The 62398-nt window shown below is 42.4% G+C and overlaps 2 protein-coding genes and 1 non-coding gene across 12 annotated transcripts in view; all 3 read left to right on the forward strand.

Moving 5' to 3' along the window:
* Nucleotides 1-9247, forward strand: part of PITPNC1 (phosphatidylinositol transfer protein cytoplasmic 1) — a 316307-nt gene extending 307060 nt beyond the window's left edge. The window contains exon 9 of the mRNA XM_005584753.5: nucleotides 7165-9247. Within this exon, the coding sequence (XP_005584810.2) occupies nucleotides 7165-7481 (317 nt within the window). The 3' untranslated portion in view covers nucleotides 7482-9247. The remainder of the gene's footprint in view (nucleotides 1-7164) is intronic.
* Nucleotides 9248-33102: 23855 nt separating this feature from the next.
* NOL11 (nucleolar protein 11) lies at nucleotides 33103-60619 on the forward strand. 10 transcript variants are annotated; one of them, XM_005584760.5, is made up of 18 exons: nucleotides 33103-33540; nucleotides 34833-34946; nucleotides 35065-35121; nucleotides 36800-36948; nucleotides 38005-38062; nucleotides 39495-39639; nucleotides 42053-42241; nucleotides 49492-49568; nucleotides 51329-51452; nucleotides 52080-52168; nucleotides 52478-52552; nucleotides 52912-53096; nucleotides 53251-53376; nucleotides 53526-53756; nucleotides 54332-54410; nucleotides 54927-55019; nucleotides 59897-60004; nucleotides 60163-60619. In XM_005584760.5, exons 1-18 carry the CDS (start codon nucleotides 33538-33540, stop codon nucleotides 60277-60279), a joined length of 2019 nt encoding a protein of 672 aa, XP_005584817.3. In that variant the 5' UTR covers nucleotides 33103-33537; the 3' UTR covers nucleotides 60280-60619. The 10 variants fall into 10 exon arrangements, with proteins under 10 accessions (XP_005584817.3, XP_005584815.3, XP_073876316.1 ...); XM_005584758.4 differs by having other exon boundaries at nucleotides 33103-33256; XM_074020215.1 differs by lacking the exon at nucleotides 52478-52552.
* Nucleotides 56787-56917, forward strand: LOC123569627 (small nucleolar RNA SNORA38). Its single transcript, XR_006693442.2, has one exon. It is a non-coding gene; the product is annotated as a small nucleolar RNA SNORA38 (small nucleolar RNA).
* Nucleotides 60620-62398: the final 1779 nt, after the last annotated feature.

Below are 62398 nucleotides of genomic sequence, written 5' to 3' on the forward strand. Positions count from 1 at the left end.
AAGGAGTGGGGTAGGGGTGAGGAATAAAATGACAGAAGTCTTTGAAGTGAGACTACTTGTCATTGTTATGCATTTCATATACTGAAGATGGATGGGTTCCTGATTCAAGTTTTTTTTGTTTGTTTGGTAGGCTTTTTTTTTTTTTTTTTTTTTTTTAAACAGGGTCTCGCTCTGTCGCCCAGGCTGGAGTGCAGTGGTACCATCTTGGCTCACTGCAACCTCTGCCTACCGGGTTCAAGTGCTTCTCCTGCCTCAGCCTCCCATGTAGCTGGGATTACAGGCGCCCGCCACCACGCCCAGCTAATTTTTGTATTTTTAGTAGAGACGGGGTTTCACCATGTTGTCCAGGCTGGTCTCAAACTCCTGACCTCAACTGATCCACCCGCCTTGGCCTCCCAAAGTGCTGGGATTACAGGCATGAGCCACCATGCCTGGCCTTAACATTTTTATCAGCTGGATTAAGACAAGGTTTCTCAACTTTGGTACTATTGACATTTTGGACCAGATAATTTTTTGTTGGGGGCTGGGGGTCCTGTGCATTGTAGGATGCTCCATAGTATCCCTGGCCTCTGCACACCAGATGCCAGTAGCATCCCTTCCCTAGTTCTAACAACCAAAAATGTCACAAAATTGTCCCCCATTGAGAACCACTAGATTAAGAGATCATTATCCTGAAATACTGAAAAACTGCAGACTTGGGCCAAAAATCATGTCATGTGCCATTTTATTTTTAGATCAGTGTGGGAGGAAGTAGTGCCAGCCATTTTCAAGCTGTTAGGCAAGACTTGAAGTTCAGTATAGACCTGCACTCTCTGACGCCATGCATTCTGTGCAAATTTACATCTGTGTGCAAATTGCACCAAACCTCAATTGTACCAGTGAATATCATTGCTCTGCCTTCTACATCCTGCCTCCTATAACAGCAATGAAAGTGTCCTGTCTGTTGCTGAATGCATTGATTTAAACAACCTCTAAATCTATTTTGAAAGCTATATGGAAGGTAAGTATTAAACCAAGCAAAACTGACCCTCTGTCCCCAATGGGATCTTCTAATGATGCTTTAGGAGATCTCAGGCTATGGCACTGCCCACATGCTAATACTTTCTACCCACCTAGCTCACTTTACAAGAATCACCCCTAAACAATTTCCACTCTTCTCTGTTCTAAGATTATTTTGACTTAACTTCCTTGCCCTCACTCCCCATTTGGTTGGTTTAGCTAACTTTATGACTTACTCATCATAAAGTTAGACAAGTCTCTGCTTTTTTAAACCTCTTTGGCTACTGCTCAGCTACCATCTTTCCCTAAAGTGTCCCCATTGAAAGTTTGCATCTAATAACGGAAGTTGCCAACGTCTTGACCTCTTTCAGATATGACAATGGATGATGTTCGGGAATACGAGAAAAACATGCATGAACAAACCAACATAAAAGTTTGCAATCAGCATTCCTCCCCTGTGGATGACATAGAGAGTCATGCCCAAACAAGTGTACGTAGAATTTTTAAAACGTGTTGCCCACCCTTTCACAAATGCACTCGTAAATTGATCTTGGAAATACTGCAGGTGCCCGGTTCCCAACCTTCCATAGAAACATGTCGTCACCTAGAGCCTGTTGCTGCAGAACCTGAGCTGGATCTAAATTGGGCAGTGTCACCTCTCTTTTCCAGACATTTCGATCCCTTAAAGTTGCTTGACGTGGAGGTTATTTCGGTCATAAAACCAAGAACATGGAGAGTGGAAACATTTTTGTGGGACTGGTAAAACGGCCTGCACCGTAAAAGAGCAGAGGAGTGAAAATGGATGTCATATGTAAACTAGAATAACATGTCAGTAACTTTTAAAAACATAGCTAACACTCACTTATTCATTCAAGGGAGGGCTTCTGGCTCATCAGCTATTTTAGGTTTCTTTACATTTGCTTTGAAAAGCTTTCTGTGGCTCTTTATAGCTGTTTTACCCAATCAGTTCCTTTTTACTTAGGATAATCTCAAGATGGGCTACAGTCTGTGCAGACACACAGGCTGAGCAGTGAAGGGGTGTGAGCTGGGGATGTGCTGAGCTGCCTAGCAGATCCCTGGGACTTAGGATAAGCCTTAGAGAGCCTCAGTTATTTCGTTGCACACTGGAAATTGAGAGCTGACTGTATACTGTATGCCAGCATTTTAAGTATCATAATCTCTCAATCATTCATGCTAGTGGAGGGGAACTAAAGATATCAAAGAAAAGTATAATCACCAAATCATTTCTTTGCATCTTCAGCCAGAGCTGTGATCTCTTTAGGTTCCAGCTAGAGTCCTCATGTCCATTAGCCCAGTCTCCAGAATAATACATAGTAGGTGTTTAAAAAAAAAAAATCAGCCGGGCATGGTGCCTCATGCCTGTTATCCCAGCACTTTGGGAGGCTGAGGCAGGTGGATCACCTGAGGTCGGGGGTTCAAGACCAGCCTGACCAACATGGAAAAACCTCATCTCTACTAAAAATACAAAATTAGCTGGGCGTGGTGGTTCATGCCTGTAATCCTAGCTACTCAGGAGGCTGAGGCAGGAGAATTGCTTGAAGCTGGGAGGCGGAGGTTGCAGTGAGCCAAGATGGCGCCATTGCACTTCAGCCTGGGCAACAAGAGCAAAACTCTGTCTCAAAAAAAAAAAAAAAAAAAAATCAGTGCTGTAGTTCTAGGAAATTTAGATGTGGCTGTTGTCATAAATGGATCCTTTAGAACTGTGAAGACCTTCTGATTGCACTTTGGAAATTTTTAGTTACATTTTTGGAGCATGTCTTTGAAATGTGCCCTGCAAGGCTCATGTGCTGCAACTGGTTGCATGTGATTGCCTTGTGGTTGCAAGGGCCCTAACTCTTCTACCATTTTGCATGCAGTGATTGGATTTGCAGGAAACTGTTGGAGCAAGAGGCGTTTCCTCTCCATGCACAGACCAATTCCAGTAGGACTTCCCCCTAGAGGTGTTCTTTAAGGAAACTCTCCTTGAATTTCTATCACTTTCAATTACCTTTTCTTTTAGAAATGTTGGGCCCCAGTTCCCCCTCGACCACTCTGAAAGTCATTCACTATAAATATGACAGGCAAACAAGGGAAACCACAGGAAAAGAGGAGATACCAGATGGCTGAAGGATGCTAAGCCCAGTGATTTTCTCATTCTAAGTCCAGAAGGCTCAGAGCTTATAAGGCCCTTGGCTTGGCTTTCTTTCAGTTTTACTGTGATTATTACTTTATAATTAAAGTCCACAGCTGGGGGGGGGCGGTGGCTCACGCCTGTAAACCCAGCACTTTGGGAGGCCAAGGCGGGTGGATCACCTGAGGTCGGGAGTTCGAGACTAGCCTGACCAACATGGTGAAACCACGTCTCTACTAAAAATACAAAATTAGCTGGGCATGGTGATACATGCCTGTAATCCCAGCTACTCAGGAGGCTGAGGCAGGAGAATCGTTTGAACCCAGGAGGCAGAGGTGGCAGTGAGCAGAGATCACACCATTGCACTCTAGTCTGGGCAACAAGAGTGAAACTCCATCTCAAAAAAATAAAGTAAAATAAAAATAAAGTTCGCTTACTATGTAGAAGATGATAACATGGAGTGGTTCTTCCCACGGGACAGCCCACATAATCTCTGACTGCCCCTCAGCGCTGTTACTGTGACTTCAGGGTGAAAGATGCCTGCTGCTGGAGAAGTTATACAAAGTGGTTCTTTTGAATGCTTATGACATTTCCATTATCCTCTAGAATTCCATGAAATTGGAGCTCATTTATTTTTCCTTAGTCTTTCTCCTGTATCATAATGAAAAACAGTGAAAATCAGGAGGTGGCTCTTTGTCACAAATAAAAACTGCATGGGTGCTAAATGAATTTTAGATATCAACCCGAGCAGGGACAAATTAAATTGAAATTAGGCAAAATTAACATCCATGCACACAGCAGTCAGGAAATAAGTCTTCTTTTCAATTGAGCAGGTTTAAAGCCTTCAAGGAAGAGAACTTCTAAGAGCCTCTGGGAGTGGAAAATCAAAATTCTGTGCTTTAGATTATTTCTGCCCCCTGCTGGCTGTGTGGAGTAGAGCAATGTATTCAGCCACTTGATTAAGAAAGTCTGCTTTTTCAAAGATAATATCCATTTATCATAGCAAAAACATACCATACCCTGATTCACTAAAATGTTTCTCAGTCTCAACTTTATTGTGAAATAAATGCCTCTTTTTATATAACCTTAATCTCACTTCTGAGCTCATTTAATAGTCTTCATGTTTTTAAAAATTGTTGTTTATAGGTACAATTTTTCTCGATATATTCTGAATTTTATATCTTACCCACACAGTCGTAATGATTTATTTCCTTTGTAAAAACTTTCCCTTTCAGGAAATTTTAATAATTGTTCCCAGGAACTCCTCTTAGGGATTTCATTTTGTGAAAAATACTTCTGGTTTGCTCTGATGTTATAAAACCTAAGGATTAGGCTGGGCACGGTGGCTCATGTCTGTAATCCCAGCACTTTGGGAGGCCGAGGCGGGCGGAATACCTAATGTCAGGAGTTTGAGACCAGCCTGGCCATGGTGAAACCCCGTCTCTACTAATAACACAAAAATTAGCCGGGCGTGGTGGCAGACGCCGGTAATCCCAGCTACTCGGGAGGCCGAGGCAGGAGAATCACTTGAACCCAGGAGGTGGAAGTTGCAGTGAGCCAAGATCACGCCATTGCATTCCAGCCTGGGCAACAAGAGTGAAACTCTGTCTGGTTAAAAAAAAAAAAAAAAAAAGCCCTAAGGATTAATACTGTGTTATGAATATTCATTACATACTCAGTATTTCCAAAGTGGCTATATTGCTTCATGCTGGTTATTCCCTCCAATATTATCTAATAAAGTTTCAACTCCTAAGTACATGGCAGTGAACAAGAAAGAATGAAAAATGGGTCTCTGGGGGACCAAAACAGATACAGAAAATTTGTGGGCACTAGATTTCGCATTTTGCTCCAGGATAAGCCTTGGGCCTTGATTCAGTCTTTAATAAGCCCAGTTACCTCTTTTCCTGTTCCCAGCAAGTAAAAATGTTAAAGGATACCAGGGATAGCCAGTGTAACAATAATTAATAATAACAGTAATAAGGCCAGGCATGGTGGCTCACGCCTGTAATCCCAACACTTTGGGAGGCCAAGGCAGGTGGATCACGAGGTCAGGAGTTCGAGACCAGCCTGGCCAACATGGTGAAACCCTGTCTCTACTAAAAGTACAAAACTTAGCCGGGCATGGTGGCACGTGCCTGTAGTCCCAGCTACTCGGGAGGCTGAGGCAGGAGAATTGCTTGAACCTGGGAGGTGGAGGTTGCAGTGAGCCAAGATCACACCATTACACTCCAGCCTGTGCAACAGAGCAAGACTCCATCTCAAAATAATAATAATAACAGTAATAATAGAGTTTCTGAGCATGAGGGAAGAGATATTAAGCCATAAAGAGCAAATAGACCCTGAGAAGGAACTAAGGAACTGTATTTTTGCACAGTGATATATTTTCAACATATTATGTCTCAAATGTAGTAAGTATATATAATACGTTAAACACATTAGGGAAAGATTTACATTTTTTTAAATACTGTTTTTACTTTCTCACTTAATAAGAACATTTCGGGTATTTGGAAAACCTACATTATCCAACAATGATTATTAACGGTGGTATCACTGTTTTATTTGTTGAATTCCAAGTCATGCTTTTTTTTCTTTTAAATAGAATCCTCACTATTAAATGATCCTCTCCTTTCATTCTCTATTCTTTTTAAGTTTCCTCAAGAAATGGTTTTATTTTCTTGGCTTTGGAATGCTTAACAGGGTGTGGTGATGTTATTGATTTATGTGTTTTTGAAGCTGAATTTATTAAAACACAATCTCGGCCGGGCGCGGTGGCTCAAGCCTGTAATCCCAGCACTTTGGGAGGCCGAGATGGGTGGATCACGACGTCAGGAGTTCGAGACCATCCTGGCTAACACGGTGAAACCCCGTCTCTACTAAAAAATACAAAAAACTAGCCGGGCGAGGTGGCGGGCGCCTGTAGTCCCGGCTACTCGGGAGGCTGAGGCAGGAGAATGGCATAAAAACCCGGGAGGCAGAGCTTGCAGTGAGCTGAGATCCGGCCACTGCACTCCAGCCTGGGCGACACAGCGAGACTCCGTCTCAAAAAAAAAAAAAAAACCACAATCTCTGAACCTTCTTAGGATCAATACACAGTCAGGAAACCAGAAACAACAGCATCTTTGTGGCCCCTCAGAATAAAAAAGTGTATGTATTGATTAAGAAGATAGCATGTTGGCCTGAGTACAGTGGCTTACACCTGTAATCCCAGCATTTTGGGAGGCTTAGGCAGGCGGATCACTTGAGCTGAGGAATTCTAGACCAGCCTAGGCAACATAGCGAGTCCCTGTCTCTATAGAAAATACAAAAAAAATTAACCAAGTCATTATGGCCTGCACCTGTGGTTTCAGCCTCATGGGGCCCTAAGGCAGGAGGATCACTTGAGCCCAGGAGGTCAAGGCTGCCGTGAGTCGTGACTGCACCACTGCACTCCAGCCTGGGTGATGCAGTGAGATCCTGTCTCAGATTAAAAAAAAAAAAGAAGAAGAAGATAGTATGTTGAAAAATCCTGATAATTTACCTGTGTACCCTATAAAGGTATACTTTCATGATCTAAAGTTGACAATAATGACAATAATATGTATCATTTCAGGGCTATTGATTGTTTTAATTACCTTCTCTTTATGGAAAAGATGACCAGTTAATTATAGCTCCAAATACCCCACACCAGACCCCCAACAACACAGATGCACACAGGTGCGCACACGCACACACACACACAGGCACACATTTCCCCCGTCTAGTTCTGTACTCTACTGTTAAGTCCTTATTGAGAATACTTAAAATACTCACTGAAGAGTGCTTTGGAAAATCTTAAATGGATATTCCTAAAGGAATATTGTTTTCAGGGTGTAGCTTCCAATAAAAAAAAAAAAACTGGAGGTTCGGTATTTCAATGATACTTTGGGTATTATAATCGGGAGAGGCCCCTTTATGATAGGGTTCCCATAGATCCTGTAAAAACAAGGGAAGTGATGAATCTATTTGCCTCTCTTATAAATAACTGCTTGTTTTTCTTTCTGTTTTTCTCCCTAAAGACATGACAATGGATGAAGTCCGAGAATTCGAACGAGCCACTCAGGAAGCCACCAACAAGAAAATCGGCATTTTCCCACCTGCAATTTCTATCTCCAGCATCCCCCTGCTGCCTTCTTCTGTCCGCAGTGCGCCTTCTAGTGCTCCGTCCACCCCTCTCTCCACAGATGCACCCGAATTTCTGTCTGTTCCCAAAGATCGGCCCCGGAAAAAGTCTGCCCCAGAAACTCTCACACTTCCAGACCCTGAGAAAAAAGCCACCCTGAATTTACCTGGCATGCACCCTTCAGATAAGCCATGTCGGCCCAAATCTGAGTAACTTTATATAAATATCTTATGGGGTTTTATATTTTCATTTGATTTTTTTGTTTTTGTTTTTGTTTTTTTTTAAGAATCTTCTGATAGAGAAAAAGACTGCTTTATCACTCAAACATGTTCCTTTGACCTTTCAGTGTGCATGTGACTCAGTAACTTCACATAGAATATGATTCCCTAAGTATGCCACACAGCATCATATTAGATGTAAGATGTAAGACCTGCAAAAGACAGAAGGAATCTTCTGTAACCACATAGCTGTAAGCCCGAGAGGAAGCCTTGTTATTGGGCATTTGATGAGGTTTGGCACGGACTTCAAGGATAAATGAATCAAAACTTTGCACCACTTTTGTTACAAGGTATGGTAGAAAATAGTAAAGTCAGTTTCCTCTCATCAAATCTAAAATTCTCCAAAATACTCTCAGGCATAACATACTTAGTTGTTAAATTTTGAACTGCTGATTACTAATACTTGAATACCAATAGTTACTGAGATTCCTATTTTGGTTAGTCTGACTCAGGATTTGGAGCCTAATTAACTCTTTAAACTTTTGAAAATTTTAATCATCAAGCTATAGTGGCTCCAAGTGCAATTAATAATAACTCATTTATACCTTCCACAGAATTTAATAAAGATTCTACTTGTTTCTGTCTTTTAATAACTTTCCCCTTTGTGCCCTTGTGGCCTCAGAAATCCTTAAGAATTGCATGGATGAATGTGACCATAACTGATTTTGGAATGGTTCAGTTTAGGAACCAAGAGGCCCAGGTGAGGCAACATCTTTTTTCTCTACAGGTACCAACAAACTTTGACTTGTCAGCTTCCATCATCAGTTAAGACTCTCAGAATTTGCAATTAATTGAATAGAATTCATTTACTATCTACCCACTCAAAGAAGTACAAGGGTAGAGTAAGCTAACTGGGCTTTAACACGGTCAGAATGTCTGGTGCATGAACCATAAAAAAGAGAACTGTCTCCCATCCCCTTTCTTGTTTTACTCTTAGTAACATCCAGAATTCCCTGGAACAGATTGTCTACCACCAGACCTTAGAAAAGATTGTCATTCTCTTGCTCCTTACTTGAAATACAAATATTGGGACTGTCATGTACATCAAGTAACTACTGTCAAGTGGGAGGAGAGAATGAGCGGAATTGCTGACTCCTATTTGTAGAGTGAAAAGGAGGAGTGATAATAGATGCCCTTCTGTCTAGCTTTCCTTTCTTCAACTAGTGGTAATGCAAGATTAGAATCAAGGTTGACAGGAGGCAAGATCACTCATCAAAGTGACAGAAAGACAATTCTCCTTTGCTCTAAAGAGAGAAATCTGTCACCTTTGCACCTCACTGCCTTTAAACACAGATGGGAGGGCAGGCAGAATCTCAGCATTGACTTTTGTCCTCCAAGAGAGGAAGAGAAGAAGTAATTGGGCAACTTCGAGGCCCACACCCCAGCTAGCCTTCCTGATCGTAACCTCCAACCTCAGGAAAGGGACCTTCCCAAAACACAGATCCCAAAGGAAACAAAATAGACCAAGGAGCATAATCTGCTTCTCTCACACAGCCTCTCTGCCAGTGGACCCTGCCTGCTTCCCTCTCAGTGCTCAGCACTCTGTGTAGTGTCTTTCAGGTTGATAACACTCTCCCAAGGTGCAGGCGCTGGCCCCATGAGCCCAGCACCAAAGTTTTCTAGTCATAGGTCAGACTGTCAAGATCATTTCTTTATCTATAGGTTGATATTTAGCTTAAAAAAAATAAAAATAAAAATAAACCTAGAACTCAAAGGAAACCCATTGCAAATAGCTTAGATCAACAGTGTATCTCTTCCCTAAGAATGATAGTATCTTAGTAAGACACCTTCTATGCATGGTATGGAAGCATGATTTTTGCTTGTGGGAAAACTTAATCTTTTATCAGACCCCTCGGACTTCTCAATCCCTCCCTCTCCACACAGTAGTATTTAATGAAAATGTTTTGCTTTAGAAAGCAAAACGCTACTTTCAGAAGACACTGAAATAGTATACGTATTTGCTTACCATTTGCAAGCTGAAATCAAGGCGGGGTGGGGTCATTGTTTTCACATAGAATGTATTTATTTTGTGCAGGTTGTTAACACATCTGGCACCTAGTTTTTCCATTAATAGCATTGCTATTTTCCCTTTTTATAAAGTAGCTTCTGCTGTCAAGGTTAACAATTCTGGCCGGGCGCGGTGGCTCAAGCCTGTAATCCCAGCACTTTGGGAGGCCGAGACGGGTGGATCACGAGGTCAGGAGATCGAGACCATCCTGGCTAACACGGTGAAACCCCGTCTCTACTAAAAATACAAAAAAAAACTAGCCGGGCGAGGTGGCGGGCGCCTGTAGTCCCAGCTACTCGGGAGGCTGAGCCAGGAGAATGGCGTGAACCCGGGAGGCGGAGCTTGCAGTGAGCTGAGATCCGGCCACTGCACTCCAGCCTGGGCGACAGAGCGAGACTCCGTCTCAAAAAAAAAAAAAAAAAGGTTAACAATTCTATATGCTTTAGGAAGCTAAGTTCTAATTTCCTTTTGTGAGTTTCATTTCTTTTATAACCAGTATGTTACCACAGACATCAGTTGCAAAGCTACCATGGTAGTGTGATTCTTAGCCAAAAAAAAAATGTGTGTGCTCTTAAAGTATGTTCAGTTTTTCTGTCTACATGTGCTTTGTGTGCGTTAAAAAGGGGGTGGGGGGCCTAGCTATTCCTTTAGCTGCTTTGCATATTTAACCCAGTCATCAAAAGGCATAAATGGCTTCAATATTTTATATCTCTTGGTTTTCAAGTATCATTTCACATTCTGTATACATGACTTTGTTATTGTGGAATACAAGCCTGCAATGGATGTATATATACAGAACATTAATAATTCTTATAAGGATGGAAGTCAAATGGCTGCATGATGGAAATTAGAAGAAAAAAAAAAAGCAGAAACTTGAATTTGCTAAGCATGTTTGGGGGGAAATAGAATCCTTAACTCAGTGCCTCTGTCTGCGATATGGAAACCTTCAACTTTGTTCACCAAAACTGTATTATACCTGTGTATATATATATATATAAATATAAATATAGTATAGTGAATCAGACACCATCGGTTTTAAGTCTCTGGTAGCCAAATTTAAATAATCCATAGACTATCACATATGTTCACTCCATCTTCATCTCTGAAGTTAGTGGAGACCATCAAAATGACTGTACATTTCATGACTCTGGGAAAATTTCAAATGTGAAGTGCCCCTGTGCATTTTGTTGGCCGTAGCACAGCATTCTTGCTTTAGCTGTGCTTTCCTGGGATGAGAAGATCTTGGTGTTTTTAACACATAAGCTTTGTTAGAAATCACCTCTGAAGATCATTTCATTTTCTCACTTTGGGTTGCTGCAAGACAAAGCAAAGGAAAAGGATAACAACGAAGGAGGCCGTGACACTTTTAGTTGCCACCGTTGTAATTCAAACAATATGGGTTTGTTGGTGAACTGATTTATCAAGCCTTCTGTTACGGTTTTGCATCTGTGTGTGGGGAAAATTTTAATTTATTTGGAAGTATTTATTAGCCATGTTGTTGGTCCTGAAAATAAATCTCTAAGTAGCACAGTTGTGGGTATATTATGCAGGCACTTACCACCGTATCTGCAAAAGTAACTGTGGTTTTCTTTCAAGACACTGTGATAAACAGTGAACTAAGAGAATAGATTCTGACACGTCTCGATAAATCATTCTCTGCAAAAGTTTCAGGGCTAATGTATTTATGTGTATTTTTAAATTCTACTTTCTTTGGCATCTCTTCATGGCTCAGAGACAACAAGGTAATAGGTCATTGGCTGGCTTAGGTCAACAGGAATTTTACTCTTAAGAAGGGTCAGTGTATAGCTGACTCTGCATACAATGTGTAATCAGATAATCCATTAGAGAGGAATTGTCCAAATAGTTTTAGTACCTTTCTGATCATCTGACGCAGTAGGCTAGGAGACAATCTGTCATCTGAGCCATAGTTCTTGAGATTCAAAAAGTCTGTCCAGTGACTGCAATCTGATTATAAATAAACTATTTTAAACTGTTCATTCTTGCTGAAACTGAAGTGTACACAATAGCACAGCGTTGGCATGCTGAGGCAAAACATTGGGTTCTTTTGCGTTCTACCTTCAAAACGATCTGTTTGCATTTGAAATATGAGTGTTTAAGCTTTTTAGGAGTTAGTGTAATAAGAGAATGTGAATCTGTTGGGAAATTTTCAGATGCCATTAATAATTGTCATTTTGTTGTTAAATTAACAAGTACTTTAGGATAAGCCTCTCGATGTTTTTGCTTTAAATTGAAAGCATGTCTGTCAAATTGCAAGTTTCCCTTCAGTTTCTGTATATCACCCAGAAGAGGGTCTTTGAGTTGGTGTTGTACCTGTACCACTCACATGTAGCGTCAAGTGTAATTTTTAGTGTTTACATTCAAGCTGGGATCTTGACTGGTTAAATGAATCCACATACCACTGCCACTGCTGGAGGACCAGGTGTTGGAATACACAGCGTTACAGGCTATAAGCAAAGCAAACAAAAGTTGATCCTGACATATGCCATCCTTCTGTGTCATTTTGTGGCCGCTCTGTGTTTTTCTCCCTAGTTATTATTGTTAATAACTCACTTTTTCTTACATTCTGTTGTAAATAAAATACAAAGCAATCTTCTTTCCAAGTGTAGCTTCCTCTCTCTCTCTCGCTCGCTCTCTCTCTCTCTCTCTCTCTCTCCTCTTCAGCTATTCTCAAGGGAATATTAGTCATTGTTCACTTGTGGGTGGATGGGCTTGTTTCTCTTCCTCTATGGATATTTTTCCCATCCACATGCCACTGCCACTGCTGAAGGACCAGGATCAACAAAAGTTGATCCTCACAGATGCCATCCTCCTGTGTCATTTTGTGGTCTTGCCTGCTAGTAGGCATATGGCACCTTCAGGACCCTTGGTAGGAAAAGTCTGAGTGTCTGCACTAATTATCCAGCCAAAAAATACACAAGGTGGCCAGCCAGGCCAACATGGTGAAACACCATCTCTACTAAAAATACAAAAATTAGCCAACCGTGGTGGCACATGCCTATAATCCCAGCTACTCAGGAGGCTGAGGAATGAGAATCGCTTGAACCCTGGAGGCTGCAGTGAGCTAAGATCGCGCCACTGCTGTCCAGTCTGGGTGTGAAAGAGCAAGATCCTGTCTCAAAAAAACAAAACAAAACAAAAAAACCTGGCCGGACACGGTGGCCTGTAATCCCAACACTTTGGGAGGCCGAGGTGGGCGGATCACCTGAGGTCAGGAGTTTGAGACCAGCCTGAACAACATGGTGAAACCCAGTCTATACTAAAAATACAAAAATTAGCCAGGCCCATGGTGGTGCGCGCCTGTAATCCCAATGACTCGGGAGGCTGAGGCAGGAGAATCGCTTGAAATCGGGAAGCGAGAGTTGCAGTGAGCCGAGATTGCGCCACTGCACTCCAGCCTGGGCAACAGGAGCAAAACTCCGTCTCAAAAAAACAAAACAAAACAAAACAAAACCCGAGGTGAATCTGTAACCCAGTGGGATACTCATGCACCCATCCACCAGGTGTTTGCTTCCCCCTTGTCAAACATGAAGCTATCCACCCTGGGGGAATCTGCAGGAACACCATCCCAGTGGGACACTAGATTCTCTCCATTGGGCCAGTTTTTAAGGAGAGCTGAAATCACTCTGATGTGGTTTCTCCATCTCAAGTAGCTCCTGTGCACAAAAGGGTTCTCTGCAGATGGGTAGTGGGAGGACAGAAACTAACTTTCTTTCTTTCTTTCTCTCTCTCTCTCTCTCTCCTCTCTTTCTTTCTCTCTCTTTCTTTCTTTTTTTTTTTTTTTTTTTTTTTTTGAGACGGAGTCTCGCTCTGTCACCCAGGCTGCAGTGCAGTGGCCGGATCTCAGCTCACTGCAAGCTCCGCCTCCCGGGTTCACGCCATTCTCCTGCCTCAGCCTCCCGAGTAGCTGGGACTACAGGCGCCCGCCACCTCGCCCGGCTAGTTTTTTGTATTTTTTAGTAGAGACGGGGTTTCACCGTGTTAGCCAGGATGGTCTCGATCTCCTGACGTCGTGATCCACCCGTCTTGGCCTCCCAAAGTGCTGGGATTACAGGCTTGAGCCACCGCGCCCGGCCTTTTTTTTTTTTTTTTCTGAGTCTCACTCTGTTACCCAGGCTGGAGTGCAGTGGTGTGATCACAGCTCACTGAAGCCTTGACCTCCTGGACTCAAGTGATCCTCCTGCCTCGGCCTCCAGAGTAGCTGGGACTACAGGTACACACCACCACACCAAACTAAGTTTTTATTTTTTCTAGAGACTGGTTAAACTACGTTACCCAGGCTGGTCTTGAACTCCTGAACTCAAGTGATCATCTCGCCTCAGCCTCCCAAAGTGTTGGATAATGATAGGTGTGAGCCACCGCACCCAGCCAGAAATACTTTCTAGACCCTGCTTGTTAGTCTCCTGCTAAAACAGCACATACCTCTCACTCTGTTCTCTCCTGTTGAATCATCTGCATCCTATGTTCTAATCTCTGACTGGATCAGGCACACAGCTTCATAGAAGCACACCATCAGTCGGCTTTCTACACTGAAAATTTCCCAAAATCATATTGTATTGTTCCAGTGAACAAAAACATGCTTGCTTTTGTAACTCCAACTTCACCATTACCACCCCCACCCTGCCTTTTACTTCTTTTTTCAAAACACACAAACTTTCCACACATTGTTGCTGGCTAACTTTCAGCCAGTGAACTTGGGTACAGCTAGGCTGGGTGTTTATTCCTGGGGCCAAACTATATGGGTGGTTAAATAATTGGATGCCTAATGTTTTATACACACACACACACACACACACATATATGTATATGTATCACCCCCAATTTCCTACTACAGCTTTTCATCAAGGCATTATCTCATTTGAGCATTACTCTTTAGATTTCCAAACATCCACATTCTTTTCTAAAATGTCCTTGTTTCGGCCAGGCACGGTGGCTCACACCTGTAATCCCAGCACTTTGGAAGGCCCAATAGGTGGGCAGATCACGAGGTCAGGAGATCAAGATCATCCTGGCCAACATAGTGAAACCCTGTCTCTACTAAAATACAAAAAATTAGCCAGGCATGGTGACAGGCACCTGTAGTCCCAGCTACTCCGGGGGGCTGAGGCAGGAGAATCGCTTGAACCTGGGAGGCAGAGGTTGCGGTGAACAGAGATCGCACCACTGTATTCCAGCCTGGGTGACAAAGCAAGACTCTGCCTCACACACACACAAAAAAAGTCCTTGTTTCCTTCATTACATTCTACTTGGGGTTTCTTGCCTCTGACCTCCAGCTGCATCTTAGCCTCTCAAGTTCATCATAATCATGCGACCATTCTTCAACCCTGTCGTGAAATATCCCTCTATGAAAATGTCACCCTCAGCCGCGTTCAGTGGCTCACACCTGTAACACCAACACTTTGGGAAGCTGAGACAGGTTCTCTTGAGTCTAGAAGTTTGAGACCACCTGGGCAACATGGTGAAATCCTACGTCTCAAAAAAAAAAAAAAAAAAAAAAAGGCCGGGCACCGTGGCTCACGCCTGTAATCCCAGCATTATGGGAAGCCGAGGTGGGCGAATCATGAGGTCAGGAGATCGAGAGGCTCACGCCTGTAATCCCAGCATTATGGGAAGCCGAGGTGGGCGAATCATGAGGTCAGGAGATCGAGAGGCTCACGCCTGTAATCCCAGCATTATGGGAAGCCGAGGTGGGCGAATCATGAGGTCAGGAGATCGAGACCATCCTGGCTAACACGGTGAAATCCCGTCTCTACTAAAAATGCAAAAAAAATTAGCCGGGCATGGTGGCGGGCACCTGTAGTCCCAGCTACTCGAGAGGCTGAGGCAGGAGAATGGCGTGAACCTGGGAGGCGGAGCTTGCAGTGAGCCGAGATCACGCCACTGGACTCCAGCCTGGGTGACAGAGCAAGACTCCGTCTCAAAAAAAAAAAAAAAAAGAAGAACAAAAATGTCACCCTTAGTCCTGAAGCTTTGACGCCTTTGGAACAACAATCTTTGTGCATGTTCACATACAGTTGTGTGTGTGTTTAACTCAGTGAGGTTGATCCAGGCAAACCCTGTTTTCCAGCTGGCAGACTGACTTTCTCTGCCTAATGTACCTGCCCTCTGACATTTCATCCTCCCATAAATCCTCCTTTTTCCATAGTATGCAACCTAGTAGGATATCCCATTCAAATCCAAATCGGCAAGTGCTTCCCTGCTCCTGGGAAAGTTGGAGGCAGGCTGGGACTTTGCCTTAATGCCTTTGCTCTGTTCCCAGCATTGAGGAACGGAGCTAGCCTGTGACCAAAAAAAAACATAGCCTCAGAACCTACTGAATCAGCCATTCAGTGCAGCAACGTTAACGGGCTGAATTAAGCACCTGGGATTTAAGGGATAATTATGTTTAACTGTAAGTACAAACTTTCTGCACTGAAAGCAGACACAAAAGACGGGGTCATCACTTCCCCTCCTTTAGCTTTTGTAGAAGGGAGTTTTGACCGCTCTGTCCCTGGAGGGTATTTGAGGGTGGCCAAATCTGGACTTCTGTGATTTTTTTAAAAAATTGTGTTCCAAAATAACTTTCTTGCTCCCAAGAGATTCCACATGCAAGATGCTGGCAGTTTACAGCTCATTAGTAACCCTTGAGAATCATTTTGTGCTCTTAAGCATACCAGTGATTATATTCGGAGTGTTCAAAGACAGCTTGCTGCTTTCTCTGTGCAGTCAGTCAACAGTACTGAATGCATATTTTGTCTTTTTTCAGAATACAACTTGAAAATTTACAAAGATTCTACGAGTTTAAATTTTCCCACTGTTATCTTAGAGTTAACTGTTTCCTTGCATCTTGCTAAAACTCTTACTATATAAATCCAAGAATGTGACTTTTCACCTTAAGTACTTTAGAATTTGTCTTCTGTAACGCATAATCCATACATGCCTGTCTTTCTACAAAATGCTTTAAGGATATTGAATTGTTTTATAAACACCTTTACATTTGGTACATAGCATGTTTATCATTTTTCATAGCTATATAATATTCCATTGGGTTGAAAATCGATAACTTATTTAAACATTCCTTTATTATTTAGTATTTAGGTTATGTTCCAGATTTTGTTATTATATACAGTGCCTTTAGGAACATCTTTGCAATATAGCTTATGTCTTCATTTTAATTATTTGTTCTGGATAAATTCCCAGAAATTGAATTACTGGGTCAAAGGACGTAAATATTTTCCTGACTTTGGGGTCCTTACTGCCAACATCCCCTCCAAAGAAAATTATACCAATTTACAATTCCACCGACAATATATGAATGAGAACATATGTCTCTTTAAACAAGTATTTGCCATTGTAAAACTTCACCAGTCTTAACTTATTAAGCAATTGCCAGCATCTGATTCCCATACAAGTCTTTTGTTAAAGTATTAATAGGTCAAATATCCTTATTTTGGGTAGTCATGTGATGAAGGGAGAGCCCAGACACAAAGAAGCTCTCCGAATTATTTAAATATTCAGTGCCTTCTCCAGCCTAGCTAGCAAACTGTAGAAATATTTGACTGGCTACTACAGACACAAAAGCCTAACTTGAGCATAAGGAACTGCATTTAATTGAATAAACAAACATCAGTTCTAAGTCATTTTGTTTTCACACTTTCAGGGATAACAAACATTGAATGCATCTTTTTACTTGAGGTTTTCCTGAAAACCACCATATAAGCGCCAACAAGTTTTTTGTTGGTTTCTTTCTTTCTTTCTTTCTTTCTTTTGAACCAAGAAGGAATCAGTTTTTAAAAAGAAAAGAAAAGAAAAAAAAACTCCAGCTCTCTTACTGTTATTTTAGAATTGGTCATTCCCAGATTCTAGCAGAACCTTGGTAAGGACAAAGCAGAGTCCTTCCTAAGTCTTTGATTTAACTTCTTGGGAAGCAACGCAATGATAGATCGCACATGTGCTCCAAAAAAAGGGAAGAAACAGTTGGTACATAGCACTCTTTTCAGCCACGCGCAAGCCATTCCGGAGAAATAGAGAATTTTCCACCACGAGCATACTATGCTCATTTCTCATACATAGCAAGGAAGGCCAAGGTATAAAATTTATGCTCAGGTTAGTTTGGAATCTGACTGCAGTGTTTACTTTTTTTTTTTTTTTTTTTTTTTTGAGACGGAGTCTCGTTCTGTATCCCTGGCTAGAGTGCAGTGACATGATCTCAGCACATTGCAACCTCCACCTCCCGAGTTCAAGTGATTCTCCTGCCTCAGCCTCTACGTAGCTGGGATTATAGGCACGCGCCACCATGCCCAGCTAATTTTTGTATTTTTCACTTTTATTAGAGACAGGGTTTCACCATGTTGGCCAGGCTGGTCTCGAACTCCTGACCTCAAGTGATCCACCTACCTCAGCCCCCCAAAATGCTAGGATTACAGGCATGAGCCACCTCACCCGGCCCAGTGTTTACTGTTTTATTGTCAGTGTTGGGTGTTTATTTTAATTATTTTGAAATAACTATAGATTCACACCCTTCACCCAGCCTCTCTACAAAAAGTACAAAAATATTGGCTAGCTGTGGTAGTGCATGCCTGTAGTCACAGCTACCTGGGAGGCTGAGGTGGGAGGATCACTTGAGCCTGGGAGGCAGAGGTTGCAGTGAGCTGAGATCACACCACTGCACTCTAACCTGGGCAATAGAGCAAGACCCTATCTCAAAAAAAATTTTTTTTCACCATATTTACATGCACTCATTTGTGTGTGTGTGTGTGGGGGGGGTGTGTGTATGCATGTGTAGGCATAGAGTTCTATGCAATTTCCTCATCAACATAGCCTCATGCAGCTATCACTATAATTAAGATACAGAACTGTTCCATCACTACAGGACTCTCTTCTGCTGCCATCCCCTTACCCCAATCTCCCAAAATCTTTACTTTCAAAAATGAAAAAATGTTCACAGAGGCAGACAGCCACCTCAACTTTTTTCTGCTACTGTCTAACATATTCATCACAACTCTCAAACATTTTTGGGGGCATTTTAATTTAATTTTAAAATTAAATTTCAATTAAATATTTTTATTGTCATAAAATATACATAAAATGTATGTATATTTAAGTATATACAATTTGTGTATATATGTATATTATAAGTCTCTCATGAGACTTATTCACTATCACATTAGCTTTTTTTTTTTTTTTGAGACAGATTCTCCCTCTGTCGCCCAGGCTGGAGTGTAATGGCACGATCTTGACTCACTGCAATATCTGCCTCCAGGGTTCAAGCAATTCTCCCACCTCAGTCTCCCAGGTAGCTGGGATTACAGGCACGCACCACCACACTCAGTTAATTTTTGTATTTTGGTAGAAACACCTCACCCAGCCCAGTGTTTACTGTTTTATTGTCAGTGTTGGGTATTTATTTTAATTATTTTGAAATAATTATAGATTCACAGGAAGTTACAAAGAAGTATACAGGATGGCCTGTACACCCTTCACCCAGCCTCCCCTGATGATAACATCTTGTATAACTAGTAGTACACCAGCCGGGCCCGGTGGCTCATGCCCGTAATCCCAGCACTTTGGGAGGCCAAGGCGGACGGATCACTTGAGGTCAGGAGTTCAAGACCAGTCTGGCCAACATGGTGAAACCCTGCCTTTACCAAAAACACAAAAAAATTAGCCAGGCATGGTGGCAGGTGCCTGTGATCCCAGTTATTCGGGAGGCTGAGGCAGGAGAATCGCTTGAATCTGGGAGGTGGAGGTTGCAGTGAGCTGAGATTCTGCCATTATACTCCAGCCTGGGCAACAGAGCAAGACTCCATCTCAAAAAAAAAAAAAAATTCAACATGAGATTTGGAAGGAACAAACCAACCAAACTATAGGAGTGCTGCACTAGTAAACAGAAAGTTCTCTAATTATTAGAAAACAGATATTTCCTTGTTTTTATTTTTTTTCTTTTGAGACAGGGTCTGGCTCTGTCACCCAGGCTGGAGTGCAGTGGCACAAACATGGCTCACTGCAACCTCAACCTCCCGGGCTCAAGCTATTCTCCCACCTCAGCCTCCTGAATAGCTGGGACCACAAGCATGGGCCACCACACCTGGCTAATTTTTTAAATTTTTGCAGACACCATATTGCCTAGGCTGGTCTCAAATTCCTAGGCTCAAGTGATCCTCCCACCTTGACCTCCCAAAGTGCTGATATTATAGGCATGAGCCACCACACCCAACGATACCTTTTCTAGTTATTAGACAACAGACATTTTTCTAATGCTGTGTGATGCTGGACTAGTGACTTCATCCCTCTGAGCCTTTGTTTCTTCAAATGTAGCAACACTACCATTAATAACAAGTGGCACATATTAAATTTGAATGGCAAATATGTAAAAATGAGATTGTCAGTAGGTGATGGAAGCTGTGGCTGAAAAATCATGAGAAAAACAGAATGCACAGGCAAGTTTCAACAGTAGCTCTAGGCCGAGGGTAGTGGTTCATGCCTGTAATTCCAGCACTTTGGGAAGCCAAGGCAGGAGGATTACTTGAGCTCAGGAGTTTGAGAGCAGCCTGGGCAACATAGTGAGACCTCATCTCTACAAAAAGTTTAAAAATTAGCCGAACATGGTGGCATAGGCCTGTAGTCGCAGCTACTCAGGAGGCTGAGTGAGAAGATCACTTGAGCCCAGGAGTTCAAAGCTGCAGTGAGCTATGATCGCACCACTGCACTCTAGCCTGGGAGACACAGCAAGACCTTGTCTCTAAAAAATAAATAAACAGAAGCTCTATGAGAAAGAGCAGGTGACCTTTCCTAGTGCTCTCAGTACATGAAGCTCCTTTTGAAAATAAGAATAGGCCAGGCGCCGTGGTTCACGCCTATAATCCCAGCACTTTGGGAGGCCAAGATGGGCATATCACGAGGTGGAGTTCGAGACCAGCCTGGCCATCATGGTGAAACCCCATCTCTACTAAAAATATAAAAATTAGCCAGGCGTGGTGGCAGGCACCTGTAATCCCAGCTACTTGGGAGGCTGAGTCAGAAGAATTGCTTGAACCTGGGAGGTAGAGGTTGCAGTGAGCCGAGATCATGCCACTGCACTCCAGTATAGGCAACAGAGCAAGACTCTGTCTCAAAAAATAAATAAATAAAAAATAGAAAAACAAAAATAGTCCAGGTGCGATGGCTCACGTCTGTAGTTCTAGCACTTTGGGATGCTGAGGCAGGTGGATCACCCAGGCGGATCACCCGAGTCCAGGAGTTCGAGACCAGCCTGGCCAAAATGGCGAAACCCATCTCTACTAAAAAATGCAAAAATTAGTTGGGCGTGGTGGCGCACGCCTAATCTCAGCTACTTGAGAGTCTGAGGCACAAGAATCACTTAACCCGGAAGGCAGAGGTTGCAGTGAGCTGAGATCGCGCCACTGCACTCCAGCTCGGGAAACAGAGCAAGACCCTGTCTCAAAAATAAAAACAAAAAATAAAAAATTAAGAATAAGGTAAAATATGGCTCTGTTTGAAAAGAACTGCACAAATGAAGTCAGACCTGCAAAACCTGCTTTGTTTTCATGCATGCAAGTTGTAAAAATAATTATGTTTTACTCCTCTAAAGACAACTAAATGAGGATGCTTAGATCATGAAACACACACACAAAATTGGCTAATTTCAGATCATCTGGTGGGTCAATAGTGTTTTATACTCAGATTCTTTTAAGTAACATGACCTGTTATTGTCAGAATATAAAAATGTCAAAAGCTTCTCTTTTTTCTGATATACTAGTTCTAATTTGCATCTAAATGAAAAAGCTTTTTAGCATGACAAAACACCCTTGCCAAGCTGATGGACGACTTTTGAGACAGATTTGGTGAATACACAGAAGTTTAACTAAAAAGGCCAACATTTTGTTAATTGGATTTGCTAAACAATACCTACCACAGCCTCATTGAAACTCTTCGGTAATTCCTTTTACATGAAACTAAACCAAACATACCCTGAGTAGCATACTTATGTTTGAAAACAAGCATCTTCAATTCTGGATCCAAATACGAATCATTTATTTTCAGTGTTTTGGGTAGGCTCTTTTTCCCCTCCCCAAGCACCTTTCTTGATGCTTTAAATGAAAAGCAAGGAAAAAATGGTTTAAAAAGTAAAATACCAGGCCTGGCGCAGTAGTTCACACCTGTAATCCCAGCACTTGGAGTCTGAGGCAGGAGGATTACTTGAGCTCAGGACTTCTGAGATCAGCCTGGGCGATATAGGGAGACATAGTCTCTATCAAAATAAATAAATAAATAAATAAATAAATAAATAAATATTTAAAAAATTAGCTGGGCATAGTGGAGCACACCAGTAGTCCCAGCTACTCAGGAGGCTGAGGTGTGAGGATTGTTTGAGCCAGGGAGGTTGAGGCTGCAGTGAGCCGTGACTAGGTCACTGCACTCCAGCCTGGGTGACAGAGTGACACCCTGTGTCAAAAAAAAAAAAAAAAAAAAAAAGGTAGAATACCTCCAAGTTTCCTTAAGGGACAATCTGAGAGCCTTTCTTCCCAGAGGGAGCCCTGAGAGCCATCAAAGGGACCTCTAAGATTTCACATTGTATTCTTCTCTTCCCTCCCAATTTTAGGCCTTTGTTTTTTTTACCTTCCTCTAAATAATAGGCAGTCTCCAACTCACTCATCTGAGTTATTAATGACCCATCCACACAATGGCTCCTTAACCATGATCTCAGCCGCCATAATGCCAGACACTGGGTCTCCAACAATTACCCTCAAACTCACCTCTCCACTCCTGGTTTTTCTGTGGTTTCCTCGCCCCCGCCCCCAACGGGACAGGCGGAGCCACCTCTCCTTATCTAGTTTCCAGCAGATAACGATGTTTTCCTGATAACCCAAGTGGAAACTCTAAAAAGATCTTCCTGTTGAACCATGGTCATTGGGGTTTCCGATGCAAATGTGAAGGTGGTATTGATCAGCCTTTAGCTGCACTAGGCAGGTTTACTGGCCGAGCTGAGAGCCTAGTTTCCCTGCTCAGCACTACCACCAAGAAAATACCATCTGAGTTCAAAACAATTAGCCTTCAAACCGCCCTCAGAAACACAGCTCTTTTATGAGTGTATCATTTTGTTTTGTTTTGACAGATTCTTGCTCTGTCGCCAATGACGCTAGAGTGCAGTAGTACCTTCATAGCTCACTGTAACCTTGGACTCCTGGGCTCCAGCGATCCTCCTGCCTCAGCCTCCTGAATATAGGACTATAGGCACACAGCATCTCACCCAGCTAATTTAAATAAAAAATTTTTTTTGTAGAGGTGGGGTCTGGATAACAAAGCCCAGGCTGCTTTTGAACTCCTGGCTTCAAGCAATCCTCCCACTTTGGCATCTCAAAGTGCTGGGATTATAAGCCTGAGCCACCAGTTTTTGTTGTTGTTTTGTTTTGTTTCGAGACAGAGTCTCGCTCTGTCACCCAGGCTGGAGTGCAGTGGCACAATCTTGGCTCACTGCAACCTCCGCCTCCAGGGTTCAAGCAATTGTCCTGCGTCAGCCTCCCAAGTAGCTGGGACTACAGTCGCGTGCCACCACGCCCGGCTAATTTTTTGTATTTTTAGTAGAGACGGGGTTTCACCATGCTAGCCAGGATGGTCTCAATCTCCTGACCTCATGTTCCGCCCGCCTCGGCCTCCCAAAGTACTGCGATTACAAGCATGAGTCACAGCGCCCAGCCGAGCCACCAGTTTTTAATAGCAGGTTTTTAATAGCATTGATAGCTACTAATTGGGTATACCTCAGGAAAGAAGTCACCTTTTTTTTGGAGACAATAAATTTAATTTTACTGGAATTGAATTAAATTTAATTCCAGAAAAAAAAATTCTTGACAGGAAAACACTACATAAACTACAAAGCTTTATAAATGCATGTAGCCATTCTTTTCATTTCCAAATATTAAAATTTACATTTAAAAAAATCTAGATAAAGCTAACATTTGCCGTGAAGACAGCACCACCTCCAAAAAAATTTTAGCAGAGAATTGGAGATGTGTGTGTCAATGGCACCAAATGTCTCGCTACTTTGCTACTCCCTTGATTGCTAAGACAAAACTTAAGCAATTTATAAAAATACATTTATACAAAAAAAAAAAAAAGGTAGTCAACTAGACATTTAGGTGAAGAATAGGACCGATTTATTTGCAGGGCTGGTTGAGAAGGAGGAACTTAGGTGCATCTGTTGTCTTTCATCCACATGCACCCTCATGCTGGCTCCTGCTGGGGACATCGAGGTAAAGGATTCCCACAGCGTTGAACCAGGAGCCGAGCCCAGACCCATTTGAGCTTCTCTTCAGGCAGCAGTTCCGTAAACACACTCACCAGTGCCCATCCCCGTTTGCCACACCTAATAGAGTTTAGGGGTAGAAGGGTTTAAGCAAGGCCGGGCACAATGGCCTGTGCCTGTAATCCCAGCACTTTGGGAGGCCAAGGCAGGTGGGTCACTTGAGGTCAGGTGTTCGAGACCAGCCCGGCCAACATGGCGAAACCTCGTCTCTACTAAAACTACAAAAAAAAATAGCCAGGCGTGATGGCCAGTACCCATAATCCCAGCTTCTAGGGAGGCTGAGGCGGAGAATCGCTTGAATCCAAGAGGCGGAGGTTGCAGTGAGCTGAGATCGCACCCACTTCACTCCAGCCTGGGTGACAGAGCAAGACTCCATCTCAAAAAAAAAAAAAAAAAAAAGAAGAAGAAGAAGAAGAAGAAGAAGAAGAAGAAGAAGAAGAAGAAGAAGAGGAGGAGGAGAAGGTGTTTAGACAGCCTCAAACTTCTTCAGCCCCACCCCCAACATATCGGGACAAAATATCAAGTTACTGTCCTCCTAGGCTGATCCGGGGGCTTTACCTTCAGCTTGCATTCCCTCTGTGTCCTCCCTGTGAATTGGCTGTCAGGGCCAATTTCTGCTTTAATCCTCATTCCTCATTCTGGTCCTGATAGAACTTATTCTATAATCGGTTATTTTCATCTTTTCCTTTTTTCTTTTCTCCCTTCCCTCTCTTCCTCCCTCCCTTGCTTCCTTCCTTCCACAGTGCCTATCATGTACCAGATACTAGGAGAATGGTACAAAAGTGATCAAAAATAAATTGAGGGCCTGGTGCAGTGGCTCACACCTGTAATCCCAGCACTTTGGGAGGCTGAGGAGGGTAGATCACTTGAGGTCAGTGATCTCAGTGTTCGAGACCAGCCTGACCAATATGGTGAAACCCCACCTCTACTAAAAATACAAAAATTAGCCAGACATGGTGGCGGGCACCTATAATCCTAGCTACTTGGGAGGCTGAGGCAGGAGAATCACTTAAATCCAGGAGGTGGAGGTTGCACTGAGCCGAGATCCTGCCATTGTACTCCAGCCTGGGCAACAAGAGTGAAACTCCGACTCAAAAAAATAAAAAAATTAAAAATTAAAAAAAAAAAATCTGACCTCAGAATTTAGTAGAAACGACACATAATAATTATATAGTCACACAAATAAACGTGTAATTGCAACTTGATACAGGGTCAATGAAGGAATGTTACATCATGCTAGGACAGCATATACCACAAGAAAAGAGGGCTGTTCAGCAGAAGTTGTGATCTAAAAGATGAGTGGCAGCTACATGAAGCAGGAAAGGAAATAGCATGTGCACTGAGGTGGGGGGAGGGGCATAGGCTGTTCCAGGTTCTGAAGAATACGGCTTGAGGCAGAGGACAAGAGATGTTTGAAGAGGGATGAGCCAGGAAAGAATGGTAGGGGCTAGGTTTTACAAAGCCCTTATGGTTTAGCAAATAAAAATACAAGATGCCAGGTCAAATTTAATTTCAGATAAACAACGAATAATTGCATAGGACATACCTAAAAATAAAAAATTACTCATTATCGGCTGAGTGTGGTGGCTAACGCCTGTAATCCCAGCACTTTGGGAGGCCAAGGTGGGTGGATCACTTGAGGTCAGGAGTTCGACACCAGCCTGGCCAATATGGTGAAATCCTGTCTCTACTAAAAATATAAAAATTAGCCAGGCTGTGGTGGCGCATGCCTGTAATCCCAGCTACTTGGGAAGCTGAGGTGAGAGAATTGCTTGAGCCTGGGAGGCAGAGGTTGCAGTGAGCCAAGATTGCACCACTGTACTCCAGTCTGGGTGACAGAGCGAGACTCTGTCTCAAAATAAATAAAATTTATTATCTGAAATTCAGATTAACTGGGCATCGTGTGGTGAATAACTGCATGGGACATACCTAAAAATAAAAAATGATTCATTATCTGAAATTCAGACTAACTGGGCATCCCGTATTCTACTTGGCAACCCTATTTGCAGGTCAAGGTAAGGATTTGATTTTGCTCATATCCTGAGAATGAGGTATTAAAGGGTTTTAAGCAGGGAGTAGAATAATCGGATTTGAATTTTAATAAATCATAATGGCTACAGATTGGAAGAAGGCAACAAAGAAGCAGGGAGACCAGGGAGCAATTATTGCGGTCCAAGAAAGAGACGGGACTGGGAATGGGTGGGGGTGGGCAGTGGAGGAGAGAGGTAGACAGGTTGAGCTATGTTTAGAAGATAAAATCCACAGTACTTGGCGACCTACTCCAGTCCCTCTGCTTTAGATTCCTATCATGTGCCAATGATACCTCAATCTATATCACCCGCCTGGGCTCTGCCAGAACTCCAGCATCATATGGGATACAGCTTATTTGGCATCTCACTTAACAACAGCCAAAATAGAAATTTGGGTATGGCTTTTCCAAACAACCCTTTGCATATCTCCCACTCCCCATTTCAGTAAGGAACACCCCAATCCACCTGGTCACTAAAGGTAAATGCGCAGAACATGCCTTTGATTCCTCCCTCCCTCTCACCATCACACTCAACCCATCTGCCACCCTGTCGACTCTCCCTCCAAATCACATCCCGAATTGATCTACTTTTCCCTATCTCCGCTATCACCACCTACCACAAGCCACCATCTCTTGTATCCTCAAAATTGGTATTTCTACTTCTGCTTTTTATCCCCTATGAGCTATTCTCTGCCTGAGAGCCAGGGTGATCTTTTCAAAACAGAAATAAGACCTTAGCTTAAAACCTTTTTTTTTTTTTTTAGGCCAGGTGCACTGGCTCACGCCTGTAATCCCACCACTTTGGGAGGTTGAAGTGGGGAGATCACGAGGTCAGAAGATCCAGACCATCCTGGCCAACATGGTGAAACCCCGTCTCTACTAAAAATACAAAAATTAGCTGGGCGTGGTGGCCCGTGCCTGTAATCCCAGCTCCTCGGGAGGCTGAGGCAGGAGAATCGCTTGAACCCGGGAGGTGGAGGTTGCAGTGAGCCGAGATCACGCCACTGCACTCCAGCCTGGGCGACAGAGCCAGACTCCGTCTCAAAAAAAACAAAAACAGAAAATAACAATTGTTCATGAGGATTTGGAGAAATTGGAACCCTTGTGTACTTCTGACGGAAATGCAAAATTGTGCAGCTGCTGTGCAAAACAGCATGGTGGTTCCTCAAAAAATTAAAAATGGAATTACTATGTGATCCAGCTATTCTACTTCTTGTTATATAGCAAAAAGAATTGAGGCCAGGCGCGGTGGCTCAAGGCTGTAATCCCAGCACTTTGGGAGGCCGAGACGGGCAGATCACGAGGTCAGGAGATCGAGACCATCCTGGCTAACACGGTGAAACCCCGTCTCTACTAAAAAAAATACAAAAAACTAGCCGGGCGAGGTGGCAGGCGCCTATAGTCCCAGCTACTCGGGAGGCTGAGGCAGGAGAATAGCGTAAACCCGGGAGGCGGAGCTTGCAGTGAGCTGAGATCCGGCCACTGCACTCCAGCCTGGGCAACAGAGCGAGACTCCGTCTCAAAAAAAAAAAAAAAAAAATTGAAAGCACGATCTCAAACAGATATTTGTATACCCATGTTCATAGCAGTATCATTCACAATAGCCAAGAGGAAGCAGCCCGACTGTCCATGGATGGAAGAATGGAGGAGCAAAATGTGGTATATCCATACAATGGAATATCAGTAAGTCTTTTTTTTTTTTTTTTTTTGAGACGGAGTCTCGCTCTGTAGCCCAGGCTAGAGTGCAGTGGCCGGATCTCAGCTCACTGCAAGCTCCACCTCCCGGGTTCACGCCATTCTCCGGCCTCAGCCTCCCGAGTAGCTGGGACTACAGGCGCCCGCCACCTCGCCCGGCTAGTTTTTTGTATTTCTTAGTAGAGACGGGGTTTCACCGTGTTAGCCAGGATGGTCTCGATCTCCTGACCTCGTGATCCACCCGTCTCGGCCTCCCAAAGTGCTGGGATTACAGGCTTGAGCCACCGCGCCCGGCAGTAAGTCTTTAAAAGGAAGGAAATTCTGACACATGCTACGACAGGATGAACCTTGAAGATGTTGTGCTAAGTGAAATAAGGCAGACACAAAAGGACAAATATTTTATGATTCCATTTATCTGAGCTATGGTACTTAAAGAGTCAAATTCAGAGAGACAGAAAGTAGAATAGTGGTTACCAAGGGCTGCAGAAGGGTGAATGGAGAGTTATTGTTTAATGGGTTCAGTTCGGGAAGACGAAAATGTTCTAGAGCTGAATGGTGGTTGTGGTTGCAACACAGTGTGAATGTACTTCATGCCACAGAACTGTACACTTAAAAATGGTTAAAAGGCCGGGCCTGGTGGCTCATGCCTGTAATCCCAGCACTTTGAGAGGCCCAGGTGGGTGGATCACTTGAGGTCAGGGGTTCGAGACCATCTTGGCCAATATGGCGAAACCTCGTCTCTAGTAAAAATACAAAAATTAGCTGGGTGGTGGCAGGTGCCTGTAATCCCAGCTACTCAGGAGTCTGAGGCACAAGAATCGCTTGAACCTGGGAGAAGGAGGTTGCAGTGAGCTGAGATACTGCCACTGCACTGTAGCCTGGGCGATAGAATGAGACTCAGTCTCAAAAAAAAAACAAAAAAAAAAAACGGTTAACAGCCTGGTGCTGTGGCTCACATTCGTAATCCCAGCTACTGGGAAGGCCAAGGCAGGAGGATCACTTGAGCCCAGGAGTTCAAGACCAGCCTGGGCAACATAGCAAGACCCTGTCTCTTAAAAAAAAAAAAAAAAAAACAGGCCGAGTCTTTGGGAGGTCGAGGCAGGCAGATCACGAGGTCAGGAGATGGAGACCATCCTAGCCAACATGGTGAAACCTGTGTCTTTACTAAAAATACAAAAAACAAAACAAAACAAAACAAAAGTTGCTAAAAAGGTTAAAAGGGCAATTTTACGTTATGTATATTTTAGCACAATAAAAAAATTTAAAATACACTCACTGGGTTTTGGCACCACTGGGAGGGCGCTAACACTAGGTTGAAATGTATGCCCCAAAGGATGACAAAGGATCTTAGATTCATCCTCTCTCTCTCTGATTTTTGCTGGGCAGAAAACTTCTTCAGGGGCATATGCCTAAATTCTGATAATATTGTTCAATTATTTGCTATGGTCTGAACATTTAGTGCAAAGGTTTTTTGAGTTTCTGAAATTGAAAAGCATATCTTAGAGTATCTCAGATCTTATTTAAGAATCACCACAACTTTCAAATCATATAGCGATTTGGTGGCGTACAAATATCTACCATCCACTTTCTTTGCAGAATGGTCCTTCTACAAATATTCCTTTGATGAAGCACTGACTGTACCCCATTCATGCAATGTACACGTCACCAGCTGTCAACCTTCCATGACAAATTTCTAATGGGTAACATCCTCCCTTTTGAATATGAGCAGGCTTCCCTTCCTACCCATTATATATTTAGACTCATTCATTGTATATTTATCATCTGATTCTATTCTAGGAATTGAATGTGAGAGGTGATATCTTCCCCCAGTCTTCACAGCTAGGCAGCCAAGCAGCATAAACATGACAAACAATCCAGAGAGAACATCCACAGCACACAGTAAAATGTACAGGATCACAGTTGCCTTTGAAGACCAGCCTTAAACGTCTCTAACCAGGGAGGGATTGCCAGACCCTCTTCTTGCTCACTGACCTTGACGGATGCGCGTCGGAAATGGAACACCTCCTGACCCATTCCTAGCTTAGGCTTGGTTGCAGAAGACTTCTAGTTCCCTTATTATAGCTTTCCAGAAAGGACTGCAATCTCCTTTAATAGTTCACCAAACTTAGACTCAAATTTACAGACGAATATGCAAGCGCAGTTCCAGCTCTGTCAACCAGGAAGTTTTACTTTCCCTTAATGGATCAAGTCCACATTCTATTTATTACCCTAGCTTGCAGCGTTAAGTGTGACTTATTCAACAAACATGTATTAAGCTCTTTGTATGGATCACGGACAATTGCTGGTGTCATGAATACGAAAATGTGAAGTGGCCAGGCGTGGCGGCTCACACCTGTAATCCCAGCACTTTGGGAGGCTGAGGCGGGTGGATCACCCGAGGTCAGAAATTCAAGACCAACCTGGCCAACATGGTGAAACCTCGTCTCTACTAAAAATACAAAAATTAGCCAGGTGTGGTGGTGGGCGCCTGTAATCCCAGCTACTCGGGAGGCTGAGACAGGAGAATTGCTTGAACCCGGGAGGTGGAGGTTGCAGGTTGCAGAAAACCAAGATTGTGCCATTGCACTCCAGCCTGGGTGACAAGAGTGAATCTCTGTCTCAAAAAAGAAAAAAAAGGCGAGGTGCAGTGGCTCACGCCTGTAATTCCAGCACTTTGGGAGGCCAAGGCGGGCAGATCATGAGGTTAGGAGATTGAGACCATCCTGGCCAACATGGTGAAACTCCATCTCTACTAAAACAGAAAAAATTAGCCAGGCGTGGTGGCGCGCGCCTGTAGTCCCAGCTACTCAGGAGGCTGAGGCAGGAGAATCGCTTGAACCTGGGAGGCAGAGGTTGCAGTGAGCCAAGATTGCACCAGTGCACTTTAGCCTGGCAACAGAGCAAGACTTTGTCTCAAAAAAAAAAAAAAAAAAAGAAGGAAGAAAGAAAGAAAGAAAAAGTTAAGTCAGCCAGGCACAGTGGATCACACCTGTAATCCCAGCACTTTGGGAGGCTGGGGCAGGCAGATTCCTCGAGCTCAGGAGTTCCAGACCAGCTTCGGCAACATAGCGAGACCCCATCTCAATTTTATAAATAAAAATAATTTTTTAAAAAATGAGAAGTCATTCATCAACCAGCAGTACATTTTTGCTGAGTGCCTACCAAATGCTAGGAAATGGGGATGCAAGGGTGAATATGACAGACAGGAACCCCTTAACCGAAAGAAGCTTGTGACATAGTTGGGGAGACTCAGTAGGTGAGTAAACAAATTTTTTAAAAATTACAAACTATGATTAAAAAGGAAACAAATACGTTGCTGAGTTTACAAAATGAAGAACAAGGCTTATTTTAGGCATGGCAGAAAGAAAAGCCTTTGCTACCAATGGTGCCCTCATCACCTCTCACCTGATAACTACAATAACTGCGACTTCTAGGGCATCTCCCAGTTGGTGCCCCAGGGGTACTTGCTACTGAGAATGCTCTTATCTTAGTTAACTGCATGATTAGCTCCCTCCCCTCCTTCATGTCATTCCTCAAAAGATACCCTTGGGCCAGGCACTGTGGCTCTGTAATCCCAGCACTCCAGGAGGCCAAGGTGGGAGGACCATGTCAGCCCAGGAGTTCAAGGTCAGCCTGGGCAATACGGTGAAACTTCATCTTTTTTTTTTTTGAGACGGAGTCTCGCTCTGTCGCCCAGGCTGGAGTGCAGTGGCCGGATCTCAGCTCACTGCAAGCTCCGCCTCCCAGGTTTACGCCATTCTCCTGCCTCAGCCTCCCGAGTAGCTGGGACTACAGGCGCCCGCCACCTCGCCCGGCTAGTTTTTTTTGTATTTTTTAGTAGAGACGGGGTTTCACCGTGTTAGCCAGGATGGTCTCGATCTCCTGACCTCGTGATCCGCCCGTCTCGGCCTCCCAAAGTGCTGGGATTACAGGCTTGAGCCACCGCGCCCCGCCTGAAACCTCATCTTTACAAAAAAATACAAAAATTAGCTGGGCATGGTGGTGCGTGTCTGTAGTCCCAGCTACTCGGGAGGCTGAGATGGGAGGATAACTTAAGTCCAGGAAGCAGAGACTGCAGTGACTTGAGACTGCGTCACTACACGCCAGCCTGGGTAATAGAGTGAGACCCCGTCTCAAAAAAAAAAAAAAAAGAAAAAAAAAGACATCCTCTCAAGGAAGCCTGTGGTCATCCTAGTTAAAATTTCACATACACAGACCACTCCTTCCTCCTCCACACATCCACGCTTTATCTCCCACTTCTGAGCTTAATGTTTTTCTTCTTACCACCTATCACAAAAGTAAGTTATGAAGCATAAAAATAAACTACATACTCCTGATCTCACAACCCAGCCTAAAAATTAAAAGATTATCAGAGTTCAAGATCACCCTGGGCAACAAAGCAAGACTCCATGTCTGCAAAAAATACAAAAATTAGCCGGATGTGATGATGTATGCCTGTAGTCCCAGTTATTCGGGAGGCTGAAGTAGGAGGATTGCTTTATTTAGCCCAAGAGTTAGAGGCTGCAGTGAGCCATGCCACTACTTTTGAACAACAAAAGACCTACTAGCTTTATAAAAATTGACTGTATTTGATTCCTTCACAGTAGCTGAATATTCTCCTTCTGCCCATGTTGTCATGTTGGGGCAATGAAAAACAACACACATGGCGATCTGGTGGATGCTCAAATCTAAACCGAGGCACTTTGTCACACTGGGTACATTTGTTTAGTAATTGTCTATTAAATGGTTTCTCCCTAAGAACATCACAATTTATCTTTATTTATTTATTTAACATTATTGATTTAATCTGCCATGCTTATCTTAGAAACATAGATTTCTCTCGGAAATAAAAACCTTGCCAAAAATCGCACAGGGGACCTTCAACTTCACCTTCATCAAACTAGTTTGAATTTCCTGTGAGCTGAGGAAAGACTTTCCCCACTGGGGCTAAGAGAAGGGGAGTCAGAGAACTCAGAAGGCCTGAAAGACTGAAGAGACTGGAGATCTCTACAGGGTTCCAAGAAACTTGGTAGGAATTAAGCATTTCACGTAGGAACAGCACGTTATTGGGCGTTTACCTACAGAGATAAATACTTTTTCTTTGGCAGATCGTTCCACAAGGCCGTGGGAGGAATTCCTGGGGAGTTCCCTTAGAATTTAAAAAAAAAAAAATCTAGTTTATTTATATTCGACAACTCCGCAGATCCATCCCACAGTCTCACAAAACCCCACCTAGAAGGGCACGCAGCCGATTCAGAACCCAGTAAGCAACACTTCCGCGCCTACTCTATCCCTTCCTGGAGTACATCCGGGACTCGGGGAGGCGTGCTCTCTGGAGGCGGAGTCTGGCGCAAGCCGGCCCCGCCCACCTGGCTGAATTCACAGTCACGCTCGCTCCTTCCGCCCGCCAGGGGTCGCAGGCTGCGAGAGCAGGTTCCTGGTTTGGCAAACACTCTCCCGCTCAGGCCCGTTCATTCTCGCGAGAGAAAGCGCGAGGCCTGCCGGGAGGGAGCGCGGCCGTACTTAGGTTTGCTCAAAATGGCAGCGCTGGAGGAAGAATTCACGTTGTCTTCGGTGGTCCTGAGCGCCGGGCCTGAAGGACTCCTAGGCGTGGAGCAGAGCGACAAAACAGACCAGTTTCTAGTGACAGACAGCGGCAGGACAGTCATCCTCTATAAGGTGAAGGCAGTAGGATTGGGAGCGCCCCGACTGCCTTCTCGCCCCTTTCTGAGCGCGGAGCTCGAGCTCGAGTTTCTCACAGCTTCAGAAAGAGATCGTGGAGAAGGCTTAACAGACAGCCGGCTGGGCCTGTCGGGAACGCTGAGTGAGGTCTAGAATCTGGCTTGCTTGGCCTCCTGTAAAGGCATATTTCCGACTTGCAAGGGCAGACCGTCTGAGTGCACGTGGGTTAGACTCGGAAAAGAAAAAGAACCTGTGCTTTTGCTTCGGAACTGGCGGAGATGGTATTGCTAAGATTCCCTCCTGGGGTCTTTATCGTCCTAGCTGCCCGCGGGAGGATGGAACGGAGATTGTTTGGGCGGGGTAGGATGACACTGACAAGAGTGGGAATAGTGGTTTAGCCGTGTCTACACTTCACACCCCTGTCTTTGTAGGGAGGGACAATTTTAGAGGGTAAGGGACTTTCTTGATAGCTCGGTAAGAATCTTGACTCCAAGTGGCTTGTCTGTTGGCATCTCTGGTTCACGCTGTGAATCCTGGAGTTGAGTCCCAGGAAAATCTGCAAGTCCTGCCCCCATTTCAGCCTAAAGCCTGATAGGGAACACTTTCTAAGCTTGCTTTTGGTGGTCGCATGGAAAGCAGTTACTTTTATCTGGGCTGCTGAACATAGTTTTCTATGTTTTAAAGAAGTTAGCTATCTGCTTTGACGTTTCGAGAACAGGTTGCCAACAGCTCCCTGTACTGTTTTGACTCTGCTGACTCTTGGGTTTTACTTGGGCTGTCAAGTACGTTTGCAGTTTTGCAGTTCCTACATAGGAATACAGCGACTGATTGGAATTGGATAGACATGATCCCAGATGTCTACTTAATTTCCCATGCCCCTGTTTAAAGGCATAACTTCCCATGCCTCTATTCAGAGGCCTAATATAATCAATTTTAAATGTACTATTGTTTTTTAACAAAGGGCTGTTTGTTTACTTATTTAGGAACATAGTTATATTTTCATTTTAACTACCCTTTTAAAGTTTTGGCCGGCGCGGTGGCTCACGCCTGTAATCCCAGAACTTTGCGAGGCCGAGATGGGTGGGTCACCTGAGGTTCAGGAGTTCGAGACCAGCCAGGCCAAAATGGTGAACTACTGTCTCTACTAAAAATACAAAAATTAGCCGGACTCGGTGGCGTGTGCTTGTAATTCCAGAGCTTTGGGAGGCCGAGGTGGATGGAGCGCCGTGGCGCGATCTTGGCTCACTGCAACTTCTGCCTCCTGGGTTCAAGCGATTCTCCTGCCTCAGCCTCCCGAATAACTGGGGTTACAGGCGCGCGCCACCACGCCTGGCTAATTTTTGTATTTTTGGTAGAGACAGGGCTTCACCATGTTGGTCAGGCTGGTCTTGAACTCTTGACCTTGTGATTCGCCCACCTTGACCTCTCAAAGTGCTGGGATTACAGGCGTGAGCCACTGCAACTAGCCAGTAAATTTTTTAAATGCTGTCATTTTAATGGTTACTTTTATTGATTATAAATTTAATTGCTTTTAATATTTGACTTAATATTGTATTTATCTTAATTTCATTAGGTTTCTGATCAGAAACCCTTGGGGAGCTGGTCAGTGAAACAAGGTCAAATTATAACATGTCCAGCTGTGTGCAACTTTCAAACTAGAGAGTATATTGTTGTACACGATAATAAGGTGAGTTTTAAAACTTTTATATAATATATACAACATAAATGTTGATTATTAACTATTTGTTTTTATTATATGTAAATGGAGAATAGAATAGTTTTTAACTAGTATGTTTTGATTTAAGGTTTTAAGAATATGGAATAATGAAGATGTAAACCTGGATAAAGTGTTTAAAGCTACAGTAAGTCTTTGAATTTTCCAACATATTTATTTAGCTTATTGGTGAATTAGAATCATTTATAATAAAGTATGTGTTATTTATTTTAATACTTCTGGGAAAATAAGCATAAGGTCCTAATCAGGTTTTCATTCTAATTACCTTACAGTATATCTTGGTAACATGTCTCCATGAGTTAAGGAGATGAGGATTTATATAATTCATGAATGAGAAATTTACACTTATTTCCATGAGTTTGGATGTTTGGAGTATGTCTTTTGTGAGCGCAAAATGAACTTCCTGTACCTTTTCTTAGAATAGGTAGACCCTGCAAGTTTCATGTATTGTACATTTTTATTTATTTATTTATTTTTATTTTTTTATTTTTTGAGACGGAGTCTCGCTCTGTCGCCCAGGCTGGAGTGCAGTGGCCGGATCTCAGCTCACTGCAAGCTCTGCCTCCCAGGTTTACACCATTCTCCTGCCTCAGCCTCCCGAGTAGCTGGGACTACAGGCGCCTGCCACCTCGCCCGGCTAGTTTTTTTGTATTTTTTAGTAAAGACGGGGTTTCACCGTGTTAGTCAGGATGGTGTTGATCTCCTGACCTCGTGATCCGCCCGCCTCGGCCTCCCAAAGTGCTGGGATTACAGGCTTGAGCCACCACGCCCGGCGTATTGTACATTTTTAAGAGTGGCATATAATACAGTAAAAAATCAAATCAAAACATGACTAGCTGTGTATGTTCTACTAATGACCTAGAGTGTGTGCATTTTTTCTTACTTATAAAATGAGTATCTTAAACTAGGTTAATCTTGAAAGTTATTTCAGTTCTAAATGTCTAAATATAATTGGCACATTTTAGAAGTGGCTCACAGGCCGGGCGCGGTGGCTCAAGCTGTTCCCTGGCTCCAGTCTTTTCATTTACCTTGAAATTCTTAACATAATCCTGAATTTTAAACAGTGGGGGTTTATTTGTTGTTGTTTTCCTCACACACAGTGTTAACTTCTTTTTCTGGAATTGCGGGCTGTAGTTTTAATTGTGGCATCAGTTCTTATCTAACATCAGAATTGCATGTACCTCTGCATGAATGGCTTATTTGTATCTTCCCCATTTTTAAGAAACCCAGGTTTTAGTCTAACCTCTAGTAGTCACAATGGATAAACCAAAAATGAACTTACAGATTAAAGTTGGGACTAGGTAGAGAGGATAAGAGAAAAAGTCTAAATGTGTTTGTGTTGTAGATTAGATTTTGGAACCATACATAGTTACAAAGCAAAACTAAATCAAAATGAAAACAAAGCAGTCACTTAAAAAGAAGCCTCCGCGGCCGGGCACGGTGGCTCACGCCTGTAATCACAGCACTTTGGGAGGCCGAGAGGGCAGATCATGAGGTCAGGAGATTGAGACCATCCTGGCTAACACGGTGAAACCCCTTCTCTACTAAAAATACAAAAAAATCACCCGGGCGTGGTGGCAGGCGCCTGTAGTCCCAGGTACTTAGGAGGTTGAGGGAGGAGAATGGCGTGAACCCGGGAGGCGGAGCTTGCAGTAAGCCGAGATCGCCCCACTGCACTCCAACCTGGGCAACAGAGCGAGACTCCATCTCAGAAAAAAAAAAAGCCTTCTCTAAATATCATTATCTTATTATATTAGGTATACACTGTTTTAGAATAAAAATTAAAATTTTGTATGTTCTTCCAGTTGTCAGCTGAAGTATATAGGATACTTTCAGTGCAAGGGACAGAACCCTTGGTGCTCTTCAAGGAGGGTGCTGTTCGTGGTTTAGAGGCCTTGCTTGCAGACCCCCAGCAGAAAATTGAAACTGTTATCTCTGATGAAGAAGTGATTAAGTAAGTACCAGTACTTGTAAGTAAATTTATCAAAATAAAAATGCACTGAACATTTTTTTGCCTTGTTCAAAAGTATTGGTTATAAATATAATGAAAGTAACCTAATTAAAAGTCACTTATAAAACATTGACTAAAAATAAGATCCCAAAAAGCCTCTGGGCATGATGATTGAAGAAACCATAGAGTCATATGAGGTCTTGACAGAAATGGATACTCAGTTATCTGAGGATGAAATGGGTTATCCCAAAAGACCAAAATCTTTTTGTTTCTGTCATATTGCCCTGACTACCAAGCTCCCATCCTTGTCGCCTGGCTAAAAGTGTATCGTGTTAGTGAAATCATGGTGTGTGTTAAGACCTCTGCATTCCCAGATTCTGAAATAAAACTGGAAAAATGACTCATCAAGGGATAGAAGGACACTTCATGATTTCACGTCTTTCTGATCCTCTTTATTTCATCACATTTCCTGTTCATTGACTTGTTTTCTCCAGGTCTACCTGGTAGAAACTCATTTTCTAAAAGTCAGAGTTCAGACTGGTACTTACAACATGGACAGTAACGAGTTATAGATTAGACTGACCTGATGAATACCTCTAAGGTGTGAGCAACTGTTTTGAGGGAAATCTTTGGAGGATTTGAGCTCTAGTTGCCGCTTTGCCACAAACTGTGCAGCCAATAACTATGCCTCAGCTTCCTCTGTATTGAGATCTTAATGTTTTCCTCAGAACATGAGTCCCAAAAGTAACTCTGAAAAAAATGAGGTAGGGGAGTCAATTTAATTTTGGGAAGCACTGCATCTCCCCTCTTGGAACTTTAAAATTCACATTATCATCTGGGGAGTTCAACAACCTGCATTTAATCCAGAGCCGCATTTGACAAACACGTATTCCTGGTGGTATGTGTTTCAAAATGCCAAATTAAGTGTTCTCTGATGTCTCTCTGGTTCTAAAAAATATTTAATGAAAACATTGATTAAATTTTGATTGATATGTGTCTCCCAGCTGGTGATTTTTGCATTATATAATTTTTCTTTTTTCTTTTTTTCTTTTTTTGTAGATGGACAAAATTTTTCATAGTATTCAGGCATCCTGTTTTAATTTTTATTACTGAAAAAGTAAGTGGTATCTTCAATTCCTGGCCCATTTTGTGAAATTTCTTTTTTAAAAAAAATTTTTTTTTTAGAGATAGGGTCTTGCCCTGTCACCCAGGCTTGAGAGCAGTGGTGCCATGATGGTTCACTGCAGCCTCAACCTCCTGGCTCAAGCAATCCTCCCACCTCAGCCTGCCGAGTTGCCGAGTAGCTGGGACCACAGGCATGCACTATCATCCCGGCTTATGTTTTATTTTTTGTAGAGACAGGGTCTCACTGTGTTGCCCAGGCTGGTCTCAAACTCCTTGGGCTCAAGGGATCCTCCTGCCTTGGCCTTTCAAAGTCCTGGGATTACAGGTGTGAGCCATTGAGCCCAGCTGTGAAATTTCAAAACCTTTATTTATTTATTTATTTATTTATTTATTTTTTGAGACAGAGTTTCACTCCTGTTGCTCTTGTTGCCCAGCCTGGAGTGCAATGGCGCGATCTCGGCTCACCACAACCTCCTCCTCCCGGGTTCAAGTGATTCTTCTGCCTCAGCCTCCCTGGTAGCTGGGATTACAGGCATGCACCACCACGCCCGACTAATTTTGTATTTTTTGTAGAAATGGGGTTTCTCCATGTTGGTCAGGCTGGTCTTGAACTCCCGACCGCAGGCGATCCGCCCACCTCAACCTCCCAGAGTGTTAGGATTACAGGCGTGAACCACTATGCCCGGTGCAAAACCATTATTTTTTGAATTAAAATGGGACTCCTTATTCTCTCAGAATATCTCTAATTTTTTTTTACTTTTTATTTTTTATTTTGTTTTGAGACGGAGTGTTGTTCTGTCACCCAGGCTGGAGTGCAGTGGCACGATCTCAGCTCACTGCAACCTCCACCTCCCGGGTTCAAGTGATTCTCCTGCCTCAGCTTCCCAAGTAGCTGGGACTACAGGCGCCCGCCACCACGCCTGGCTAATTTTTGTATTTTTAGTAGAGACGGGGTTTTACCATATTGGTCAGGCTGGTCTCGAGCTCCTGACCTTGTGATCTACCCACCTCGGCCTCCCAAAGTGCTGGGATTAGAGGCATGAACCACCACGTCCAGCCTGTAACTTTTTTATAACCTTTTAAATTTAAGGCTGGGTGTGGTGACCTCATCTCTATTAAAAAAAAAAATACTGGAGCATGACAACGCACACCTGTATTCCCAGATATTCGGGAGGCCAAGGTGGGAGGATTGTGTGAGCCTAGGAGGTGGAGGTTGCAATGAGCCGAGATCACACCACGGTAGTCCAGCCTGGGCCACAGAGCAAGACCCTGTCTCAAAACAAACAAATAAATTTAATTGGATAAGATGTTTTTAAGGACTCATTGATGTAATTAGAATGGGGTGACAACTTCTGGTTTTGACATATGTTAAAATACTTGGTTGAAATGGGAATATTTATAAAATAACCTTTTTTTTTTTGCAGCATGGAAATTACTTTGCTTACGTGCAAATGTTTAACTCACGTATCTTAACCAAATATACACTCTTACTTGGACAAGATGAAAACTCTGTTATAGAGAGTTTTACTGCATCTGTAGATCGGAAATTCATCTCTTTGATGTCATTAAGTAAGTTTTCTTTCTTTGAACTTTCAGAGATTATAAATAGAGGAATGTTATCGGATAATGTCTGTTTTTGAATCTTAGACTTTGTGAAGCATTCAGTTACAGCCATTTTTGTGCTTCCTTACAGCATTCATGCCTTCACTTTTTTTTTCTTTTTTTTTTTTGAGATGGAGTCTCGCTCTGTCGCCCAGGCTGGAGTGTAGTGGCACAACCTCTGCTCACTGCAGCCTCTGCCTCCCGGACTCAAACAATTCTCCTGCCTCAGCCTCCTGAGTAGCTGGGATTACAGGCGCCCACCACCACATTCAGCTAATTTTTGTATTTTTAGTAGAGACAGGGTTTCACCATGTTGGCCAGGCTGGTCTCAAACTCCTGACCTCAGGTAATCTGCCCGCTTTGGCCTCCCAAAGCGCTGGGATTACAGGCGTGAGCCACCTTGTCCGGCCCATGCATTTGCCTTTTGTACTTTGCATGTCTGGCCATGCATTAAATCAGCGATCCTGTGTTTTGAGGGCCTATTGAAGTACTTTAGGTATAGCATCCTTTTCTAACATTGCTTTGTCAAAATTCACCATAAGCTGGCCGGGCGTGGTGGCTCGTGCCTGTAATCCCAACACTTTGGGAGGCCGAGTTGGGTGGATCACGAGGTCAGGAGATCGAGACCATCCTGGCTAACACAGTGAAACCCCATCTCTACTAAAAATACAAAAAATTAGCTGGGCGTGGTAGAGGGCGCCTGTAGTTCCAGCTACTCGGGAGGCTGGGCAGGAGAATGGCGTGAACCCAGTAGGCGGAGCTTGCATTAAGCCAAGATCGCTCCACTGCACTTCCGCCTGGGGGTCAGAGCAAGACTCCGTCTCAGCGGAAAAAAAAAAAAAATTATCATAAGCAATAAGTAACAATATTAATACCAATGAAAAAGAAACATCACCTTTTAGCTGATAAGGCCCAGATTCTTTGAGAGTGTAGTTAGTGAACCATAAACTGTCTATGCTTGGCATTGAATGGCCCCTCTGCTCCTTTTTTCCAACCATTAGATTTAGTGTGCCCTTCCTTGAATAGTGACTGAGACAGATGGGCAAAAGGAGACTAACAGCAGCTTTGGCCCATGCCACTTGCTTTTTATTATAGATTGTAATGCCTTAGAGTCTACCTTTATGAAATGGTCTAAAGTATAACCCCAGTCTTAGGCCTCTAGGGCGGGGAAGGAAAAAAAAGTCTATGTAGTACCCTCTGCCCTCCACCCTTCATGGCTGCTTTTGAAGTTGTTCTGAGAAAGTGAAGGAGAAATAAACAAGAGCAATACATAGGAAACATTTCCATATTATCACAATTAAAAATCTTTGTGAAGTTTTTCAGTGTGCAAATGTTTTCAGTGGCTATTTTTTAAAAGGCTCCTGTCATTTTCATATCTTGGGGGTTATTGGAATGTACTTAATGTTTAGCTTAATGAACTTTGAAGGGAAGAAGTGTGAACCAAAGGGTCATATAAATCTTTATGTAACGGTAGGTAGTCCCAGCTACTTGGGAGGCTGAGGCAGGAGAATGGCGTAAACCCGGGAGGTGGAGCTTGCAGTGAGCTGAGATCAGGCCACTGCACTCCAGCCTGGGCGACAGAGCAAGACTCCGTCTCAAAAACAACAACAACAACAAAAAAAACAATAGGTAGAACCACATGAAACTGCCAAAATTCAGTTGGACCACAAGAAAGAGCAATTTCATAAGATTTTCAGGGTGATTAGATAGGAAGAATTATAATAGACTAAGCACGGTGCCTCACACCTGTAATCCCAGCACTTTGGGAGACTGAGGCAGGAGGATTGCTTGAGCGCAGGAGTTGGAGACCAGCCTGGGCAACATAGCAAGACTCTATCTCTAAAAGAAAATTTTTTTTAATTAGCTGGGTGAGGTGTGTGCACCTGTAGTCCCAGCTATTTGGGAGGCTGACGTGGAAAGATAGATCACTTGAGCCCAGTAGGTTCAAGCTACAGTGAGCATGATCACACCACTGCAATATGGTCTTGGGTCACAGAGTGAGATCCTGTCTCACAAAAACAAACAAAAAAGAAATGTAATATCTAGACCAGATGCTAATTACTTTCTAATGAGGGATATATCCTTTTAGGGACTAGATGATCTATATTCTTGGCAGTCCCCCTCAATATTTTGTTATTGCAGATATTTACAGTTTTTCTTGACTGTTACATTTCTTACTAAGATTTTTCTTGATAATACTCCTTTCCCCAGTTTAAATTTGTAGTATTCTTTAAGAGAAAGCACTGTGAGGGGATTGTTTATTTTTCTGGTTGGCTCTTTTATCAAATTGGTAAAATATTATAAACAATCTAGTACATTTACCTATACTAGATATAGAAATATCCTTCAATAACCAGCAACAAATGCTTATTTCCAACAGGCTCTGATGGTTGTATATATGAAACCTTGATACCAATACGTCCAACTGACCCAGAAAAAAATCAGACCTTAGTTAGATCACTGCTGCTCAAGGCTGTTGTATCTGGTAACACTCGAAATGGAGTTGCACTCACTGCCCTGGATCAGGATCACATCGCAGTCCTAGGAAGTCCACAAGCAGCTTCTAAGGGTAACTGACATCCAGTTCATTACGAAGGCCTTTGTATGTTTCCTTCACAGTGTACCTTTTACTCTTCTTTTCTTTTTCATTTTGTTATTACCCAGACTAATTCATTTTCTTTATCAGCATACTTAATTTTTTTGTACCTTCCCAATTCTTCTTGAATTGGTTTTTTATTTTTATTTTGCATTGATTAATCTTTCAAAAACACTTCTTGGTATCACCACCATGCTCATAATTATAATGTCATAAATAAATAAAAATGGTGAATATACTAGTCACCATCATACTAGCCTGCAGGCATTTGCAACATTAGTAAGCCTTGCGTTTGAGGATTGGATTCTTGGCAACATTTCACAGCATGGAAATCGACTGGACATGTACACCTTGAAATGTGGGAACTAATAGTGTACCTTTGATCTCCGTGACTTCTGAACAGGATTCTCATCACCACCTCGCCTCCTTACCCACCAACTCCACTCCAGACTTCCTAGTCAGTCATGAAAAACACGATTGCTCCTTGCCAGTACAGGATCGCAGACCCCAGCCTTCACTAGAAAACTCAGACTCTATCGTTTAGCATAAGTCCCTTCATAGCCTAGACCCACCTTTTCCAACCTATTCTCCCAAATTCTGAGCAAGAACCCTCAGTTTTATTCAGGCGAGGCTCTCTATTGACCACACACTTGATACGCCCATCCTCACCTGTGTACTTTGTTCTGTTTCTCCTGCTTATTATTAAGATAGGAGCAAGGCTGGGTGCAGTAGCTCACGCCTGTAATCCCAGCACTTTGGGAGGCTGAGACGGGCAGATTGCTTGAGGCCAGGAGTTCGAGACCAGCTTGGCCAACATGGTGAAACTCCATGTCTCCACTGAAAATACAAAAAATTAGCTGGGCTTGTTGACGCACAAACTCGGGAGATGGAGGTTGCGTTGAGCCGAGATTGCACTATGCACTCAACCTGGTCAACAGAGTGAGACTCTGTCTCAAAAAAAAAAAAAAAAAAAAAGGCAGGAGCTCCTGGTTATAGTGTAATTATACCATGTGCCTGGCACTTTACTAAGATTATCTCATTATTTGTATCATTTACTCCTCTAACAACCATATGGGTGGAAATAAAGTTGTTACCATTCCCCTTTACAAAACAGGAAACTGAGGTATGAGGTAACTAAGTAGTGGAACTAGGATTCAGCCCGAACAGGTGAACTCTGTTAAGCCATGTACCCTGCTGCTCTTAAGTCCTGACTCTTCACCACTTCACTAAGCTGTGCTTCTCCTCTCTCTCCTCCCATCTTCCTCTCTTATTCCTGCTCTACCTCCCTGCCAAAAAACCCCACTAACTACTATAGAGTTTTCTGCGTCCCTTTCTATGGTTTTATTGGTCCATATATGAGGAAATACTACTACTTAAGGGTTTTTCCCCTCTTCCTATGTATGCTAGCACACAATACATAACAGTTGTGTACCTTGTTTATTCACCTGGCCAAGATCTCTCAGAGATCTTTCCATATCATATTATTTTTTAATCTTCCTTGCTTTTTGAATAGCTGCATAATATTTCACTGAAGGGCGGCCCCACAGTGTGCTTCATCACTCTCCTATTGCCAGACATGAACATCTATTCTGCTTTTTTAAATTAAGATGAAATTCATATAACATAAAATTAATCGTTTTGTTTTTTAAAATTTTTAATGCTCTTTCATTTCTTTTTTCATTTTTTACTTTCATTTATCTTTAATTTTTGGTAGGCCCTTATAGACGAAAAATTAACTAAAGTGAACAAGTCACTGGTATTTGTTGTGCATCTACTTCTGTCTAGGTCTTTTTTTTTTTTTTTTTTTTAGAGTTTTAGTCTTGTTGCCCAGGCTGGAGTGCAATGGCAGGATCTTGGCTCACTGCAACCTCTGTGTCCCAGGTTCAAGCGATTCTCCTGCCTCAGGCTCCCAAGTAACTGGGATTACAGGCATGTGCCACCACACTTTGCTAATTTTTTTCTTTCTTTTTTTTTGGAGACGGAGTTTCACTCTGTTGCCCAGGCTGGAGGGCAGTGGCGCAATCTCCACTCACTGCAAGCTCCGCTGCCTCCCGGGTTCATGCCATTCTCCTGCCTCAGCCTCCCTAGAAGCTGGGACTACAGGCGCCCACCACCACACCCGGCTAATTTTTTTGTATTTTTAGTAGAGACAGGGTTTCACCATGTTGGCCAGGCTGGTCTCGAACTCCTGACCTCAAGTGCTCCACCTACGTCAGCCTCCCAGAGTGCTAAGATTACAGGCGTGGGCCGGGCGCGGTGGCTCAAGCCTGTAATCCCAGCACTTTGGGAGGCCGAGACGGGTGGATCACGAGGTCAGGAGATCGAGACCATCCTGGTAACCCGGTGAAACCCCTTCTCTACTAAAAAATACAAAAAACTAGCCGGGCACAGTGGCGAGCGCCTGTAGTCCCAGCTACTCGGGAGGCTGAGGCAGGAGAATGGTGTAAACCCGGGAGGCAGAGCTTGCAGTGAGCTGAGATCCGGCCACTGCACTCCAGCCTGGGCGACAGAGCGAGACTCCGCCTCAAAAAAAAAAAAAAAGATTACAGGCGTGAGCCATTGCACCTGGCCAACTTCTGTCTAGTTTTAAAACATTTTCATCATGTCAAAGGAACCTCTGGACCCATTAAGCAGTTGCCCCTCATTCTCCTCTGTCCACTACCCCAGGCAACCACCAATCTGCATTCTTCTGTGGATTTACCTTTTTGGGATATTTTGTGTAAATGAAATCATACAATACTTTTTGTGTCTGGCTTCTTTGACTTAGACTTAGCCTAATTTTTGTTTTTGTATTTAGTTTTTAGTAGCACTGAGGTCTTGCTATGAGCTCCTCCTGCCTCAGCCTCTGAAAGTGTTGGGATTACAGGCAAGAGCCACCACATCTGGCTGGCCAAATGTTTTTGAGGTTCATCCACATTGTTGCATGTATCAGTGTTTCATTCCTTTTCGTGGCAGAGTAATATTCCATTGTATATATATAACACAGTTTGTTATCTGTTCATTCATGAATATTTCAGCTGTTTCCACCGTTTGGTTATTGTGAATAATGCTGTGAACATTGGTGTGCATGTATTTGTGTACCGGTTTGTTGTTGTTGTTGTTGTTGTTTAAGACAGAGTCTCGCTCTGTTGCCCAGGCTAGAGTACAGTAGTGTGATCTGGGCTCACTGCAAGCTCCACTTCCCGGGTTCACGCCATTCTCCTGTCTCAGCCTCCTGAGTAGCTGGGACTACAGGCGCCAGCCACCACACCTGGCTAATTTTTTGTGTTTTTAGTAGAGACGGAGTTTCACCGTGGTAGCCAGGATGGTCTCGATCTCCTGACCTCGTGATCCGCCCGCCTCGGCCTCCCAAAGTGCTGGGATTACAGGCATGAGCCACCGGCCCCACTGTGTACCAGTTTTTAATTCTTTGGGATATATACCTAGCAGGGGAATTATTAGGTCATATGTTAATTCCATGTTTAGCTTTTCATTTTTTAATGTTTATGGGTACATAATAGGTGTATGTATTTAAGGGACACATGAGATATTTTGATACAGACATGCAATGCATAATAATCACATTAGGGTAAATGGGGTACCCATTACTTCAAGCATTTGTCATTGCTTTGCTTTGCAAGCATTTTAGTTATTCTCTTCGTTATTGATTGTGTTCAACTTTTTGAAGAAGTGCCGAATTCCACAGTGGCTAAACCATTTTACATTCCCACCAGCATTGTACAGTGGTTCCAGTTTCCCTGTGTTCTTGCTCACATGTGGCTGTTTTTCCATAATTTGGATTCTGGCCATTCTAGTGGGTGTGAGATAGTACTTCATTTCTGTTTTGATTTGCATTTCCCTAATGACTAAGGGTGTTGAACATTTTTTCATATGCTCATTGTCTATTTATGTGTCTTCTTTGGAGAATTGTCTATATTAGTCCTTTGCCTATTTTTAAATTAGGTTGTCGTTTTGTTGTTGAATTCTAAGCGTTCTTTATATATTCTAGATACTATACCCTTATCAGACATATGATTTCCAAATATTTTCTGCCATTCCATAGGTTGTCTTCACTTTGTTGATAATGTCCCTTCGTGCACAAAAGTTTTAATTTTCATGAGGTCCAATTTTTATTTTTCTTTGGTTGCTTGTGCTTTTGGTTCTACATCCAAGAATCCATAGCCAAATCCAAGGTCATAAAGACGGATCCCCACGTTTTCTTCAAAGAATGTTTGGTTTTAGCTCTTATATTTAGGTTGTTGATTCATTTTGAGTTATTTTTGTGTATAGTGTAAAATAAGGGACTAACTTTGTTCCTTTGCATGTGGCTCTCCAGTTGTCCCAGCACCACAGTGGTCCTGGCACCTTTGTTGAAAAATCATTTGGCCCTAGATGACTCTCAGTCTGTTACACTGGGCCAGTACCGCACTGTTTTGATTACTGTTAACTTTATAAGCAGTTTGGAAATCAGGAAGTATGAGCTCTCCAGCCTTGTTCTTCTTTTTCAAGTTTGTTTTTGCTGTTTAGGCCAACGGAATAATTGCAATTATTCCATGTGATTTTGAAGATTGGCTTTTCCATTTCTGCAAAAAAGACTGTTGGAATTTTGATTGAGATTGAACTGAGCCTGTAGGTTGCTTTGTGCAGTATTGCCATCTTAATATTAAGTCTTCCAATTGCTGAACACAGGATGTCTCTATTTGTTTATGTCTTCTTTAATTCCATTCAGCAATGTTTTATAACTTTTAGTGTACAATGCTTTCACTTTCTTGGTTAAATTTGTTCCTAGGGGCCGGGCGCAGTAATCACACCTGTAATCCCAGCACTTTGGGAGGCCAAGGTGGGCAGATCACCCGAGGTCAGGAGTTCCAGACCAGCCTGACCAACGTGGAGAAACACCTTCTTTATTGAAAGAAACTACAGAATTAGCCGGGTGTGGCGGCACACGCCTATAATCCTAGCTACTTGGTGGGGGCAGGGGCTGAGGCAGGAGAATCACTTGAACCCGAGAGGTGGAGGTTGCGGTGAGCCAAGATCGCGCCACTGCACTCCAGCCTGGGCAATAAGAGCAAGACTCCGTCTGAAAAAAAAAAATTATTCCTAGGTATTTTATTCTTTTGGATGCTAATATACATGGTATTATTTTTCTCTTTTTTATTTTTATTTTTAGAGATGGAGTCTTACTCTGTCACAGGGCTGGAGTGCAGTAGCGTGATCTTGGCTCACTGCAACCTCTGCCTCCCAGGTTCAAGCATTTCTCCTGCCTCAGCCTCCCGAGCAGCTGGGACTACAGGTGCATGCTGCCACGCCCGGCTAATTTTTTATATGTTAGTAAAGACGAGGTTTCGCTGTGTTGCCCAGGCTGGTCGCCAACTCCTGAGCTCAGGCAATACGCCTGTCTCAGCCTCCCAAAGTGCTAGGATTACCGGCATGAGCCACCATGCACAGCCGGAATTTTTTTTCTTGATTTGCTTTTTGTTTTTAGTATATAGGAGCATCTGATTTTTGTATGTTGATCTTGTACCCTGCAACCTTGCTGAATTTGTTTATTAATGCTAATCTTTTGCTGTGGATTCTTCTCTATACAGGATCATGTCATCTGTGAATAGAGTTAGTTTTACCTCCATTTAAATTTGGATTTTTGGCTGGGCGTGGTGGCTCATACCTGTAATCTCAGCACTTTGGGAGGCTGAGATGGGTGGATCACCTGAGGTCAGGAGTTCGAGACCAACCTGGCCATCATGGTGACATCCCCGTCTCTACTAAAAATACAAAAATTAACCGGGTGTGGTGGCATGCACCTGTAGTCCCAGCTACTGGAAGGCTGAGGCAGGAGAATCACTTGAACCCAGGAGGTAGGTTGCAGTGAACAGAGATCGTGCCACTGCACTCCAGCTTGGGCGACAGAGTAAGACTGTCTCAAAACAAACAAAAATTGGATTTTTGTTTTTCTTCTTCTTGCCTAATTATTCTGGCTAGAACTTGAATAGCAGTGGTAAAAATAAGCCTCCTTCTCTTGTTCCTTATTTTAGGGGGATAGTTTTCAGTTTTTAACCACTCAGTGTAATGATAGTTGTGTAGAATAGCAGTGGTGAAGAGGGCAGAGCAGGCACCCTTGTCTTTTGGCTTATCTTAGGGGGAAAGCATTTAGTCTTTCACTGTTGACTGAAGGTAATTGTGGGTTTTTCATAGATGCCCTTTATCATGTTAAGAAAGCTCCTTCTTCTTTCCTAGCTTTCTGAGGTTTTTTTTTTTGTTTTTTTGTTTTTTTTTTTATGAAAGAGATTCTACAATGCCTTGTGTCAGCTGAGGTGATCATATGGTTATTCCCTTTGTTCTGTTGATGTACATGCTACACTGATTGGTTTTCTTCTGTTAACAACCCTTTCATTCCTGGAATCAACCCCTCTTGGTCATGGATTCCCCTTGGATTTGGTCTGTTGGTATTTTGATGAGGATTTTCTTTTTGCATCTATACTCATGGGGTTATTGCTCTGTAGTTTTTTTGTGTAGTGTCTTTGTCTGGCTTTGGTATCAGAGCATCCCAAAGCCTGAGTGAGTTTAGGAAGTATTTCCTGCTCTTTTATATTTTGAAAGAGTTTGGGAAGATTAGTGTTAATTTTTAAATTTGTAGAATTTACCAGTGAAGCCATCTGGTCTTGGGCTTTTCTTTGTTGGTTGTTTTTCATTGTTATTCCTGATTCATAAAGCCCTCCCTTCCTCAGGGCTCACCTTTCCAGGCTGCTTCTTTGTTTTTTTTTTTTTTTTTTTTTTTTTTTTTGAGATGGAGTCTCGCTGTGTCGCCCAGGATGCAGTGCAGTGGCATGATCTCCACTCACTGCAAGCTCTGCCTTCCAGGTTCATGCCATTCTCCTGCCTCAGCCTCCCGAGTAGCTGGGACTACAGATGCACACCACCACACCCGGCTAATTTTGTATTTTTAGTAGAGACGGAGTTTCACCGTGTTAGCCAGGATAGTCTCGATCTCCTGACCTCGTGATCCGCCTGCTTCAGGCTCCCAAAATGATGGGATTACAGGCGTGAACCACTGCGCCCGGCCTTTCCAGGCTGCTTCTTACCAGGAGCTCTCATTTCTTCCAGCTCCTGTGGCAATCACTGTCTTCATAATACATTTCTATACTAAATAAAGCAAAATGTATATATTTAACTATAACTCCCCCCTTCCCCAAAATATCATATATTTATATTTGGGACTCTTTCTGAATTTATGTCTTATTTTATAGAATGCCTCTCTGTATGGAACATAAAATTTCAAACACTACAGACTTCAAAAGAGTTACCACAAGGGACCAGTGGTCAAGTAAGTTTTTTCACTTAAGTACTTTCTCTGATTTAGTTATTTTGTTGTGTTTTGCTTTGTTTTGTTTTGAGATGGGACCTCACTGTGTTGCCCAGGCTGGTCTTTTACCCTTGGGCTCAAGTGATCCCCCTGCTTCAGAAATGTAGTTATTTTTGTGCCTAGTAAATGTGCTGTAAGGGAAGAGATCTCTTCGGACCTAAATATTTTGGCAGCTTTTCACACCAGGTGTGGTGGTGTGTATCTGTAGTCCCTGCTACTGAGGAGATTGAGGTGGGAATATCTTTCGAGCCCAGGAGTTCAAGGCTGCAGTGCTGTATGATTGTGCCTGTGAAGAGCTGCTACAGTCCAGCCTGGACAACACAGTGTGATCCCATCTCTGTAAATAAATAAGTAAATAGCTTGGCAGTTATTGATCAAATTAAGAATTATTTTTTACCTGAGGGATTATGTTTAGTTTGGTTATTGTTGAAATCACTTCCAAAATTCTAAATTATTGCCAGAACAATTGGCTATTTAACAGCTTTTGTTTTTAGCTGCTCTTTGGTTTTGTCTTTTTACTTATGTATTTTGAACTATACCCTCAAGCTGTTACTTTTCCTAATAAACTGGTCTTTTAGATTATGTGTTAAATGTTACCATGAAATTACATAAAAATACTTAAAAGAATTAAAATGGAAGCTGGGAAGACTGTGCACTTCCTGAGGCAGGGTTCCTGGTGAGTTTTTTTCTCCAGTGTATTTTCAGTGCTTACCAAGGTGCACAGTAAGTTTTAGTTACTTAGTGAATGAATATTCATATACAAATAAAATGTAAATCAAGGCAATAGGATGTTTTGGTAGTTTTAATTTGAGGATAAAGAGAAGGTTTCTCAGCATACAATTTAATTATAATTTATATGTAAACAAGTAATTTTAACAAATTTATTCACAATTTTTTATTGTGAATAAACTCACACTTTTTTGTTACAACTTATTTTATTTTATCATTTTATTATTTATTATTACAAATATTTCCTTGTTCCGTCAGACTTTTTTTCACATACCTGTCTTATTTTTACAATCATAAGATATAAGGTGTTAAATTCTGGTTTGTAAATTTAGTGCATTAGAAGTTTGCCCATGCTATAGTAGCCTTGGTAGTTATTATGTTAATAGATGTATAATAGTGACCACATTAATTTTAAACAATTGAGGTTTTTAAAATGTGTATGTTGATTAGATTCTTCTGAGTTGAAAGTATTTAAATTATGCTTCATTCAGACTTGAGCAAAAATAAGAGCCTATTTAATAAGTTCTACATAGAAAATTATTCTGGGGCCGGGCGCGGTGGCTCAAGCCTGTAATCCCAGCACTTTGGGAGGCCGAGACGGGCGGATCACGAGGTCAGGAGATCGAGACCAACCTGGCTAACACGGTGAAACCCTGTCTCTACTAAAAAATACAACAAATTAGCCGGGCGTGGTGGCGGGCGCCTGTAGTCCCAGTCACTTAAGAGGCTGAGGCAGGAGAATGGCGTAAACCCGGGAGGCGGAGGTTGCAGTGAGCTGAGATCCAGCCATTGCACTCCAGCCCGGGCGACAGAGCAAGACTCCGTCTCAAAAAAAAAAAAAAAAAAAAAAAAAAAAAGAAAATTATTCTGGGAAGTTGCTTACTTTGCCTTGTTTTTAATACTGAGAGCTTATACAGTAAGTGATAAGGCTTTATTGAGTCAGACCTTAGAAGAGAAAAACTTTGCTTATGTTTTTGATAACTTTTTTGTAGCTCTGGTATTATGGAGAAAATTTATTTATGCTACATGGAAAATCTCTGACTGTGATTCCATACAAGTGTGAAGTGTCATCATTAGCAGGTGCTCTTGGAAAACTCAAACATGGTCAAGATCCAGGTAGAAACTTACGCTTGTTTTATTAATACAAACCATTTTATTAACCTCTAGTTTCATATAGATTACCACAGCCTTCTATTTGTAAAGCTTGTTTTTAATTTTGAAATTTACCACTGTTTATTGAAACTTGTGAACAGGCTGGGCACGGTGTCTCATCCCTGTAATCCCAGCACTTAAGGAGGCAGAGGTGGGAGGATAGCTTGAGCCCAGGACTTCAAGACCAGCCTGGGCAACATAGACCCCATTCTCCACAGAAAAAGGAAAAACAAAAAGTTTAAAACTTGTGAACAGTCCAAATTGCAGGTTCTACTGCAAGCTGAAGAGTTATACTGTTTTGAATGCCAGTGATCTTCTGACTTTTGGGGCAATGGGAGAACTCCTAAACAAAATCAGTAATACCTCCGTCCTCCCTTGTTTACTGATGGCCTCATCTGTTAGCTTCATGTTGTTGGACATACAGCCTTTTTACTGTGTTATGGTTTACTTATCTGAGGTTATCAGTAGAATTACACGGACTTTTAAAGCCTCTCTTAAATTGTAGGAGTGTTTTTTTTTTTTAATTGTTTAGTTGGGCAAAAATCAGTAAGTCGAAACATTCCAGAAATTGTGCATTTTGCATTTTCTTAGGAGCTCATGTCATGCCCCGTTTTGTAAACTGGGAAACACCTCAAGGATGTGGACTTGGATTCCAAAACTCAGAGCAGTCAAGAAGAATTGTAAGTTTCGTAGTTGAAATTGAAATGTTAGTGCAAATGTTGAAAAACAGAAAAAGACTGAATTATTTTAATGAATCATATCCTTACAACTCTTATAGCTTTGACTTTAATGACAGGACAGTTTGAGGCTTGAACCCAGTAACCTCACATTCTTTATCCAGAAATGCCCCAAGTTGTCTATTAGTTATATTTACTTTTAAAAGTTTTTGATGAGAGCAAAAGTGTGCTTTGGGGTGTTTCATAGCCCTCTAAATGTATATTGGATCTCTTACATTGTTTTGTGATCCTAATCGGTTTACTTAATTCCAGTTAAGGAGACGAAAAATTGAAGTGAGTTTACAGCCAGAGGTTCCACCATCCAAACAACTTTTGTCAACCATAATGGTAAATAAATAATATGAAAAACAACTCAAGTGTTTCAAAGAAATCACATCTAATCTCTATTCTGTCTTATTGTTATGATCATCTTGATAGCGATAGCTATAGCTAACATCTGTGTAGTATCTTAAGGGTGTCAGAGTTGATCCAATATTTTGGCTTCTTTGATGCTCGCTATCACCTCATGAGATTGATATGGTGTTAGTCTTCTCTCTTTCTCATTTAACTTTGCAGTGTCAGCTTCAGCTTTGCAGGAATGCATGAAAACTGTTAGTCATTTGAGAAAATGTTGTGCTAGGAAACTTTCAAGTTCGGAGTGACATTCGTTATGTGCCAAACTGAATTCTTGAATTCTGCCCTTTCAGGAAGATTCAGAAAAACACATTGAAGTAGAAGTACGGAAATTTTTGGCTCTGAAGCAGACACCTGACTTTCATACTGTCATTGGGGACACAGTAACAGGACTTCTGGAAAGGTGTAAAGCAGAACCGTCATTTTATCCCCGGAACTGTCTGATGCAGCTTATCCAAACGCATGTGCTTTCTTACAGGTAGCTGTTTGTGTGTACCACACTGTACGTGCATAACTCTTCTGACCTTGTTTTTTATAGTTCTAATCTTCTGGAACTCTGAAAAGGCTTATAAATGATCTGCAGTTGAGATTTTTCTTAATATGTAATAGTGATTCAGATTTTTTTGTCTTAGTTTGTGCCCCGACTTAATGGAGATTGCCTTAATAAAGAAAGATGTACAGTTGTTACAACTCTGTCTACAACAGTTCCCTGACATTCCTGAATCAGTCACCTGTGCTTGCTTAAAAATTTTCTTGAGGTAAGTTAGACTCCAGTGGTCCTTTTTCTTCATTACATTTATAATCTGTTACATTGTTTGATTTCCAAAATTTTGATGCTTAGGAAATGAAATTTTTCCCAAAAGTTTGGTGATAAGGATTAACCTCTTGCTTTCAATTAACATTGTAGCATTGGTGATGACAGTCTTCAAGAAACAGATGTCAGTATGGAGTCAGTTTTTGACTATAGTAATTCTGTGCATGATGAGAAAATGGAAGAGCAAACTGAAATTCTCCAAAATGGCTTCAGTCCTGAAGAAGATAAATGCAGTAACTGTGATCAAGAGTTAAATAAAAAGCCTCAGGACGAAACAAAGGAGAGCACTTCATGCCCTGTGGTACCAAAAAGAGCAGCTCTACTGTATCCTTTGACATAGAGCATCCGTCTGTTTCTCTTTATAGGGTATAGTTATATGCCAAGCAATAACTAAGGAGTAACTCAGTAATGTAAGGTTTTTCTTTCCTTTTCCAATTGTGTTTTGTTTCTGTTTGAAAATAGATTATGTTCAATGCTACATTAAGTAAGGTTTACTTAAACCTGTTTAATTTAACTAGGCTGGGCATGGTGGCTCATGCCTGTAGTCCCAGCACTTTGGGAGGCCAAGGTGGGAGAATTGTCTGAGCCCAGGAGTCCGAGACCAGACTGGGCAACATGGCTAGACCCCCATCTCTACATCAGTTTTAAAAAGAAGCAGCAGCAGCAGCTATACTAACACAGAAGCTCTATCAATTCTGAAGATCAGTATTGTGAATAAATACCAATTAAAGTATTCCACATGATCTCCGATGATTAGGAGAGTGTTTGGCCATAGAGGTCTTTTAGAGACGTAAAACTTTTGTATAAATTTAGAAAACTAACATTGAGGAAGGAAGTTACTCATAAGTTCAATAGAATAGCTTCTATTTATTGAAGTAAGATTTTCCTTTAGTCCTAAGTAATGCAATTCTTCATTCAGCATATAGCGAAACATTTCTTCTGCCTCATTTGAAAGACATCCCAGCACAGCATATCACAGTAAGTGTTCATACAAGTTGTATAGAATTTTACTTCTGGTTTAAACTTTGCTATTTAACTGTAACCAGCTGTTAGGGCATTCTAAAGGTTATCAGATTCTTTCATGTGAATAAGAGGTTGCCCAGCTCTCATGGCAAAAAATTGTGCTGAGAAAACTCGAGCGATTCTAGGGTGATAGACCATGGCATATTCCTTGTGCCAAACTTGAAGGCCAAGTTAAGCTTCCTAAGTTATACATGAATAAACACTAAAAAGAATTGCTGAGAGAAGGGTTCTGTCTTCTCTACCTATTATTTACAAACAATGAGCTCATCACCACCACTACCCCCAAACCAGATGAGCTCCTCATTAATGGGAGGAACTGCATTTTATTCATTTTTGTGTCTCCAGATGTCTGGTGTATTTGTTTGATGTATAGTTAAATTGAACATTTTTTTCAGTCTTCGTGATGGGTTTATATAATAAGATAAATTTTTTCTATCAAAGTGATAAATTGTCCATTGTTTTTCCACCCAGCTGTTTCTCAAGTATTTGTATTTCCTGTATCTGAAGTGTAGCGAAAATGCTACTATGACTCTTCCTGGAATACACCCACCTACCTTGAACCAGGTGAGATTATGTTTTTACTTTGATTTGGTGCTGGGAAAAATTCGTAAAAAAAAAGTTGTATTCAAGGTCAGCACCTGCATTCATTCTTCTTGTTTTCTAGGCCATAAGAATCTCTTCCCTCATAAAACCAAACCACTGCAGTTAGAAATGGGGAGTCTCTCATTTAATAGATTTCTAGATCCATAATTCTACACCACAGAATTTTAATTTATCTTAAATTCCTGATTCTTCATTATGACCCTTTTCCAAGAATTTCCTTAGCCTTGATGGGAGACAACAGGAAGGAGCTGATAATATAAGTTGCCCCCTTAATAATCTCTTAAGACTAAGAGAATAGGCAGGGCCTGGTGACTCACACCTGTAATCCCAGCACTTTGGGAGGCCGAGGCAGGAGGATTACTTGAGGTCGGGAGTTTGAGACCAGCTGGGCCAACATGGTGAAACGCCATCTCTACTTAAAACACAGAATCAGCCAGGCATGGTGATGCATGCCTGTAATCCCAGATACTTGGGAGGCTGAGGCAGGAGAACTGCTTGAACCCAGGAGGTAGAGGTTGTAGTGAGCCGAGATCGTGCCACTGCACTCCAGTCTGGGCAACAAGAGCAAAACTCCATCTCAAAAAAAAAAAAAAAAAAAGGAATAAGAGAATAAAGGTTAGTGAAAAAATATTCCCAGAGAATCCCATGGTGGTCCCTCTTTAAAAATAATACTGGCCGGGTGTGCTGGCTCACGCCTGTAATCCCAGCACTTTGGGAGGATGAGGCAGGCGGATCACAAGCTCAACAGATCAAGACCATCCTGGCTAACACAGTGAAACCCCGTCTTTACTTAAAATACAAAAATTAGCCGGGCGAGGTGGCGGGTGCCTGTAGTCCCAGCTACTCGGGAGGCTGAGGCAGGAGAATGGCGTGAACCTGGGAGGCAGAGTTTGCAGTGAGCTGAGATCACGCCACTGCACTCCAGCCTGGGTGACAGAGCGAGACTCTGTCTCAAAAAATAATAATAATAATAATACTTATAGGCCAGGCGCGGTGGCTCACGCTTGTAATCCCAGCACTTTGGGAGGCCGAGGCGGGCGGATCACGAGGTCAAGAGATTGACACCATCTTGGCCAACATGGTGAAACCCCGTCTCTGCTAAAAATACAAAAATTAGCTGGACATGGTGGCAAGCACTGGTAGTCCCAGCTATTCGGGAAGCTGAGGCAGGAGAATCGTTTGAAGTAGGGAGACAGAGGTTGCAGTGAGCCAAGATTGTGCTACTATACTCCAACCCTGGGGACAGAGTGAGACTCTGTCTCAGAAAAAAAAAAAAAATACTTATGCTGGGCACGGTGGCTCGACTCTGTCTCAGAAAAAAAAAAAAAAAAACTTATGCTGGGCACGGTGGCTCGACTCTGTCTCAGAAAAAAAAAAAAAAAATACTTATGCTGGGCACGGTGGCTCATGCCTGTAATCCCAACACTTTGAGAAGCCAAGGTGGGCAGATCACCTGAGGTCGGGAGTTAGTGACTAGCCTGACCAACATGGAGACACCCCGTCTCTACTAAAAATACAAAATTAGCCGGGTGTGGTGGTAAATGCCTGTAATCCCAGCTACTTGGGAGGCTGAGGCAGGAGAATCAGTTGAACCTAGGAGGCAGAGCTTGCGGTGAGCCCAGATGGCACCACTGCACTCCAACCTGGGCGACAAGAGTGAAACTCTATCTCAAAAAAAAAAATAGTTATTTAAAAAACAGTAAGAAACATTTAAAAATAATGTATTTACCCTCCTACAAAGGCATGTCTATAGTTCCTTGTCTTTGGACATGTAAGAATTGGAGGCAAAGAAATGTGGACTTGGAGAAATCTGGGGCCAGCTTGCTCCCCGCAGGCTCAAGATCAACCTTCGCACATAGAAGCAATAAATTGTTTTGGTTTGGTAATATGTTATTCTAACAAAGGATTTTTAAACACTTAAATTGGCTCTTCTTCATTTAAAAAATAACTTTTTTTTTTTTTCCTTTTCAAGAAGGCAAGATCTCACTCAGTCAACCACACTGGAGTGCAGTGGGAATCATAGTTTGGTGCAGATCCTGCCCTGAAGCAGTCCTCCCCGCTTAGCCTCCCAAGTAGTTGGGACTGCAGGTGCATGCCACCACACCACATGAAAATACATTTTTTTTTCCTTTTTTGAGATGGAGTCTCACTCTGTCTCAGGCTAGAATGCAGTGGCACAGTCTCAGCTCACTGCAACCTCTGCCTCCCGGGTTCAAGCGATTCTCCTGCCTCAGCCTCCCAAGTAGCTGGGATTACAGGCATGCACCACCACGCTCGGCTAATTTTTGTGTTTCTAGTAGAGATGGGGTTTTACCATATTGACCAGGGTCATCTCAAACTCCTGACCTCAGGTGATCTGCCCATCTCAGCCTCCCAAAGTGCTAGGATTACAAGTGTAAGCCACCACAACCGGCCAAAATACAGTTTTTTTATTTTAAATTTTCTTGTAGAGACAGGGACTTCTATGTTGCCCAGGCTGGTCTCAAACTGCTGGGCTTAACTCCTGCCTTGGCCTCCCAAAGCATATGGATTACAGGGATGAGACACTTACTTGGCCTAAAAATAAGTTAAATTTTTAAGTAGTTTTTTGCTTTTTTTGTTTCTTTTTTTTTTTTTTTTTTTTTTTTTTGAGACGGAGTCTCGCTCTGTCGCCCAGGCTGGAGTGCAGTGGCGCGATCTCGGCTCACTGCAAGCTCCGCCTCCCGGGTTCACGCCATTCTCCTGCCTCAGCCTCCCGAGTAGCTGGGACTACAGGCGCCCACAACCGCGCCCGGCTAATTTTTTGTATTTTTAGTAGAGACGGGGTTTCACCGTGGTCTCGATCTCCTGACCTTGTGATCCGCCTGCCTCGGCCTCCCAAAGTGCTGGGATTACAGGCGTGAGCCACCGCGCCCGGCTTGCTTTTTTTGTTTCTGTTTTTGTTTTTGGTTTTTTTGAGACAGAGCCTTGCTCTGTCACCCAGACTGGAGTGCAGTGGTGTGATCTTGGCTTACTGCAATCTCTGCCTCCCAAGTTCAAGCGATTCCCCTGCCTCAGCCTCCTGAGTAGCTGGGATTATAGGTCCCCACCACCACGCCCAGCTAGTTTTTGTGCTTTTAGTAGAGACAGGATTTCACCATGTTGGCCAGGCTGGTCTCAATCTCCCGACCTCAAGATGATCCACCCGCCTCAGCCTCGCAAAGTGCTGGGATTACAGGTGTGAGCCACTGCACCCAGCCCACTCAGCATTGTATCAGACATTTCTTGGACCAATAGACATACATCTGCCTCATTCCTTTTAACCAATGCATACTATTTCATTTTACAAATATAAATTAATGTATCTATCATTCCTCTATTGATGGACATTTAAATTGTTTACCATTTTTTGCTGTCGTAAATCTTCAGTGGGCATCTTTATACAGATATTCTTGTATATTTATGAGAATGCCTGTTGAATAAATTCCCACAAGAGAAATTACTGGATGAAATGGTACATGCATTTTTAGTTTTCAAAATGCCAGACTTTCTGAAGAGTTGTGACAGCTACCACCAGCAAGGTCTGAAGCATTCTTTTTCACATTCTTACTGACACCCAGTTTTGTCAAACTTACTCTTTGCCAATCAGATGGGTAACAGGTGTTACTTCATTTTAATTTGCATTTCTTTGATAATGAGAGAAGGGAACCATTTCTTGTCCATTTATATTTGTTTTTGTGAATCTGCCTAGTTGGGTTCTTTGTCCATATATTTATTGCATTTCCTGTCTTTTGGTTTATAAGAAGTTTCTTTTATATTAAGGAAATTAGCCTTTTTCTATCAAATGCATTGTAAGTTATTTGTCTTTTTATTCTCTAGTATAATTTTTGACAGACACTTTCATGCTATTAAAATTAATTAAACTTTTCCTGTATGACTTCTTTATGGCTTATGTTATGTTTAAGGCCCTTCCCACTCTAAGATTATGAAAATAGTCACCAGCTTTCCCTGCTACATGGTTTTATTTCTTGTGTTTAACTCTTTGATACATATAGAATTTAATCTGGAATAAGGAGTTCCATAGGGATCAGCTCCCCCTCCCAAATGGATAACCAGTTTCCTGGGTGCTTTGATAGTTGCACGTTAACTACACCATTGGAAGATGTAGGACTACATAAGAAACTTTTATAAATGCTTAGTAATAATTCTAGTTTATGGTAGCTCATCTATAATACACAACACCTTGTCCTTGGGGAAAAATGTATCTTGCAGAATAGAAGATGAATGGTTATTTTGTTTTGTAACTGAAAATTATCGAAACTAAAAACTAAAATTTTTAAAAATAAAAAGGCAACTACTGGCCAGGCGCGATGTCTCAAGCCTGTAATCTTAGCACTTTGGGAGTCTGAGGTTGGAGGATTGCTTGAGGCCAGGAGTTCAAGACCAGCTTGGCAATAAGGCAAAACCCCATCTCTACAAAAATTGTTAAAAATTAGCCAGGTATTGTGGTGCGTCTGTAATCCCAACAGCTCTGGATGATTGCAGCTACTCTGGGAGGCTGAGGCAGGACTCCAGCCCAGGTGTTTGGGGGCTCCAGTGAGCTATGAGTTGTGCCACTGCATTCCTACTCCAGCCTGGGTGACATAGCAAGATTCCCGTCTCTAAAATATTTTCTTAATTAAAATAGATGTTTTAAAAGCCAGAAATGAGCCTTTTTATATTTCGTAGAAATTCCTCCATCTCTAAATTAAAATGTTCAGATTTTATTAATAAAGACTTATTTTTCTCATAACTGTCTGATATATTTATGGACTTGGTAAAGTGAATTAACCTGAAGTTAAATTTAAAATCTTAACTTTCCTTTTCCTATTCATTTTCAGATTATGGATTGGATATGTCTACTTCTGGATGCAAATTTTACTGTTGTAGTAATGATGCCAGAAGCAAAGAGGCTACTGATAAATCTTTACAAGCTTGTAAAATCTCAGGTTTGTGATTATTTGATATACACTGATTTTATTTGTACCTAAGTATCACCTGAATTACAATTTATTCTTAAAATTTGTCCTTACTTACTAATAGTCATGGAAGATTTGTTTCTATGTAGACATTATGGTAAAAGTTACTCTGAAACTTTTTTCTTTAGATATCTGTTTATTCCGAGCTCAACAAGATTGAAGTAAGTTTTCGGGAGCTACAGAAATTAAATCAAGAAAAGAATAATAGAGGATTATATTCAATTGAAGTGCTGGAGCTCTTCTGATATTACCAACTCTCCTTCATAGACATTTTATAAAGCTCTTTTATGTGAACTCTTGCTTCATCCAGGCAAGAACGGTGTTTTGTTTGCGACCATCTCGGTGTCAGGAGAAACGTGTCAGTGAGTACCTGGACCATCACTTACTGATGCTCCGGGGTAGGACTACAGGTTTCACACGAACCTATTCTAGGTTGTGGACATTGGTGCGGAGAGGTTCTGCAATTTTTTAAAAATATGTAGCTGGGTTGATTTTAAGTAAAATTATTTGTGTATTGATAAAAGTCTAATTTCTTATGTGTTTTGAATTGTTTTTCTTTTAATAAAAAACAACCATTGAAGCAGTGATTCTAGCAAGAATGTAATTTTACCAGATTCAGAAACTGCCCCTGCTCATTTGTTCCACAGCTCATCTTTCACACATTTGCAATGTGTCTTCTGCAGGGACCTCTTCTGCCACAAGCAGGCAGAGAGGGGTCCTCACACAGGCACATGCTTGCCTCCCGCCATCTCCCCTGTCCTTTAGGACAAATGAAAACTTCAGGTGTGAGTCTACAGCCCAGCTTTACAGAAAGAATCCTGACGGCTGAATTTACCTTGCAGTAGTGACAGGCTGCGTTTTAGGTCAGGCACTGTATGTAAACTTTAGTCACACATGTGGCCGTTAATGAACAGGTTCTCCTCCATCATTTTTAATCTCTCAGTAGGCCTTAATGAAAAGAAATCCCAATGGAACAGGGTAAAGTCTCTATTAATGATGACATTCTCAGCTGGGCACAGTGGCTCACGCCTATAATCCAAGCACTTTGGGAGGCTGAAGCAGGCAGATTACTTCAGGTTAGGAGTTCAAGACCAGCTTGGCCAACATGGTGAAACCCCATCTCTACCAAAAAATACAAAAATTAGTTAGGCATAGTGGTGCGTGCCTATAGTCTCAGCTATTCGGGAGGTTGAGATGGGAGACTCACTTGAACCCGGGAGGTGGAGGTTGCAGTGAGCCAAGATTGTACCACTGCACTCCAGTCTGGATGACAGAGTAAAACCCTGTCTTAAAAAAAAAAGAAAAAATCGGCCGGGTGCCGTGGCTCACGCTTGTAATCCCAGCACTTTGGGAGGCTGAGGCGGACGGATCACCTGAGGTCAGAAGTTCGAGACCAGCCTGACCAACATAGAGAAACCCCGTCTCTACTAAAATACAAAAAAATTAGCCGGGTGTGGTGGTGCATCCCTATAATCCCAGCTATTCAGGAGACTGAGGCAGGAGACTCGCTTGAACCTTGGAGGCGGAGGTTGCGGTGAGCTGAGATTGCGCCATTGCACTCCATCCAGCCTAGGCAGCCAGAGTGAAACTCTGTCTCACACACACACACAAAAAAAATCACTTTATGTAGTGGGACCTTTTGCTCAGCGGTAATATAGTACTCAGTAAATATGGTCTCCATGGTGCATATCCTCTTTTTATTTATTTACTTATTTTTTTGAGATGGAGTCTTGCTCTGTCTCCCAGGCTGAGAGTGCAGTGGCTTGATCTTGGCTCACTGCAACCTCCGCCTCCCAGGTTCAAGGAATTTTCTTGCCTCAGCCTCCCGAGTAGCTGGAATTGTAGGCATGCGGCTAATTTTTGTATTTTTAGTAGAGATAGGGTTTCACCATGTTGGCCATGCTGGCCTGGAACTCCTGACCTCAGGTGATCTGCCCTCCTTGGCCTCCCAAAGTGCTGGGATTACAGGCGTGAGCCACCATGCCCGGCCCCCCCTTTTTATCTTTTTTTGCTGAACCATTTAAGAATTATTTGCAGACATCCAGATATTACAACATTATGAGTTCCTAAGCTTTTCTTTATAAGAATATTGAGCTTTAGTGTAGTGGATTCTTATTATATATCTAAGAACCCATAATTAAAGAGACAAGTCTCATTGATCTGTGAACTCTAAGCCAGTAAAAAGAAGATAAACAACAGAAATGCAGAGGTAGTCAGTTCACAGATTGACATTTTACTCTTTCGACTTTTGATTTGATTGTGTACTTAAAAGACTGGCTTCTCCGTTGAAAAATAACTTATGTGGTAACGAATCAGATACTTGACGAAATGTAACTACCACAAACAAGACTATACACTATATTA

Source organism: Macaca fascicularis, chromosome 16 (genome assembly GCF_037993035.2).
Source record: "Macaca fascicularis isolate 582-1 chromosome 16, T2T-MFA8v1.1".
Classification (NCBI taxonomy): domain Eukaryota; kingdom Metazoa; phylum Chordata; class Mammalia; order Primates; family Cercopithecidae; genus Macaca; species Macaca fascicularis.

Coding starts and splice junctions, on each gene's coding strand:
- NOL11 (XM_005584758.4), top strand. CDS start 33,116: ATGGCAGCGCTGGAGGAAGAATTCACGTTGTCTTCGGTGGTCCTGAGC. Junction 42,242..49,491: donor TCCACAAGCAGCTTCTAAGG/GTAACTGACATC, acceptor CTTATTTTATAG/AATGCCTCTCTGTATGGAAC. Junction 53,377..53,525: donor TGCTTAAAAATTTTCTTGAG/GTAAGTTAGACT, acceptor TTAACATTGTAG/CATTGGTGATGACAGTCTTC.